Source organism: Rhinoraja longicauda, chromosome 38 (genome assembly GCF_053455715.1).
Source record: "Rhinoraja longicauda isolate Sanriku21f chromosome 38, sRhiLon1.1, whole genome shotgun sequence".
In the NCBI taxonomy this organism is placed as follows: domain Eukaryota; kingdom Metazoa; phylum Chordata; class Chondrichthyes; order Rajiformes; family Arhynchobatidae; genus Rhinoraja; species Rhinoraja longicauda.
This window is the reverse complement of record NC_135990.1, coordinates 8,389,173-8,461,261: the sequence shown is the minus strand read 5'-3', so window position 1 is coordinate 8,461,261 and position 72,089 is coordinate 8,389,173. Positions and strand designations below refer to the sequence as shown.

Genomic DNA, 72,089 nt, shown 5'->3' with positions numbered 1-72,089 from the left:
AAGTCATATCATAAATATACAGCCGGAAACAGGCCTTTTTCGGCCCACCAAGTCCGTGCCGCCCAGCGATCCCCGTACATTAACACTATCCTACACCCACTAGGGACAATTTTTTACATTTACCCAGCCAATTAACCTACATACCTGTACGTCTTTGGAGTGTGGGAGGAAACCGAAGATCTCGGAGAAAACCCACGCAGGTCACGGGGAGAACGTACAAACTCTTTACAGTGCAGCACCCGTAGTCAGGATCGAACCTGAGTCTCCGGCGCTGCATTCGCTGTAAAGCAGCAACTCTACCGCTGTGCTACCGTGCCGCCCATTTTAAGTCAAGTCAATTTTATTTGTATAGCACATTTAAAAACAACCCACGTTGACCAAAGTGCTGTACATCTGATTAGGTTCTAATGGGGAAAAAAAATGAAACATACAGTAGCACGCAAACAGTTCACAGCGCCTCCTCAATGAGCCTCAAACGCTAGGGAGTAGAAATAGGTTTTGAGCCTGGACTTAAAGGAGTCGATGGAGGGGGCAGTTCTGATGGGGAGAGGGATGCTGTTCCACAGTCTCGGAGCTGCAACCGCAAAAGCGCGGTCACCCCTGAGCTTAAGCCTAGACCGCGGGATAGTGAGTAGCCCCAAGTCGGCCGACCTGAGATACCTGGAGATAGACACACACACACACACACACCACATGGCACATGGCACTTTGATTAAAAAAAACAATTAGACAGTTGAGAAAGTGGAATAATGAACTCAAACTCTGACTTGAAGGTCTAATTAATTGGTTGTTCTTATACTGCTTTTGGAATTTGCTGTTTGCAAATTGGCTGCTATTTTTGCCAATGAAAGTCAGAATAATCAGTACATTGTTTTTGCTGGTTCTGCTTGTGGCCACAATGGTTGTGGGTTATTTATTGTCGTGTGTACCGAGTTACATTGTCTGCCTGCTATCCAGTCATTTTAGTGCAATCAAACCGTACACAAGACAACAGGGGCGCAGGGCGGCACGGTGGCGCGGCAGTAGAGTTGCTGCCTCACAGCACCAGAGACCTGGGTTTATAGACAATAGACAATAGGTGCAGGAGGAGGCCATTCAGCCCTTCGAGCCAGCACCGCCATTCAATGCGATCATGGCTGATCACTCTCAATCAGTACCCCGTTCCTGCCTTCTCCCCATACCCCCTCACTCCGCTATCCTTAAGAGCTCTATCCAGCTCTCTCTTGAAAGCATCCAACGAATTGGCCTCCACTGCCTTCTGACGCAGAGAATTCCACAGATTCACAACTCTCTGACCGAAAAAGTTCTTCCTCATCTCCGTTCTAAATGGCCTACCCCTTATTCTTAAACTGTGGCCCCTGGTTCTGGACTCCCCCAACATTGGGAACATGTTTCCTGTCTCTAATGTGTCCAATCCCCTAATTATCTTATATGTTTCAATAAGATCCCCCCTCATCCTTCTAAATTCCAGTGTATACAAGCCCAATCGCCTTTCAACATACGACAGTCCCGCCATTCCGGGAATTAACCTAGTGAACCTACGCTGCACGCCCTCCATAGCATTGATCCCGACCACTGGTGCTGTTGGCACAGAGTTTGTACGTTCTGCCTGTGACCGCTTGAGGTTTTCTCCAGGTGCTCCGGTTTCCTCCCACATTCCAAAGACCCGCAGGTTTGCAAGTTAATTGGCTTCTGTACATTACAAATTGTCCCTAGTGTGTCGGGATGGTGTTAATGTACGGGTGATTGCTGGCTGGTGCGGACTCGGTGGGCCGAAAGGCCTGCATCTCTAAAGTCTAAAGGTAGTGCAAAAAGATAGCAGAGCGCAGAGCATCGTGGTACACCATTGTTTCTTGAACCGTTTCTTGAAAAAGTGCAAAGTCCGCAATGAGGTAGGCTGGAAGATCGGCATTACACCCCAGCTGATGGGAGGACCATTCAGTAGTCTGATAACAGCGGGGAAGAAGCTGTTCTTGAGTTTGGTGGTACGTGCTATAAAGCTTTTGTATCTTCTGCCTGACTGAAGTGGGGAGAAGAGGAAATGATTGCGGGCAACACATGGGTTTCCTCTGGGTGTTCCAGCTACCCCCAATGTCCCAAAAAGTGGTTTAATTGTCTACCATAATCACCCCTGGTATATGGGTGAGTGGTAGAGTCTGATGAGAATGCAAGGATAATATGTTGTTGAGTTATGCGGTTGTTTAGTTTAACAGGCCCTTCGGCCCACCGAGTCCACACCGACCAGCGATCCCCGCACACTAACACTATCCTACACGCACTGGGGACAATTTACACCAAGCCAATTAACCTACAAACCTATACATCTTTGGTGTGTGGGAGGAAACGGAAGATCTCGGAGAAAACCCACGCAGGTCTGGGGGAGATCGTATAAGCACCCGTGGTCGGGATGGAACCCGGGTGTCTGGCGCTGCAAGCGCTGTAAGGCAGCAACTCTACCGCTGCGCCACCGTGCGCTTAAGATTGCTTTGTTTTGTTTAGTTTAGAGAAAAGTCTTGACCCGAATCGTCGCCTATTCACTTTCTTCAGAGATGCTGTCTGGCCCACTGAGTTATTACAATAGACAATAGACAATAGGTGCAGGAGTAGGCCATTCAGCCCTTCGAGCCAGCACCGCCATTCAATGTGATCATGGCTGATCATTCTCAATCAGTACCCCGTTCCTGCCTTCTCCCCATACCCCCTGACTCCGCTATCCTTAAGAGCTCTATCTAGCTCTCTCTTGAATGTATTCAGAGAATTGGCCTTCACTGCCCTCTGAGGCAGAGAATTCCACAGATTCACAACTCTGACTAAAAAAGTTTTTCCTCATCTCTGTTCTAAATGGCCTACCCCTTATTCTTAAACTGTGGCCCCTGGTTCTGGACTCCCCCAACATTGGGAACGTGTTTCCTGCCTCTAACATGTCCAACCCCTTAATAATCTTATACGTTTCAATAAGATCCCCTCTCATCCTTCTAAATTCCAGTGTATACAAACCTAGTCGCTCTAGTCTTTCAACATATGACAGTCCCGCCATTCCGGGAATTAACCTAGTAAACCTACGCTGCACGCCCTCAATAGCAAGAATATCCTTCCTCAAATTTGGAGACCAAAACTGCACACAGTAATCCAGGTGCGGTCTCACCAGGGCCCTGTACAACTGCAGAAGGACCTCTTTGCTCCAGCTTTTTGGTGCCTCTCTCTGATTATGTTGGCAGCACTGCCTGGATTACTGGGCTCAAGTCTTTGGAGTGGAACCCACATCCACAACCTGGTACATCCGAGAGGATGTGTAGAAAGGAATTGCAGATGTTGGTTTAAACTGAAGATAGCCACAAAATGCTGGAGTAACTCAACGGGACAGGCAGTGTCTCCGGAGAGAAGGAATGGATGACGTTTTGGGTCGAGACCCTTCTTCAGACTAATTGTCGTCTGTTCTAGTAGACAATCTAATTCTAACGTCTCCCAACAGAGGACATTATTGCCTCCTCCACCCTTCCTCAGAAAGCAGCTAATAAACTAAACCTGTGATTCACGATTTATTCCAGAGTTGTGAACGGAGAGCCACATATTCTGTCGAGACCCTTCTTCTCGTTTGGCCATGAAGAAGTGGCTGGGTCTTCAGTAATGTTAGAAGCATACTTACACAAGATGTTACACGAAGCCTGGATAACTAATGCACTCAATAAGTCAATTAAAGATTGACAACTTCCGAAATGCATTTAACAGAGTCGGGCTGTCTGTTTAATTTTGCTTTTGTTCAAACTGAATTGCTAATAATTACAGGATGACAAATGATGGCCAAGCAAACACGCTCCAGATTAGCTCCAAATTGCAGATTAGCCACTATCCTAATAATATTTACTGCACAGCAGAAGCCAGCTCTCCTCGAGTTCTCTCCACAGCCTCAGAATTTCTAAGCCCCAGGCATCTTCCAAACTGCATGCGTCAATGACTCAAGATTTAATATCGAACTTGGCTTGTAGAAACAGTAATGGCCGTCAGCTGAAAGCTTGCTGGCATAAACTGGATCACAGTCAAACAGTGCCAGAGCTTTTAAGCGATCAAAGCTATCTTCCCTCGCTGTTTTTATAATCTCTTTGTCCTCAACCCATGTTGTGCTCTATCTACATACCTGCATCTCATCCGCACGTTTTTCTTTTCGTTTTAGAGATAGTGGGGAAACAGGCTCTTCGGCCCGACCGAGCCCATGCTGCCCATCGATCACCCGTACGCTAGTTCTACGTGGCATTCCCTCCCTAGCTCACAGAAGCCAATTAACCGAACAGACACGCACGTCTTTGGAATGTGGGAGGGAGCCGGAGCACCATGCGGTCACAGGAAGAACGTGCAAACTCCACACAGACAGCACCGTGCGCAGGATCAGCACACCTGAAGACAGCAACTGTGCTGTGCGCCACCGTGCCACTCTAAATTAGACAATAGACAATAGGTGCAGGAGGAGGCCATTCGGCCCTTCGAGCCAGCACCGCCATTCAATGTGATCATGGCTGATCATTCTCAATCAGTACCCCATTCCTGCCTTCTCCCCATACCCCCTGACTCCTCTATCCTTAAGAGCTCTATCTGGCTCTCTCTTGAATGCATTCAGAGAATTGGCCTCCACTGCCTTCTGAGGCAGAGAATTCCACAGATTCACAACTCCCTGACTGAAAAAGTTTTTCCTCATCTCCGTTCTAAATGGCCTACCCCTTATTCTTAAACTGTGGCCCCTGGTTCTGGACTCCCCCAACATTGGGAACATGTTTCCTGCCTCTAACGTGTCCAACCCCTTAATAATCTTATATGTTTCGATATGCTTCTAAATTCCAGTGTATACAAGCCTAGTCGCTCCAGTCATTCAACATATGACAGTCCCGCCATTCCGGGAATTAACCTAGTAAACCTACGCTGCACGCCCTCAATAGCAAGAATATCCTTCCTCAAATTTGGAGACCAAAACTGCACACAGTACTCCAGGTGCGGTCTCACTGGGGCCCTGTACAACTGCAGAAGGACCTCTTTGCTCCTATACTCAACTCCTCTTGTTATGAAGGCCAACATTCCATTGGCTTTCTTCACTGCCTGCTGCACCTGCAAGCTTCCTTTCAGTGACTGATGCACTAGGACACCCAGATCTCGTTGTACGTCCCCCGTTCCTAACTTGACACCATTCAAATGAATTGGCCATGCATTGGTGGCTGCGGATTCAATTGTTCCTCAACTCTGGAAACCCTTATTGCCTCCCTTTCTCCTCACAGACACAGTTTCAGATCCCTGCTCCAACACTCCATGTTCCTTCTCCCATCATTTTTGCCAGTGAGAGGCATGGCCAGAGTTTATTGTCCATCCCTGGTTGCCCCTCAGATGATGGGAATGAGATACCTGCTTGAATTCTGATATCCTTCAAAAAACGTCACCCATTCCTTTTTCTCCGGAGATGCTGCCTGTCCCTCTGAGTTACTCCAGCATTTTGTGTCTATCTTTAATAATAATAATAATAATAATAATAATACATTACATTTGTATAGCGCTTTTCTGGACACTCAAAGACGCTTTACATGGTAAATAAGACATAAAAATAAATAAATAAACGAACAGAAAAGGATGAATAAGGTGGGGCGGCGGTCAGTGGTTGAAGGCAGTGTTGAACAGGTGAGACTTCAGTGATGTTTTGAATGAGGTGAGTGAGGAGGAGTCTCTGATGGTTTGAGGTAGTGAGTTCCAGAGGGTGGGAGCAGCGATGGAGAAAGCCCTGTCCCCCCAGGATCTGAGTTTGGTCCGGATGGGGGGGGGGGGGGGACAGGAGGTTAGCAGCAGCAGAGCGGAGGGTACGGGTTGGAGTGTGTCTGTGGAGGAGGTCAGTCAGGTAGGATGGGGCCAGGTTATGGAGGGCTTTGTAGGTCATGAGGAGGATTTTGTACTGGATTCTCTGGGGGATGGGGAGCCAGTGGAGCTTGTAGAGGACGGGGGTGATATGGTCACGGATCGGGGAGTGGGTGAGTAGACGGGCAGCGGAGTTCTGGATGTATTGGAGTTTATTGATGATTTTTGAGGGTGAACCATAGAGGAGGCTGTTGCAGTAGTCCAGACGGGAGGTGATGAAGGCGTGGATGAGGGTTTCTGCAGCTGTGGAGGAGAGGGATGGACGGAGACGGGCGATGTTTTTGAGGTGGAAGAAGGCTGTCTTGGTGATGTGTTTAGTGTGTTTGTCAAAGGCGAGGGTTTGATCAAAGATGACATGTAACCCGGGTTAATGATTTAACCCTCGTATGGGAGGCGCATTCCCAATCTCGTTGTACCCCTGTACAATGACAATAAAGATATATTGTATTGTATTGTATTATTATTGTATTGTAATTAGAGTCCAGGAATGACTATTTCTATCTTCCACCTATGTGGTGGGCTAAATCTGTCAAATAAACCCAGGAATGCCTTTGTCTGTGTTAGTGTGTGCTGTTATTCCAGTCCACAGTCCTTCGTGAATCAATGCATTAAATCCGTCCACATTTTGCTACACAATATGTGGGATTAAATTTGACATTTAAAGGCTCCAGACTGCAGCGCGAGTACGGCTCCATTTCATGTTTCATTTCTTGAAAAGGTCAACTCTTAGCCTAGTTGCAGAATTGTATTACATGTCTGGCATTAAAAGGAGGGAAATGAATCCTTCGAGACGGCACGGCTATGTGTCACCTTAGCTCAGTTGGTGAAACGCTGTAATTCTCCCAGACTAATCCGCTGCGACGAAGCGCACCATCAACACAAGGGCGGCCACGGTGGAGTTGTTGGCGTACAACGCTTGCTGCGCCAGAGACCCGGGTCCGCACAGACTGCACGAGGTTAATATTTCAATGGGGATAAGCCCACACTAATCAGGAGATGCATCTTTAGACTTTAGAGATACAGCACCGAATCCGTGCTGACCAGTGATCACCCTGTGCACTAACATACAACACTAGAGACAAGTTTACAATTTTACAACCTACAAACCTGTACGTGTTTGGAGTGAGTGTGGGAGGAAACCAGAACACCTGGAGAAAACGTATAAGATTATTGAAAGACTGGAGCGACTAGGCTTGTATACACTAGAATTTAGAAGGATGAGAGGAGATCTTATCGAAACGTATAAAATTATTAAGGGGTTGGACACGTTAGAGGCAGGAAACATGTTCCCAATGTTGGGGGAGTCCAGAACCAGGGGCCACACAGTTTAAGAATAAGGGGTAGGCCATTTAGAACTGAGATGAGGAAAAACTTTTTCAGTCAGAGAGTTGTGAATCTGTGGAATTCTCTGCCTCAGAAGGCAGTGGAGGCCAATTCTCTGAATACATTCAAGAGAGAGCTGGATAGAGCTCTTAAGGATAGCGGAGTCAGGGGGTATGGGGAGAAGGCAGGAACGGGGTACTGATTGAGAATGATCAGCCATGATCACATTGAATGGCGGTGCTGGCTCGAAGGCCCAAATGGCCTCCTCCTGCACCTATTGTCTAAAACCCACATGGCTACAGGGGGAACGTACAAACTCCGTACAGGAGCACCCCTAGTCAGGTTTGAACCTGGGTCTCGGGCGCTGTAAGGCAGCAAATCTACCGCTGTGTCATTGGCAGTTCGTTCCATATACCCACCACCCTCTGTGTGAAAAAGTTGCCCCTGTTCCTATTAAATCTTGCCCCTCTCAACTTTAGTGTTGTGTAAGCTGCCTCAGCTGAACCAACCTCTGCTGGTCCAGACCACGCAGAGCACACCCACCCGCAGTCACTGGTCTGTTTTGAAGGGATGGGATTAACAGGTGACCCTTCCCTGTTCGGGTGGTCACGGTGGCGCGGCGGTAGAGTTGCTACCTTACAGCGAACGCAGCGCCGGAGACCCGGGTTCCATCCCGACCACGGGAGCCGTCTGTACGGAGTTTGTACGTTCTCCCCGTGACCTGCGTGGGTTTTCTCCGAGATCTTCGGTTTCCTCCCACACTCCAAAGACGTACAGGTTTGTAGGTTACTTGGCTTAGTGTAAATGTAAATTGCCTCTAGTGTGTGTAGGATAGTGTTAGTGTGCGGGGATCGCTGGTCGGTGCGGACTCGGTGGGCCGAAGGGCCTGTTTCTGCGCTGTATCTCTAAACTTTCCCCTTCTCTACCAACCACCCCCCTCCCTCTCCTCATGTTAATGAAAGTCCATCTCAGATTCAGTCGTTGCAGATCCACCCAGGCTCAACATCAGGTTAATGATGAGAGAGTGACACTGAGACGCAGGCAGTGTCTGCAGAGCCTGAGAGCACACCTGCCCTTTTGTTAGCCTTGGCCTTTTGCTGAAAGCTTACCAGATGCCACGACGTACAAACTCCGTACAGGCAGCACCCGTGGTCAGGATCGAACCCGGGTCTCTGGCGCTGTAAGGCAGCAACTCTACCGCTGCGCCACCGTGCCACCCAGTGCAGATGTAACCTGTGCTTTGTTGACTGCGAGGATCTTTGATGACAGTGATCGCTGGTCGGTGCGGACTCGGTGGGCCTGTTTCCACGCTGTATCTCTAAAGTCTAAAGGTTAAAATCCCCGGGATAGAGACAGCACTGGTTACACAGAGTGAAGCTCCCTCAGCACTGTCCCATCATCAAACATCCCTCGGGTAAAGAGACCACAGGTTACGTACAGAGAGCTTTATTCTGACTGTCGTCAGACACAAAATGCTGGAGTAACTCAGCGGGTCGGGCAGCATCTCTGGAGAGAAGGAATGGGTGACGTTTCGGGTCGAGACCCTTCTTCAGACTGGGTATTATTCCCTTATCATGTATCTATACACTGTAAATGGCTCGACTGTAATCATTTAGACTGAAGAAGGGTCTCGACCGGAAACGTCACCCATTCCTTCTCTCCAGAGATGCTGCCTGTCCCGCTGAGTTACTCCAGCATTTTGTGACTATCTTCGGTTTAAACCAGCATCTGCAGTTCATTCCCACACACTTCATTCTGACTGCGTTGTTCTTGCCCTTGGGATGTTTCTGTTAATGTTGTCACTGCACAAAAATACAAAATAGTTTCTGTATTCAGCACAAACACTACTTTCTGCATCATCAAATTCAAAATAATCTCGAACTAAGGACACTTTGCAGATAATCGCCATGGTGTTTCTGTTCCATCACATATGTTCAGAAGAGACAATTAGAAAATTGCAATTTAAAAATGAATTACATCCCAATTTAGAAAATGTACTTTGGAAATTTTTCATTAACTTGACGACCTCTTTGAAAAATGAAAGCACCAATAAAATGTGGTTGAATTTTCACACGAATAATTGCAAACGGGGTATAAATTGCAATCAAGTACAAAGATGAAGTATTAACTATGCAATTAACACAACACTTACGAATTCAGCCACGCACTTTCAGAATTAAATATTTCCAAGGGTAGACCTTCATGGGTTAGATACAGTGCTAAGGTCCCTCTGTATTGTCCCATCCAACATTCAAAGAGTAGGAAGAGTCCGGGTTAATCAAAGATCAAAGGGTCCCTCTACACAATAGACAATAGGTGCAGGAGGAGGCCATTCGGCCCTTCGAGCCAGCACCGCCATTCAATGTGATCATGGCTGATCATTCTCAATCAGTACCCCGTTCCTGCCTTCTCCCCATACCCCCTGACTCCGCTATCCTTAAGATTCAAGATTCAAGATTCAAGATTCAAGATTCAAGATTCAAGATTCAAGATTCAAGATTCAAGATTCAAGATTCAAGATTCAAGATTCAAGATTCAAGATAGCTTTATTTGTCATCCAAATTGGACGAAATTCAGTCACCCACAGTCCAACAATAAAAGCATTATAAGAGCTCTATCCAGCTCTCTCTTGAATGCATTCAGAGAATTGGCCTCCACTGCCTTCTGAGGCAGAGAATTCCACAGATTCACAACTGTGACTGAAAAAGTTTTTCCTCGTCTCAGTTCTAAATGGCCTACCCCTTATTCTTAAACTGTGGCCCCTTGTTCTGGACTTCCCCCAACATTGGGAACATGTTTCCTGCCTCTAACGTGTCCAACCTCTTAATAATCTTATACGTTTCGATAAGATCCCCTCTCATCCTTCTAAATTCCAGTGTATACAAGCCTAGTCGCTCCAGTCTTTCAACATATGATAGTCCCGCCATTCCGGGAATTAACCTAGTAAACCTACGCTGCACGCTGCCCTAAAACAAGCCCAACCCAGGCGACTAATTGCGTGCTAGCCACATAAAACAGATCTACAGTCACACATTACAATCGCTCCACACTCTTAAATCTCTACTCCTTCAGCAACATTTCCTACTTTAACTCTGACCTTCTTAAACTCCTCTCAAATATCAGAAAGCACACCAACGCCTCGACGTCCTCTACAACTCTCACCAACTCCTACAGATGCACCGCAGGAAGTATTTTATCAGGATGCGTCACAGCTTGGTTTGGGAACAGCTCCATCCATGACCGCAAGAAATTACAGCGAATTGTGGACCATCACACAAACCAACCTCCCTTCTATTGACTCCATTTATACCTCACGCTGCCTCGGCAAGGCCAGCAGCGTAATCAAGGACCAGTCGCACCCCGGCCACTCCCTCTTCTCCCCTCTCCCATCGCGCAAATGGTATAGAAGTGTGAAAACGCACACCCCCAGATTCAGGGACAGTTTCTTCCCAGCTGTTATCGGGCAACTGAATCATCCCACCACAACTAGAGAGCAGTGCTGAACTACTATCTGACCACACTTGATCAGACTTTACTGGCTTTACCTTGCACTAAACGTTATTCCCTTATCGTGCATCTATGCGCTGTAAATGGCTCGATTGTAATCATCAGTTGCGGCCTTACAGCGAATACAGCGCTGGAGACCCGGGTTCCATCCCGACTATGGGCGCTGTCTGTATGTATTGTTTTCTCTGAAATCTTCAGTTTCCTCCCACACTCCAAAGACGTGCAGGTTTGTAGGTTAATTGGCTTGGTAAATGTGAAAATTGTCCCTAGTGGGTGTAGGATGGTGTTAGCGTGCGGGGATCGCTGGTCGGCGCGGACCCGGCGGGCCGAAGGGCCTGTTTCCACGCTGTATCTCTAAACTAAGCTAAACGGAGCATCCGTGCGGATACAGGGGTAGGAGCAAACTCCACACAGAGAGCACTGAAGGTCAGGTTCGAACCCGAGTAAAGGGAGCTTGTAGCAGCAGAACTACCAGCCGCACCAGCTCGAAAACACTTTCATTTTTTTGTGATGGTACAGCGTGCCGATATCCCTGAAAGGTTTTGGACTGGATTGACACACAGCAGTTTCTGGCGTAAATTGTTACGTTGCTGCCAACAAAAAAAGCACCGCCTTACGGGTTAATAATAATAATAATAATAATCCATTTATTTTATATAGCGCCTTATCGCATGCTCAAAGCGCTTTACAGAAACAATTAACATAGAAACAAACAGACAAACTATCCTGACGGAAAAGCGGCGAATACACAACGCCAGCGTCCTCTCACGTCAGGGTCCGGCAGTAGACATTAAAAAGCACAGGACACACAGATATAATTTTTTACACAAAACAGCCATCACAGTGATTGCTCTAGGCATACCCTCACTGTGATGGAAGGCAAAGTCTTATCTCCTCCTCATTCTTCTCCCGTGGTGCCACGAGGTGATCGAGGCTCCCAACTTTTTAAGAATCTATCTCCACGCTTCCACGGCATCAGTGGATGTGCTTTACCGACCTGCTTGGAAAATTAAAACACCAAGAAAGTGTGGTTTAATTTTCACACCAATAATTGCAAAAGAGGGATAAATTGTAATCAAGCACAAAAATGAAGTATTAACCAAATTAGTATTAATGAACCAAATGTGTATTGCATGGCGGAGAAACTCACCGTGTCTTTCATATCTCCAAGCATAAACATATCAGAAACTTTGTGATATGGGAGATAATGCGGACTTTAGTTTTTAGTTTTAGTTTTAGAGATACACCAGGTCCACCAGGTCCGCGCCGACCAGAGATCACATTAACGCTACCCCATGCACACTAGGCACAATTTTTACATTTATACCGAGCCGATTAACCTACAAACCTGTACGTCGTTGGAGTGTGGGAGGAAACCGAAGGTCTCAGAGAAAACCCACACAGGTCACGGGGAGAACGTACAAACTCCGTACAGACAGCGCCCGTAGTCGGGATCGAACCCGGATCTCCGGCGCTGCATTCGCTGTAAGGCAGCAACTCTACCGCTGCGCCACCGTGCTGCCAAATGTTCTCCATGAGTAGATTCAATTGCCTCCTGCATATAAGTGAAAACAATTACTATGCTGGTGGCCCTGCCAGTTCTTAGAAGAAAATGCTCCAAGAAATACTCAGTAATTTAAGCAACAAGCAAGATGCTTCATTCAGTCAGTCCACATTACTATCTTGCCTGAAACCCACTAAGTATCTCCAATCATTTTAGCTATCCCACTCCAATACCATTTTTAATTCCCGTTTTGGAACCAGTTTGAAACTGAATCCCATGCAGTGGGTTTTCTGTCGTGGGTTTTTGATAGATGAATGAAGAGCATTTTAATTCTCTTGTTCTTGATTTATTGCTGAGCCAGGGATGAATGGGTCAGTTAAGGGTGTCCCACTTTAGGCGATATTAAGGCGACTGCCGGCGACTGTCAAAGTCGTAGCAGATCACCGAACTTTTCTTTTACCCGACGACAATGACCACGACAATGACCACGACAATGACCACGACAATGACCACGACAATGACCACGACAATGACCACGACAATGACCACGACAATGACCACGACAATGACCACGACAATGACCACGACAATGACCACGACAATGACCAGGACAATGACCAGGACAATGACCACGACAATGACCACGACAATGACCACGACAATGACCACGACAATGCCGAGTCAGGTCGAGATTACAGCGTCTTTGGAAACATCGCAAAATTCCCACGCTGTCAATGCTTCTCCGGCGTCCTAATTTTCGCTGAAATCACTGACAAGTTGGTAAGTACTTGAGAGTTTTGAACTATAACATCTTGCATGGGTTACTTAAAAACCAAGCTTCACTGTAACAAGGCATAAACCGGATTTACTTCCAGTTTACTAATAGCTGTATTAAAAACATTCATTTTAAAAGTGGTTAAGTGGATTTTTGTGAAAAATGTGTGGGCATTCTTTGAAAATGTACGGGAGATGCATATCTGGTTTCTGGGTTGCATATCTGGGTTGGGAGCCCACTTTAAATGTAATGGCTGATGGGCATAAACATCACGAAAATTCCCATGCTTACCTGACTGTCAAACTGTCGTCTCCAATCTACCTGTCAAATGTCCTGACGGTAAATAAATTGGTTAAACACAAGCATTTTATGGTATTTTGAAATGACTTTACTTATTTTAATATTATGTGCTTCTAAATGCATCTAAGAGAACCTAGCAAACCTGGGGACAGCAGGGGACAGCGACCGCAATAAGCAACGATACCTGGCGACAAGCCAGCTGTCGCCGAGAAATTTCACTCCGGATGATTTCTCAGCGATGCGCTGAGATCCACTACGATTCTTGGAAGACTCCTCACGATCATGCCCACGACACCCGACGAACTGTCGGCGACAGCCTAGTCACCGGCAGTCGCCTTAAAATCGCCTAAAGTGGGAAAGGCCCTTTAAGGTTGAAGGGGTGGGTCATAGATGTTTAGAGTTTAGTTTCGAGATACAGCGTGGAAACAGGCCCTTCAGCCCACTGGGTCTACACTGATCAGCGATCCCCGCACATTATCAAGATCCTACACCCACCAGGGACAATTTATACATTTACCAAGCCAGTTAACCTACAAACCTGTACGTCTTTGGAGTGTGGGAGGAAACCGAAGATCTTGGAGAAAATCCACGCAGGTCACGGGGAGAACGTACAAACTCCGTACAGACGGCGCCCGTAGTCGGGATCGAACCCGGGACTCCGGCGCTGCATTCGCTGTAAGGCAGCAACTCTACCGCTGCGCCACCGTGGCCGCCCTTGATCAATAAACTCTCCAGGGGAGAGGAAGAATTTACTTTGGCTCGGAGGGAAGATTATACAAGACAGTCCAAGAAGCCACTGCCTGATTAATGTGAGCAGTGAAAGGCTTCATGCACTGTTGTTATTTTGGTTTTAGTTTTAGCGAAACAGCACGGAAACAGGCCCTGCGGCCAACCGAGTCCACGCCGACCAGCAATCCCTGTTATGCGAGCACACACGACACACGAGGGACAATTCCCCTTTGGAGGGGGGATCTTATTGATACATATAAAATTCTTAAGGGGTTGGAGAGGCTAGATGCGGGAAGATTGTTCCCGATGTTGGGGAAGTCCAGAACCAGGGGTCACAGCTTAAGGATAAGGGGGAAGTCTTTTAGGACCGTGATGAGAAAACATTTCTTCACACAGAGAGTGGTGAGTCTGTGGAATTCTCTGCCACAGAAGGTAGTTGAGGCCAGTTCATTGGCTATATTTAAGAGGAAGTTAGATGTGGCCTTGTGGCTAAAGGGATCAGGGGGTATGGAGAGAAGGCAGGTACAGGATACTGAGCTGGATGATCAGCCATGATCATATTGAATGGCGGTGCAGGCTCGAAGGGCCGAATGGCCTACTCCTGCACTTATTTTCTATGTTTCTATGTTTCTATTTACAATTTTCTTACCGAAGGAATTGACCTACAAACCTGTACGCCTTTAGAGTGTGGGAGGAAACCAGAGGACCCGAGGAAAACCCACGCAGGTCACGGGGAGAAAGTACTACATCCTGTCCTACCTCAATTTGATGAGACGAGATTTCAGATTCAGATTGTAGATTGAGATTTCATACACCGTATCTCATCTTTTCTACCTGGATGTGTTTAATGGGATGATGCAGAGGGAACGTTACTCTGTATCTAGCCTGTGCTAACTCTACACGACGGATATTTAATGCGACAGTGTAGAGTGAGATTCACTACATATCTGACCCATGCCGTTTGGGTGAAGTGAAAGCCATCACATGCAGTGCTGCAGGTGTTGATCGGGAGGGCGGGTGGGATCTCCCTGTCGGTCTGCTCCTGGGCCTGGCCAAGATGGCCATTCGCGGGTCCAGGCAGTGGGTAGTCTGCCTGGACCAGCGACTACCCCTCGTCCGGGCCTACGTCCGTGCCTGCCCCTCTTCAGGACCTATGTCCGGGCTCGCGAGTGTCCCTGTGTATTGTGTATTGTCTATTGACTCTGGAGGCCTTCTGTAAACGCTGGTTGCCGCAGGGAGCGGGGGGAGGGAGGGGGGGTCGAGATCAAGACGGCCACTATTGTATAATAATGATTGCCTGATGTAACGTGACCATTGAAAGTCTTGGTACCTTGTGGTACACTGTAAAATCCAAATACTGAATAAAGTCCTTGTTAAGAAGGGTGGATGGGGGGGGGGGGGGGGTGGAAGTGCTACAGGAGTGGTCTTCAAGGCAGGGAGCTGAGGCCCAATGACGCAGCTCCACTCTGCATCTAACCACTGCTGTCCCGGTCCTATAGACAATAGACAATAGACAATAGGTGCAGGAGGAGGCTATTCGGCCCTTCGAGCCAGCACCGCCATTCATTGTGATCATGGCTGATCATTCTCAATCAGTACCCCGTTCCTGCCTTCTCCCCATACCCCCTGACTCCGCCATCCTTAAGAGCTCTATCCAGCTCTCTCTTGAATGCATTCAGAGAATTGGCCTCCACTGCCTTCTGAGGCAGAGAATTCCACAGCTTCACAACTCTCTGACTGGAAAAGTTTTTCCTCATCTCAGTTCTAAATGGCCTACCCCTTATTCTTAAACTGTGGTCCTGACACTGGGCAGTGTGTGAGAGATGGTTTAAATGGAGCTTTACTCGATATATCTAACCCGTGCTGCCCCGGTCCTGACACTGGGGGCAGTGTGTGAAAGGACAGAATGCCGAGGTTTAATATATTCAGTACATAATAACATAACAGGTATAACAGAGCTTTATTTGTCGTTCGGTACCGAAGTACCGAACGAAACTACATAGCAGTCATAGAAAAAAAAAAGAACACAAGACACATGACCCCAACATAAACGTCCATCACAGTGACTCCAAACACCCCCTCACTGTGATGGAGGCAACAAAACTTCCACTCTCTTCCCCCCCGCCCACGGACAGACAGCTCGTCCCCGACCGACCCGCACAGTCCCCGCACCGGGCGCTGAAACGTCTCGCGGCCGAACCGGGCGATGAAAGGCCCGCGACCAAGCCTTGCGCAGCTAAGTCCCGTGGTCGAGCCGCACCGGGCGATGTCAAGTCCAGCGGCCAAGCCGCACCGGGATGTAAAGTCCAGCGGCCGAGCCGCAGCGGGCGATGTTAGGCCCCGCCGGGCGATGTTAAGCCCCGCAGCCGAGCTGCACCGGGTGATGTTAAGCCCCGCAGCCGAGCTGCACCGGGCACTGTTAAGTCCAGCGGCCAAGCCGCACCGGGATGTAAAGTCCAGCGGCCGAGCCGCACCGGGATGTAAAGTCCAGCGGCCGAGCCGCAGCGGGCGATGTTAGGCCCCGCAGCCGAGCCGCACCCCGCGCCGTGAGGAAGAGAAAAGTTCCCCCCCCCACACCCACCCACCCACACCACCACCCCCTCCCACACATACACAACCAAAAAATATATATAAAAACCATCCCAACACCGACACACAACAAAAAAAGGGGAAAAAAAGACGGACAGACTGCTAGTCAGCCGCTGCCGTTCAGACTTCAGATTTTACTTTAGACTCTAGAGATACAGCAGGGAAACAGGCCCTTCGGCCCACCGATGCCGTGCTGACCAGCGATCCCTGAGCAATAACACTACCATACACACCAGGGACAATTTACAATTTGATCGAAGCCAATCAACCTTCAAACCTGTTTGTCTTTGGAGTGCGCAAAGAAACCGGAGCACCCGGAGAAAACCCACGCGGTCACAGGGAGAATGTACAAACCCCATACGGACAGTACCCGTATTCAGGATCGAACCCACGCCTCTGGTGCTGTAAGGCAACAGCTCTACCATTGTGCCACCATGCCGACCTTCACCAATGTGTTTGATGGGACAGTATGGAGGGCATTTAACTCTGTACTTAATCTATGTTGACCTTACAATGAGAGCGAGATTTACTGCGTATCCAACCCATCCTGTCCTACCATGATGTGTTTGATGGGACCGTGTGGAGTGTGCTTTAAATCACATCTCTCCCATCCTTGATGCTTGACGGGACAATCAAGAGTAAGCTTTAAATCATATGTAACCCCTTCTGTCTCACCATGATGTGTTGGATGGGACAGCACTGAGGCAGTTTTATTCTGATGAACCGACATTCTCCTCGAACCCACGGTGAGAAACAACAGTGAGTTTAACCGAAGATGGACACAAAATGCTGGAGTAACTCGGCAGGTCAGGCAGCATCTCTGGAGATGAGGAATGGGTGACGTTTTGGGTCGAGACCCTTCTTCAGACTTAAGTCGCCCATGCCTCTAGCTGCTGAACTTCACAATCTATCTTCCCACTGATCCCATCCACACATCTATATTTATTTCAACCAGATAATGTTGATGAATTTTCACTCTGGGTGACTATTCTATGCCAGACTGAGAACCACTGGTACTTAATGTGTCAAATAAAAATTGTTCCAATCTGCCAGGTACAAGGCGTCTGATTTTAACAACCACAATACTCTCTTAAATAAAAAGGACTTACTTTGATAGATAGCAATATCCTTGGAGACAAAACATCCTTTTTCGTTCTCGGGTGAAAATCCAAGAATATCTGGAAGCATACTTTAAGAAGATAAATACGGAGAGTTAGAGAGGTAATCACAATGGTTAAGAAAGCCGCAGAGAAACTGCAATCTTTCCAGATTCATTAGAAATCCCATTTTCAATCCAATATCCCTGAGATAAGTAAGTGAATCCACGCACCATAACAAATGGTGCTGTTAAGGTTTTAATTAACACCATTGATTGGAGAATCTACAAGAGGAATAAGCCGCCACTGGGCACGACCAATTCGCTGGGCATGAAGCATTTTTATTAACCAGTAAAACCCATCAAAGCTTGAAGCAGCTCTGAGAATTGCAGCATATATTCCGATGTCAATAGCCTTAAAAAGGCCTGAGCGATATTAGTGAAGAACAGGCAGAATTGGGGATTGGAAGGTCATTGAAACCAAAATCAAAGCCATTATCATCCATCAGGAAAGGGCCCAACTGCCTCGAACTGATAGTTAAGGCCAACAGTTTATCAGTTCAGAGCCTGCAGTTGCTCCATTGACAAGTGATGATCCTAGATAGAGAGGTACAATCTTTGAGATTTAGTTTAGTTTAGTTTAGTATAAGAAAATAACTGCAGATCCTGGTACAAATCGAAGGTATTTATTTCACAAAATGCTGGAGTAACTCAGCAGGTCAGGCAGCATCTCAGGAGAGAAGGAATGGGTGACGTTTCAGGTCGAGACCCTTCTTCAGACTGAAGAAGGAATGGGTGACGTTTCGGGTCGAGACCCTTCTTCAGACTGAAGAAGGGTCTTGACCCAAAACGTCACCCATTCCTTCTCTCCCGAGATGCTGCCTGACCTGCTGAGTTACTCCAGCATTTTGTGAAATAAATACCTTAGTTTAGTTTAGTTTCTGGTCACGTAAACCGACGTACAGTGAAAAACTTTTGTTGTATGCCAATCAGTCAGCGGAAAAACAATACATGATTACAATCGAGCCAATTACATTGTATAGATACTGTACATGATACTGGAATAATGTTTAGTGCAAGGGAAAGCCAGTAAAGTCTGATCAGATAGTCCGAGGGTCTCCAAATGAGGTGGATATTCGTTCAGGACTGCTCTCTAGTTGGTATAAGAAAATAACTGCAGATGCTGGTACAAATCGAAGGTATTTATTCACAAAATGCTGGAGTAACTCAGCAGGTCAGGCAGCATCTCAGGAGAGAAGGAATGGGTGACGTTTCGGGTCGAGTCCCTTCTTCAGACTGATGTCAGGGGGGCGGGACAAAGGAAGGATATAGGTGGAGACAGGAAGATAGAGGGAGATCTGTGAAGGGGGAGGGGAAGAGAGGGACAGAGGAACTATCTAAAGTTGGAGAAGTCGATGCTCATACCGCTGGGCTGCAAGCTGCCCAGGCGAAATATGAGGTACTGTTCCTCCAATTTCCGGTGGGCCTCACTATGGCACTGGAGGAGGCCCATGACAGAAAGGTCAGACTGGGAGTGGGAGGGGGAGTTGAAGTGATATGATGTTCAATTGCCTGATAACAGCTGGGAAGAAACTGTCCCTGAATCTGGAGGTGTGCGTTTTCACACTTCTGTACCTTTTGCCCGATGGGAGAGGGGAGAAGAGGTAGTGGCCGGGGTGCGACACGACCCTGATTATGCTGCTGGCCTTGCCGAGGCAGTGTGAGGTGGATGCAAAATTAGCATTCATTGATTGCTTCTCCTGAACATGAATTGGCTGGGTGGAGATTAAACAGGCCAGGGCAATAACTCTCCACAAACGAGAAAGCCAAGAGGTGAACGGTGAAAGGTCGCTTAAATTATGAAGGGGGTTTGAAAGGAAGAAGTATTTATATCATGCCTTTGCCCGCGTAGGCACACAATGCTGGAGTAACTCAGCGGGCCATGCAGCATCTCGGGAGAGAAGGAATGGGTGGACGTTTCTATCAATGAGCTGAATGTTGAAGTTTGGCATTTAGAGATACATTGGGGAAATAGGCCCTTCAGCCCACGCTAAAAGAATTTCACTGCGCGGTTGCACATGCAACAAATAAAGCACCATTGCATGTCGACCATCGATCACCCCTACCGTAGTTCAATGTTATCCCGTTTTCGCATCAATTTACAGAAGCCAATTAATCTACGAACCCGCACGTCTTTGGAATGTAGGAGAAAATCGGAACCCTCGGAGAAAACCCACGTGGTCACAGGGGGGTCGTGCAAACTCCACACAGTAAGGTTGCTGCTGCTGTGATGTTGGGTACCTGTTCCAGGTCACGGTGCCCAGGACATGGGGCTGGAGAATCTGTGCAGACCACAGGGAGATGGGTGAGGGGTGGGTTGGTAGGTGGGGTATCCAGCAGTTGAATGGGGGATAGTGGGCGGGGTGTAGGGTTAGCAAGAGGCATGGCCATGAGGCTGCTAGCTGTGAAGGGCAAGAGGCCCTTCGGCCCACCGAGTCCGCGCCTACCATCATTCACCCGTACACTGAGGTGAACCAACCGCAGAAATGTCATTCAGGATGAAGGGGGAGAGATGGTCCGACATGAAGGATTAGTCTGCGAGGGGATTAATGGGAGGATCAGGATGGAGTTATAGACAATAGACAATAGGTGCAGGAGGAGGCCATTTGGCCCTTCGAGCCAGCACCGCTATTCAATGTGATCATGGCTGATCATTCTCAATCAGTACCCCGTTCCTGCCTTCTCCCCATACCCCCTGACTCCGCTATCCTTAAGAGCTCTATCCAGCTCTCTCTTGAATGCATTCAGAGAATTGGCCTCCACTGCCTTCTGAGGCAGAGAATTCCACAGATTCACAACTCTCTGACTGAAAAAGTCATCTCAGTTCTAAATGGCCTACCCCTTATTCTTAAACTGTGGCCCCTTGTTCTGGACTCCCCCAACATTGGGAACATGTTTCCTGCCTCTAACGTGTCCAACCCCTTAATAATCCTATACGTTTCGATAAGATCTCCTCTCATCCTTCTAAATTCCAGTGTAGACAAGCCTGGTCGCTCCAGTCTTTATCGGGCAGTGGGATAGGGGTTAGTGCGCTGGGTGTGGGGTTAGTAGGAGGCATGGCCATGAGGCGGATAGCTGTGAAGGGCAAGAGGCCCTTCGGCCCACCGAGTCCGTGCCGACCGTCAATCACCCGTGCACTGAGGGGAACCAACAGCAGAAATGTCATTCAGGATGAAGGGGGGGAGATGGTCTGACATGAAGGATTAGTCTGCGGAGGGATTAATGGGAGGATCAGGATGGAGTTCTGGTGAGTTTGAGTTTGGCTTATTGTTACGTACAGTGAAAAGCTTTTGTTGCGTGCTAACCAGTCAGTGGAAGGACGCTACATGATTACAATCGAGCCGTCCACAGTGTACAGGTGCATGATAAGGGGAATAACACGAATAACGTGTAGTGCAAGATAAAGCCAGGAAAGTCCGATCGAAGATAGTCCAAGGATCTCCAGTGAGGTAGATCGTGGGTTCAGAAGGTAGACACAAAAAGCTGGAGTAACTCAGCGGGTCAGGCAGCATTTCGGGAGAAAAGGAATGGGTGACTTTTCGGGTCGAGACCCTTCTTCAGCCTGATGTCAGGGGAGGAGGCGGGACAAAGATAGAATGAAGTCGGAGACAGGAAGACTGGTGGGAGAACTGGGAAGGGGAGGGTCTGACTATATTCTATCTTTGTCCCGCCCCTTCCCCGGACATCAGTCTGAAGAAGGGTCTCGACCCGAAGCGTCACCCATTCCTTCTCTCCTGAGATGCCGCCTGACCCGCTGAGTTACTCCAGCGTTTTGTGTCTACCTTCGATTTAGACCAGCATCTGCAGTTTTTTTCCTACACAGATAAGTAGTTGAGGACTGTTTTCTAGTTGTTGGCAGGATGGTTCAGTTGCCTGATGGCAGCTGGGAAGAGACTGTCCCTGAATCTGGAGGTGTGCGTTCTCACACTTCCGTACCTTTTGCCCGATGGGAGAGGGGAGAGGGGAGAGGGGAGAGGGGAGAGGGGAGAGGGGAGAGGGGAGAGGGGAGAGGGGAGAGGGGAGAGGGGAGAGGGGAGTGGGGAGATGACCTTTCGGGTCGGGACTCTTCCCTGCACCTCCTTGCCGCTCACAATGCTGTTTTGAGTGTAACACTATTTCCTACCAGCCTTTTAAGAAATGCGTTCCTGACCACATTAAGACACTTCCTCTGTATCTAAAGAGGAAGATGCAGGTACTATAACAGAATTTAAACGACACTTGGACAGGTACAATGTTGAAAGGGATATGGGACAAACGTGGGTAAATGGGACTAGCTTAGATAGGGCATCTTAGTTGGTCTGGGCATGTTGGGCAGAAGGGCCCGTTTCTGTGCTGTATGACTCAAAAACTCTATGAAGGCTTCACCCTGAATCTCTAATCTTTCATAAGGTCATAAGGGATAGGAGTAGAATTAGGCCATTCGGCCCATCAACTCTATCCGCCATTCGATCATGGCTGATCTATCTCTCTGTCCTAACCCCATTCACCTGCCTTCTCCCCATAACCTCTGACACCCGCACTAATCATGAATCTATCTATCTCTGTCTTAAAAATATCCACTGACTTGGCCTCCACAGCCTTTTGTGGCAAGAAATTCCACAGATTCACTACCCTCTGACTAAAGAAATTCCTCCTCATCTCCTTCCTAAAAGAACGTCCTTTAATTCTGAGGTTTTTGTTGTATCTTTTGTCGTATCGTGGACCTGCACACCCCACCATTGCTATCAACCCTCGTGTGAGTGGGACAGTACCAAGCTATCTACATCCCATAACTCTCATAACAGTGAATACCTTCACGATACTTGTAATATATCACTGGGAATGAATGGGGGAGTGAATCAATACTTCAGGATACCTCTGGGAATGGATCAATTATTGTAAGACATTCCTGAGTGTATTTAATCCATGGTCCTTGTTCATTTGGGTAATTGGCCAACGTTTTCTACCTGCCTGTGTACATACTCTCCAGTATTAACTGTAATTGAGTGCTAAAATAATAGCTTGTCTGTTTTAATGCTGAACGCTGATTTATATCTGTTGCAGGAGCTGTAATTCGCTTTCAAAAATTTCATTGTGTCACCAATAGCTGAATTTCAGTGGCCATCTAGAACACACGACAACTGTCCAGGTGCCTTCACACACAGCTCAGTCTAGTCAGTGGCTACAGAGGCAGAAGGTGGTGGGTTCAAATCCCACTGCATGAGTTAAAGTACGGACTGGAATTAGCGTGCTGTGCTGAGGGAGCACAACGCCAAGAGGTTCGAAGGTTCAAAGGTCAGTTTGTTGTCACCAGTACCAATTAAGGTACAGTGAGACTCGAATACCATACTAAAAACAGCACCAAGACACACAACTACATAAAAGTTAACATCAACATCCACCACAGCGGATTCCCCACATTCCTCACAGTGATGGAAGGCAATAAAGTCTAATCTTCCCCCCTCTTTATTCTCCCGTGGCTGTCGAACCATCCGCAGTCGGGGCGATCAAAGTTCCCGCAACCGCCGATCGAAACTCCCACGTCGGGGGTGATCGAAACTCCCACGTCGGGGGTGATCGAAACTCCCACGTCGGGGGTGATCGAAACTCCCGCGTCGGGGGTGATCGAAACTCCCGCGTCGGGGGTGATCGAAACTCCCGCGTCGGGGGTGATCGAAACTCCCGCGTCGGGGGTGATCGAAACTCCCGCGTCGGGGGTGATCGAAACTCCCGCGTCGGGGCGATCGAAACTCCCACGTCGGGGGTGATCGAAACTCCCGCGTCGGGCAGTTGAAGCTCCTGCAGCTTAGAGCTCCCGAAGTCGGTCTCTAGCCAGGGACCGCGGTTTGCGTTTAGGTTCATTATTGTCACGTGTACCGAGCGACAATGCCCATCTTTGCTTCCAAGATGGTGCCCAACCCATCACGATCGTAATGTATGATTGCAGATCTGCTTCTGTGACGAGCACACAAGTAGTCGCCTGGGTTGGGCGCCATCTTGGATGCAAAGATGGGCGTTGTTCAAATCTCTATTCCTACAGACTTGGTCTACCTTGCACTAAACGTTATTCCCTTATCATGGGTCTGTACACTGTGAAGGACTCGATTGTAATCATGTATCGTGTTTCCGCTGACTGGTTAGCACGCAACAAAAGCTTTTCACTGTGCCTCGGTACACGTGACTATACACTAAACTGAACTGAATGTACAAGATAAAGAGGTTTAATGACTCAACAGATCCTTTATTATTACGTGTACCAAGGTACAGCAAGATTCTTTTCTATTGCATACTGATCAGTAAGATTATTGCCATAAATAAATACAATCCCTAATTATGTTCAGAATGTATAGAAACAGCCCATTGGGTCCAGATGGAAGAGTCACCAGGTTTTGGCACCTGTCTACTATCATTTGGATGATAATAAATCTCCCCTGGTACCAACACACAAATAAAAGATAGACTCACAAAGCCGGAGTAACTCAGCGGGTCAGGCAGCATCTCTGGAGAAAAGGAATAGGTGAAGTTTCGGGTCGAGACCCTTCTTCTGACTGAGAGTCAGGGGAGAGGGAACCGGGAGATGTGAAAAGGTACATAGAACAAATTCATGAAAGATATTCCTAAAGACAGATCAAAGCCATATCTTCCATTAATAGACAATAGACAATAGACAATAGGTGCAGGAGGAGGCCATTCGGCCCTTCGAGCCAGCACCGCCATTCAATGTGATCATGGCTGATCATTCTCAATCAGTGCCCCGTTCCTGCCTTCTCCCCATACCCCCTGACTCCGCTATCCTTAAGAGCTCTATCTAGCTCTCTCTTGAATGCATTCAGAGAATTGGCCTCCACTGCCTTCTGAGGCAGAGAATTCCACAGATTCACAACTCTGACTGAAAAGGTTTTTCCTCATCTCAGTTCTAAATGGCCTACCCCTTATTCTTAAACTGTGGCCCCTTGTTCTGGATTCTTAATTTGTTCTATGATTCGTTCCAGAAATCTTTCGGTATCTTTTGGTTCTCTTTGCCCTGACTCTCAGTCAAAACGTCACCCATTCCTTCTCCCCAGAGATGCTGCCTGTCCCGCTGAGTTACTCCAGCTTTTTGTGTCTATCTTCGGTGTAAACCAGCATCTGCAGTTCCTTCCTAAACGGGCTTGTAGGTTAAGTGGCCTCTGTAAATTCTCTCTTGTGTGTAGGATAGAACTAGTGTATGGTTGATCGTTGGTCGGTGTGGACTTGGTGGGCTGAAGGGCCTGTTTCCTCGCTAAACTAAACTAAAACTGTTGGCACCAGAATAGTTTCTATAAAGGGCTTGTCCCACTTTAGGCGATTTTAAGGCGACTGCCGGTGACTAGGCTGTCGCCGACAGTTCGCCGGGTGTCGCGGGCGTGATCGCGAGGAGTCTTCCAAGAATCGTAGTGGATCTCAGCGCGTCACTGAGAAATGAAATCTCTCGGCGACAGCTGGCTTGTCGCCAGGTATCGTTGCTTACTGCGGGCGCTGTCGCATCCTGTCCCCAGGTTTGCCAGGTTCTCTTAGATTCATTTAGAAGCACATAATATTAAAATAAGTAAAGTCATTTCAAAATACCATAAAATGCTTGAGTTAAACAAATTTATTTACCGTCAGGACATTTACCAGGTAGATTGGAGGCGACAGTTTGACGGTCAGGTAAGCGTGGGGATTTTCGCGATGTTTATGGCCATCAGCCATTACATTTAAAGTAGGCTCCCAACCCAGATATGCAACCCAGAAACCAGATGTGCATTCCCGTACATTTTCAAAGAATGCCCACACACTTTTCACAAAAATCCACGTAACCACTTTTAAAATTAATGTTTTTAATACAGCTATTAGTAAACTGGAAGTAAATCCAGTTTATGCCTTGTTACAGTGATGCTTGGTTTTTAAGTAACCCATACAAGATGTTATAGTTCAAAACTCTCAAGAACTTACCGACTTGTCAGTGATTTCAGCGAAAATTAGTACGCCGGAGAAGCATTGACAGCGTGGGAATTTCGCGATGTTTCCGAAGACGCTGTAATCTCGACCTGACTCGGCATTGTCGTGGTCATTGTCGTGGTCATTGTCGTGGTCATTGTCGTGGTCATTGTCGTGGTCATTGTCGTCGGGTAAAAGAAAAGTTCGGCGATCTGCTACGACTTTGACAGTCGCCGGCAGTCGCCTTAAAATCGCCTAATGTGGGACAGGCCTTTAACATTTCCAGATTCAGAAAACGAGAAGCTGGTATGACTTGGGTGGGGGAGGAATAGAGAGAGAGGGAATGCCAGGGTGACTTGAAGTTAGAAAAATCAATATTCATACCACTGGGCTACAAGCTGCCCAAGCAAAATATGAGATGCTGTTCACTGGGCTGCAATAAATTCAGTTTGGTATTGGCATCTGTTTACTATTGTGTTGTGTAAACTTAGTTTGCTGCTATCCAGGTAAATCATACTGTACATGATTCCAAACAAATAGACACAAGTACTGGTAGTACAAAGAGAAAAATATCAGAATGCAGAATATAGTGTTCCACCTTCAGAGAAACTGCAGACATGGAAAAAAAGTGCAAGGGCTGCAAACGAGGTAGGTTGGAAGATCAGAAATATATCCTTAGCTTACAAGAGATTCATTCGGTGGCTGCCATTGGTGGGGTGGGAGCACGTGACCGCTGGCTGGGTGAGGTCACGTGGGGCACGGGGCGGTGACGTCACCCTTTGTCCCTTATTTGGGAGTGAGGAAGTTGGCAACCCCACTAATACGGGACAAGGGCGGTCCTGTAAGGGGCAAATTAATTTAGTCCAAAGTAAGGGATGTCATGGGACAGTTGGCAACCCCAGTACTGGGTGACTATTGGGTGGCACGAACCCGGTGGGCTGCAGGGCCTGTTCTAGTGCTGTGTCTCTGAAGTCTAAAGTAAAGTCTAAAGACACACCAAAACCTTCAAATCCCCCACTAGACAACATTCTGGCAAACCTCTGCTGCACCCTCTCCAAAACCTTCCTGTAAATAAGGCGACCAGAACTGCATGTAATGCTCCAAATGCGGTCACGGTGGCGCAGCGGTAGAGTTGCTGCCCTACAGCGAATGCAGCACCGGAGACCCGGGTTCCATCCCGACCACGGGCGCTGTTGTACGTTCTCCCCCGTGACCTGCGTGGGTTTTCTCCGAGATCTTCGGTTTCCTCCCACACTCCTAAGACGTACGGGTTTGTAGGGTAATTGGGTTGGTAAATGTAAAAATTGTCCCCCAGTGGGAAAGCGTTAGTGTACGGGGATCGCTGGTCGGTGCGGACCCGGTGGGCCGAAGGGCCTGTTTCCGCGCTGTATCTCCAAACTAGACGCGACCTAACCAATGCCCGATAAAAATCCAACATGACTTCCTGGCTGAAGTTGGCTGGTGCGCTGAGTACCGGCCATTTAGCCCCCTTGATTACCCCTCAGGCTTGCTTCCTTGCTTTAAATGTCGAGAGTAAATGAAAGGAAATGTTTTTCTCTGATTGAATAGGGAGGTAAATACCTCCTCGTTAAGCCAAGGTCAATGATGCTAGTGGAGTGATTCTTATAAAAAATCACATCAGCGTGTAATTACATTAAGGTGCATTTTTTATGAAGGGGCACCCTTCAACATCCATTACACTGACTCATGGCTTTCAAGTCATTACCTTTACATTAATTCTAACATAGATGATATCTGGACCATTTGATGGGTCGGTTCGATCCTGACTACGGGTGCTGCACTGTAAGGAGTTTGTACGTTCTCCCCGTGACCTGCGTGGGTTTTCTCCGAGATCTTCGGTTTCCTCCCACACTCCAAAGACGTACAGGTATGTAAGTTAATTGGCTGGGTAAATGTAAAAATTGTCCCTAGTGGGTGTAGGATAGTGTTAATGTACGGGGATCGCTGGGCGGCACGGACTTGGAGGGCCGAAAAGGCCTGTTTCCGGCTGTATATATATGATATGATATGATATGATAGGGTCGGTCAGCATACATCATCAACAGAGCAACGGACAGAGATAAGAATCGGTCCTCTTACGATCCGTACTTAGAACTTACAATTAAAAGGGAACTGCAATGTCAGTGTAGGAAGGAACTGCAGATGCTGGTTTAAACCGAAGATGGGCACAAAATGCTGGAGTAACTCAGCGGGACAGGCAGCATCTCTGGAGAGAAGGAATGGGTGACGTTTCTGGACGACCCGAAACATCACCCCCTCGTAAGGTCAGAAGGAATAGGAGCAGAATTAGGCCATTTGGCCCATCGAGTCTACTCTGCTGATCTATCTCTCCCTCCTAACCCCATTCTCCTGCCTTCTCCCCATAACCTCTGACACCTGTACTAATCAAGAATCTATCTATGACTTAAAAATATCCATTGACTTGGCCTCTACAGCCGTCTGTGGCAAAGAATTCCACAGATTCACCACCCTCTGACTAAAGATATTTCTCCTCATCTCCGTCCTAAAAGAAGGTCCTTTAATCCTTCCAGTCTTTCTCTCCAGAGATGCTGCCTGTCCCGCTGAGTTATTCCGGCATTTTGTATCTATCTTTGCCGCAGTGCACGTTGTTGGAGGTTCTGTCGAGAGTTTTAAAGGCAATCAATCCGTCCAACTGCAGGTAGCCAGGGAGGGAATGGGTGAAGAAAGGACGATGGAGAGTATAGAAACATAGAAACATAGAAACATAGAAACATAGAAACATAGAAACATAGAAAATATGTGCAGGAGTAGGCCATTCGGCCCTTCGAGCCTGCACCGCCATTCAATATGATCATGGCTGATCATCCAATTCAGTATCCCGTACCTGCCTTCTCTCCATACCCCCTGATCCCTTTAGCCACAAGGGCCACATCTAACTCCCTCTTAAATATAGCCAATGAACTGGCCTCAACTACCTTCTGTGGCAGAGAATTCCACAGACTCGCCACTCTCTGTGTGAAGAAATGTTTTCTCATCTTGGTCCTAAAAGACTTCCCCCTTATCCTTAAGCTGTGACCCCTGGTTCTGGACTTCCCCAACATCAGGAACAATCTTCCCGCATCTAGCCTCTCCAACCGCTTAAGAATTTTATATGTTTCAATAAGATCCCCCCTCAGTCTTCTAAATTCCAGCGAGTACAAGCCTAGTCTATCCAGTCTTTCTTCATATGAAAGTCCTGCCATCCCAGGGATCAATCTGGGAGTGATGGGAGAAGGTACACTGCGTTAGAAAACTGCCTCCTGCTACAACTAGGGTGGTTCAGCACATTGGCACACAACCTGTCGGCCATGGTGGGCCAGATTTAGTTATAGAGAAACAGCACAGACATAGGGCCCTTCGGCCCACCCACTCCTCTCTGACCATTGATCGTCCGTTCACATCAGTTCGCAGGTTATAGGAATAGATTTAGGCCATTCGGCCCATCGAGTCTACTCCGCCATTCAATCGTGGCTGATCTCTGCCACCTAATCCCATTCTCCTGCCTTCTCCCCATAACCCTTGACACCCGTATTAATCAATAATTTGTCTATCTCTGCCTTAAAAATATCCACTGACTTGGCCTCCACAGCCCTCTGTACCAATGAGTTCCACAGATTAACTGCCCACCGACTAAAGAAGTACCTCCTCACCTCGTTCTAAAAGAACGCCTGTTAATTCTGTGGGTATGACGTCTGGAATTTCCCATCCACTCCCTACACATTCGGGGCAACCTTATATCGGTCATTTAACCTGCCAACCCACACGTCTTTGGGACGAGGGCAGAAACTGGAGCACTTGGAGGAAACCCACGCGGTCACTGGGAAAACGAGAACACTGCACCGGTAGTTAGGGTTGCCAACTGTCCCGTATTACCCGGGACATCCCGTATCTTGGTCTAAATTGGCTTGTCCCGTACGGGACCACCGTTGTCCCAGGGGTATTAGGCCCAGGGGGCGCTGTAGGTCTGGACAGTGTAGGCCCGGACAGTGTAGTAGGATAAAAAACTGCAGATGCTGGTTAAAATCTGTGCCTACCTTCCGGACAGTGTAGGTTCGGACAGTGTTTGCCCAGGCGATGCCTAACGGAGGTTGCATAGCAACCCGCCTCCCGGCCCGGGCAGTAGCCATTGGTGGAGCGGGAGCACGTGGCCGCTGGATGGGAGAGGTCACGTGGGGCGCGGGGCAGTGACGTCACCTTGTCCTGTTTTTGGGAGTGCTATAGTTGGCAACCCCTAGCGGTAGTCAAGATGGAACCTGGGTCTCTGGTGACGTGGGGCAGCAGCTCTACCACCATGCCACCCTACTGTGCTTGTATTGGCACCCCTCATTGTGTTAGCTGCAACTTACTTTCCTTCTATTCATTTAACAACATTTTGAACCTGTTACTTCACAATCATGTAACACAACTTAATCATTTGGAATACCACTTGCTCCTACACTGTCAGATGCCATCCAGGCACATTTAAAATGAGCAAAGTATACCATCGGTCCCTGCAGCAGTCTTACTGAGTCATTGCAAACCATGGATGCAAGCATTCAGGTGCAGCAAGCAGTTAGGAAGGCAAATGGTACATTGCTTTCATTGCAAGATGATGTGAGCTGAGCATGGGTGGCTTGCTGCAGCAACACAGGGTCTTTGTGACAATGGTGAGGATATCATGTTTCTCCTGGGATGGATTTGATCTTCATTGAGGTAAAATGTGTACAGAGAAACATGGAACTACAGATGCTGGAATCTTGTGTCGAACACAAGTCAAGTCAAGTTTATTTGTCACATACATATACAAGATGTGCAGTGAAATGAAAGTGGCCACGTCTGCGGATTGTGCTAAACTACAAAACACAATAGAAAAAAAAATTTTAACACAAAAAATAAATTAATACAGTAAATTAAATTAGTCCCTGGTGATATGAGAGTTAACAGTCCTGATGGCCTGTGGGAAGAAACTCCGTCTCATCCTCTCCATTTTCACAGCGTGACAGCGGAGGCGTTTGCCTGACCGTAGCAGCTGGAACAGTCCGTTGCTGGGGTGACTGGGTTGACAAAGTACTGGAGCAACTCTAGCGGGTCAGGCAGCATCTCTGCAGAACATGGACAGGCAACGTTTCACATCGGGATGCTTCGGCACGGTGGCGCAGCGGTAGAGTTGCTGCCTTACAGCGAATGCAGCGCCGGAGACTCAGGTTCGATCCTGACTACGGGCGCCGTCTGTACGGAGTTTGTACATTCTCCCCGTGACCTGCGTGGGTTTTCTCTGAGATCTTCGGTTTCCTCCCACACTCAAAAGACATGCAGGTTTGTAGGTTAATTGACTGGGTAATATGTAAAAATTGTCCCTAGTGTGTGCGTAGGATAGTGTTAATGTGCGTGGATCGCTGGGCGGCGCGGACTCGGTGGGCCGAAGGGCTTGTTTCCGCGCTGTATCTCTAAATCTAAATCTAAAAATCAAACATGAAACGTTGCCTGTCCATGTCTTTGGACTTTAGAGATACAGTGTGGAAACAGGCCCTTTGGCCCACTGAGTCCATGCCGACCAGCTATCACCCTGTCCACTAACACTATCCTACACACTAGGGATAATGTTTACGTTAAACTACAAACCTGCACACCTTAGTGACCTGGGGGGGGGGGACTGGAGCACCCGGAGAAAACCCACGCAGTCACAGGGTGAAGGTGCAAACTCTGTACAGACAGCACCTGTGGTCAGAATCAAATTCGAGTCTCTGGTGCTGTAAGGCAGCAACTCTACCGCTGCGCCACCGTGCCACTCTCTAAGAGTCAAGAGTGTTTTATTGATCTATGTCTCGAAACGGAATAATGAAATTCTTACTTGCAGCAACAGCATAACAGGTCTGTAAACACCAGTGTTCAATAAATGGTGCAATAAATAAATAAGTAAAGTGCAATAAAATAAAAACATCTCCAGAGGTTCTGCCTGACCCGCTGAGTTACTCCAGCACGTTGTATTCAAAGTAAAGCATGTCATCAGCAGGATATGAGTTAGAAACATTGAAACGTCGAAAATAGGTGCAGGGGGAGGCCATTCGGCCCTTCGAGTCAGCACCGCCATTCATTGTGATCATGGCTGATCATCCACAATCAGTAACCCGTGCCTGCCTTCTCCCCATATCCTTTGATTCCACTAGCCCCTAGAGCTCTATCTTTGATTCCACTAGCCCCTAGAGCTCTATCTTTGATTCCACTAGCCCCTAGAGCTCTATCTTTGAATACACTAGCCCCTAGAGCTCTATCTTTGATTCCACTAGCCCCTAGAGCTCTATCTTTGATTCCACTAGCCCCTAGAGCTCTATCTTTGATTCTACTAGCCCCTAGAGCTCTATCTTTGATTCCACTAGCCCCTCGAGCTCTATCTTTGATTCCACTAGCCCCTCGAGCTCTATCTTTGATTCCACTAGCCCCTCGAGCTCTATCTTTGATTCCACTAGCCCCTAGAGCTCGACCTAGGGTTCAAGTAATATGGACAAGTGAAAAACTTTCTACAGTTCCCCAAATCTGAAGAGTTAAAAAGATAATTCTCTTTGGGAAAGTCATCCGACTGCATTTGCCCGAGTGCGAAGCTTCAGCAAACCATTCCCCGAGCACCAGACAGATGGCATCTCCCAGTCAAACAGATGGCAATGCCTTCAAGACATCGATCACTGGTGTGCAAAGCCTCCTCCGCAGTGAAACGCTTGGCGGTGTCTTAAAGGGAAGGTGTCCCCCAATTCCCAGTAGAGCCGAGGTCCTAACTACTGCGGCAGGTACTGATGTTCCTCACATCTCCAGGTTCCACCCTGACCTTGGGTGGAGTTTGCACGTCCTCCCGGTAGGGTGGACCACGTAGGGTGTTCAGGTCTGTGTCCACAACACAAGGCGTGCTCTGGTTTCCTCCCGCACCCTGAAAGTGCGATGGCAGATTACTTTGGTTGGTGTGTATTACTCACAGTGTGGGGAAAGCACCAGATAAATCAGAGGGGAGATGGTGAGAAGATGGGGAATGAGACTGATGGGATTGCACTGCCAGGACCCAGTAATGGGCTGACACGTCTCCTTCACATCATCGTTCAGTCCGAAGAAACAGGAAACATGTTCCCAATCGATTTATTCACAAAATGCTGGAGTAACTCAGCAGGTCAGGCAGCATCTCGGGAGAGAAGGAATGGGTGACGTTTCGGGTCGAGACCCTTCTTCAGACTGATGTCAGGAGGGGCGGGACAAAGGAAGGATATAGGTGGAGACAGGAAGATAGAGGGAGATCTGGGAAGGAGGAGGGGAAGAGAGGGACAGAGGAGCTATCTAAAGTTGGAGAAGTCGATGTTCATACCACCGGGCTGCAAACTGCCCAAGCGAAATATGAGGTGCTGTTCCTCCAATTTCCGGTGGGCCTCACTATGGCACTGGAGGAGGCCCATGACAGAAAGGTCAGACTGGGAATGGGACAGGGAAAGGTCAAACATGTTCCCAATGTTGGGGGAGTCCAGAACCAGGGGCCACAGTTTAAGAATAAGGGGTAGGCCATTTAGAACTGAGATGAGGAAAAACTTTTTCAGTCAGAGAGTTGTGGAATTCTCTGCCTCAGAAGGCAGTGGAGGCCAATTCTCTGAAAGCATTCAAGAGAGAGCTAGATAGAGCTCTTAAGGATAGCGGAGTCAGGGGGTATGGGGAGAAGGCAGGAACGGGGTACTGATTGAGAATGATCAGCCATGATCACATTGAATGGCGGTGCTGGCTCGAAGGGCCGAATGGCCTCCTCCTGCATCTATTGTCTATTGTCTAAGAAGGGTCTCGACCCAAAACATCACCCATCACCACCCATTCCTTCTCTCCAGAGATGCTGCCTGCCCCACTGAGTTACACCAGCATTTTGTGTCCATCTTCACACCATAACATTTGTTTAACCATTTTTTAAAAAAATTACATGCTCTAAGCCATTTTTGTTTTCCTGGTGGGTGCCTGGAACGCACTGCCAAGGGTGGTGTGCCACCATGCTCCCAAAGTTATAGGAGTAGGAGAAGGGGGGGTGGCTGAGACTGAGGGAAGTGCTCCCTAGAAGCTGGAGTTATGGGGAGAAAGCAGGAGAATGGGGTTAGGAGGGAGAGATAGATCAGCCATGATTGAATGGCGGTAGACTTGATGGGCCGAATGGCCTAATTCTGCTCCTATCACTTATGACCTTGTGAACATTGCCCCTGCTAATGACTCCATTACAACTGGTGCAAGTGCAGAGCAATTTGCTTGAGAGTGATTTAAGATTGGCCCGTTAAGTGGAATTCTCTGCCACAGAAGGCACTGGAGGCCAATTCACTGGATGTGTTCAAGAGAGAGTTAGATTTAGCTCTTAGGGCTAACGGAATCAAGTGATATGGGGAAAAGGCAGGAACAGGGTACTGATTTTGGATGATCAGCCATGATCATATTGAATGGCAGTGCTGACTTGAAGGGCCAAATGGCCTACTCCTGCACCTATTTTCGATGTTTCTATGTTTCTGTTTCTAAGTCCAGGCTTGGAAGCTTTAGTCTCCTCTGATTTGCATCTATCTCTCCAACTCAGTTCACCCAGAGGACTATTCTGATCATAAATTCCTGAAGACCACAACACAGCCCAGGATTTAAAGGGTTAAACGCGGTCCCTGTGAAAACATGAGATCATTATCCTGGAAGCAAATTATCAAATCATTTGCAGCCGCTGGCCTGGGGATGACTGCTGATTAGTTCTTTCAACTAGATTCTGCTCATCGATTCATGTCCTTGAAAACTGCTGTGCTTTGCCAGAATCCTCTGCATTTAAGGTGAAACTCTTTATTCTGTAAGACAGAATAGCCTAATTGTTTTAAAAGTCACTGCCTCAAAACCAATCTATTATTTGATAGAAACATAGAAACATAGAAAATAGGTGCAGGAGTAGGCCATTCGGCCCTTCGAGCCTGCACCGCCATTCAATATGATCCTGGCTGATCATCCAACTCAGTAACCTGTACCTGCCTTCTCTCCATACCCCCTGATCCCTTTAGCCACAAGGGCCACATCTAACTCCCTCTTAAATATAGCCAATGAACTAGCCTCAACTACCTTCTGTGGCAGAGAATTCCACAGATTCACCACTCTCTGTGTGAAAAAAAACTTTATCATCTCGGTCCTAAAAGACTTCTCTTCCCCCTTATCCTTAAACTGTGACCCCTTGTTCTGGACTTCCCCAACATCGGGAACAATCTTCCTGCATCTAGCCTGTCCAACCCCTTAAGAATTTTGTAAGTTTCTATAAGATCTCCCCTCAATCTTCTAAATGCCAGCGAGTACAAGCCGAGTCTATCCAGTCTTTCTTCATATGAAAGTCCTGCCATCCCAGGAATCAATCAATGCCACAGCTTATTTCCTTTTGGATATTGCTGTTAAAATTTCTTTGCCTGGACTTATAATGGAAACTCGCTATGTAAACATGTCACGCTGCAATTGCACACTTCTACCTGCAAGGGCACTGCAGTAGCCCCGTGGACTATCAATGGAGGCAGTTAGTTTAGATGGATCAGATTACTGGAGCAGTTTCTAATGTGGATGTGGATGCCAGAACACAAAATCGAAATACTCTTAGAGTAGACTCTTTGGGCCAACTTGCCCTTGCCAAACCCACGCTAATCCCATTTACCCACACCTAGTCCATATTCCTCTAACCCTTTCCTAGCCATGTACCTGTCCAAGTGTCTTTTCAATATTGTTTTTGTACCTGCCTCAACTGCCTCCTCTGGCAGCTCGTTTCACACACCCGCCACCCTCTGAGTGAAAGAGTAGCCCCTCAGGTTACATTCAATCTTGCCCCTTTCATCTTAAACCTATGCCCTCCAATTCTTGATTCCATAACCATGTGGAAAAGCCCATGCATTCACCTGATCTGTTAATTTAATACATGTCAATAATTTAATACCCCTCAGCCTCCTGCACTCCAAGAAATACTAAACTAAACTAAACTAGATAACGTTCTAGCCTGTGCAACCTTTTCCTACAACCCAGACTCTGTTTGTATTATATATTTCTACACCCACATCTGTAGTCTTTAAGGATGGCGAGGTGGCAGTGGGGGGCAGGGGCGTGGTGGGGGGGGAGGAGGGAGTGAAGAATCAGGATTGAACTGAATTGAATTGAAGTGAATTGAATTATATTGAGTTTATTGGCCAAGTATGTACACATTCAATAGACAATAGGTGCAGGAGGATGCCATTCGGCCCTTCGAGCCAGCACCGCCATTCAATGTGATCATGGCTGATCATTCTCAATCAGTACCCCGTTCCTGCCTTCTCCCCATACCCCCTGACTCCGCTATCCTTAAGAGCTCTATCCAGCTCTCTCTTGAATGCATTCAGAGAATTGGCTTCCACTGCCTTCTGAGGCAGAGAATTCCACAGATTCACAACTCTCTGACTGAAAAAGTTTTTCCTCATCTCAGTTCTAAATGGCCTACCCCTTATTCTTAAACTGTGGAATAAGGGGTAGGCCATTTAGAACTGAGATCAAGGAATGTACCTTGGTGTTCCGCTCGCAGGTAACAACACGAACGTACAGTAATCAATTAAGAATAAAGTATAAAACATTAAAACATTAAGAATAAAACATTACAGTTTAAACATGTGAGTGAAATAAACCAGAGCAAAAAGAGGCTCGGACTTTTGATTATTGAGTAGAGCTACTACTCGAGGAAAAAAAGCTGTTTTTATGTCTGGCTGTGGCAGCTTTGACAGCCTGGAGACGCCTTCCAGAGGGAAGGGCTATTCAGAGTCTAGGGCTATTTAGAACAAAATGAGGAGAGATTTCTTCACCCAGAGTAATGAACCTGTGGGATTCTCTGCTGCAGAGGCCACAGGTCAAGTCAGTGAATACATTTATGATGGGTAGATGCAGGGAGTACGTAGGGAGAGCAGGAGCCATGGTTTGAGATGGAGAATCAGACACTATTTGCAATGTATAAGATGAGAGTCACAGCGTTATACAGAATGGAAACAGGCCCTTCGGCCAACTTGCCCACGGCGACCAAGATTCTCCATCTACACAAATCCCACCTGCCCGTGTTTGGTCAATATCCCTCTCAAACTTTCCTATCCATGTACCTGTGGCACAGCGGTAGAGTTGCTGCCTTACAGCACCAGAGACCCGTGTTCGATCCTGACTACGGGTGCTGCCTGTACAGAGTTTTTACGTTCTCCCCATGACCTGTGTGGGTTTTCCCCGAGATCTTTGGCTTTGATCTCACACTCCAAAGATGCACAGGTTTGTAGGTTATGTCGGCTTGGTAAATGTAAAAATTGTCCCTAGTGTGTGTAGGATAGTGTTAATGTGTGGGGATCGCTGGTCGGTGCGGACCCAGTGAGCCGAAGGGCGTGTTTCTCCAAACTAAAAACTAAACTAAACCTGTCCAAATTATACTTAAATGTTGTTACAGTGCCTGCCTCAATAACCTCCTCTCGCAGTTCGTTATGGGGGGATATGGAACAAACGTAGGCAGGGGGGACGAGTGTAGATGGAACATCATGGACGAGTTGGGCCGAAAGGCCTGTTTCTGTGCTGTATGACTCCACGACCCTAAGGCTGATACTTCAATGGGCTTGTACCCAGCACCGCAATAGGAGTGTCAGTTTAGATTTCACGCTCAGATGTCTAAAGTGGGACTTCATCCCAGAAGGGTTGACTCAACTGAGGCACCGGTGAGACACAGCTGACTGTGCACTTGGGTCTTGATTCTTGGTCCTCCAAAATATTCCAAATTGAATTTAGACTGGAGGTGGCCGAGTCAACAGAACATAAAGTTCAAAATCATGGTCTGGACAGTTTCGGAATAATAATGTCATCCCTTGCAGAAACGATGGGTTTTTAATCAAGATTTGTAGATGTGTTTTGGAGTGGAGATGCATGTTTTGCATTTCCCTGCCCAGGATAATCTCTTTAATGCACAGAAAGTATTGCCAGAATGCTGAGGCAATCTGAACGATGGCAATCAGAAGCCAGTGTCCAAACTTGTACAGAAACCAGCTGCCCGGACAATCCAATCAGCAGAAATACAAATGAGGATTACAATCTCCTTTGAGTGCCAGGAGGCGGGTAACTCAATAAAGTCACCAGCATGATGATGCTGATTCCTGTCTCTCTGTAAACATTCTCGGTACCAGAGAGAGAGAGAGAGAGAGAGAGGGAGAGGCAGTGAAAAGACACACCTCCAGATTCAGGGACATAGAAACATAGAAACATAGACAATAGGTGCAGGAGTAGGCCATTCGGCCCTTCGAGCCTGTACGCACCGCCATTCAATATGATCATGGCTGATCATCCAACTCAGTATCCCGTACCTGCCTTCTCTCCATACCCCCTGATCCCTTTAGCCACAAGGGCCACATCTAACTCCCTCTTAAATATAGCCAATGAACTGGCCTCAACTACCTTCTGTGGCAGAGAATTCCACAGATTCACCACTCTCTGTGTGAAAAAAAACGTTCTCATCTCGGTCCTAAAAGACTTCCCCCTTATCCTTAAACTGTGACCCCTTGTTCTGGACTTCCCCAACATCGGGAACAATCTTCCTGCATCTAGCCTGTCCAACCCCTTAAGAATTTTGTAAGTTTCTACAAGATCCCCCCTCAATCTTCTAAATTCCAGCGAGTACAAGCCGAGTCTATCCAGTCTTTCTTCATATGAAAGTCCTGCCATCCCAGGAATCAATCTGGTGAACCTTCTCTGTAACTCCCTCTGTGGCTCTATGGCTATGGACAGTTTCTGGTGGAGGCAGATATGATCATGCTGTTTAATAAGCTTGTAGATAGACACGTGGAAATGCCAGGCAACTGAACCATCCTACTGACAACTAGACTGTAATCCTGAACTACTCTCCACCTCATTGGAGACCGTCAGATTATCTGTGATCGGACTTTACAGGACCTTATCTTGCACTCAACGTTATTCACGTTATTCCTTTTACCATGTGGCTGTACAGGGATACAGTGTTGCCAGAGCTCACTGGAGCGCCGCTCCGACACCTCTGTAAAAAAAAGGCGAAATAAACAGCGGGGGATTTTAACTAGCAGCCAATTTAACAGCGGCCGCTCTGGCACCAGAGACAGCTCCGGCACCTAAACAATTAGCACTGCAACACTCTAACTGTACACTGTGGACGGCTTGTATAGACTGGAATTTAAAAGGATGAGAGGAGATCTTATCGAAACGTATAAGATTACTAAGGGTTTGGACACGTTAGAGGCAGGAAACATGTTCCCAATGTTGGGGGAGTCCAGAACAAGGGGCCACAGTTTAAGAATAAGGGGTAGGCCATTTAGAACTGAGATGAGGAAAAACTTTTTCAGTCAGATAGTTGTGAATCTGTGGAATTCTCTGCCTCAGAAGGCAGTGGAGGCCAATTCTCTGAATGCATTCAAGAGAGAGCTGGATAGAGCTCTTAAGGATAGCGGAGTCAGGGGGTATGGGGAGAAGGCAGGAACGGGGTACTGATTGAGAATGATCAGCCATGATCACATTGAATGGTGGTTCTGGCTCAAAGGGCCGAATGGCCTCCTCCTGCACCTATTGTCTATTGAGATGAGCGGGGCAACTCTTTAACACAGAGAATGGAGGCCTGGATCGCAGTGCCAGGGGAGGTGGTGGTGGCAGATATGTTTAATAAGCTTGTAGATAGACACGTGGAAATGCCGGGAATGATGGAAAGCAAATAACGTGCAGCCAGCAGAGATTAGTTTAATCTGGCATCATGTTCGGTACAGACTTTGTGGGCTGAAGGGCCTGTTCCCGTGCTGTACGGTTCTATGTGTAGGAAAGAACTGCTGCTGCTGCTGGTTTAATCAAAGATAGACACAAAATGCTGGAGTAACTCAACGGGACAGGCATCATCTCTGGAGAGAGGGAATGGGTGACTGAAGAAGGGTCTCGACCCAAAACATCACCCATTCCTTCTCTCCAGAGATGCTGCCTGTCCCACTGAGTTACTCCAGCTTTCTGTGCCTATCTTTGGTTTAAACCAGCACCTGCAGTTCCTTCCTACACATATGGCATGATTTATTTTAGTTTATTGTCACGTACACCGAGGTAGAGTGAAGAGCCTTTGTCACATCCGAATAAGGGTGAGTGAATTTTTTTGCTGTAGTTGTCCACATTGGTGCAGCATTTAGACCGGACCCCTGGCTTTAAACCTCAGGCACGTTGAGTGTTTCTTTCATCAACTGCACCAGGATTAGTACAATCATCGAATTTCATAAGACAGGCGGATTGTAGCGGTCTCACCGTTTCACATCTGAGGCCATTACAAATGTGGTCTAATCCGGGAAGAAACTAGCAAACCCTTTGTTCCTCTTCAAAGAAAGAGAAAGGGTTTGCTGTTACTTCGAATGGATCTGAGCACTAAAGCGTTTTACCACTAATTACGCGCTGGAGCTAATGTTGTTCAGGGATAAGCAGTGGTCAAGACACCAGGGAGAACATTGGTCCTCTTCTTTCTACATTGAGCTGAGAAGGCAAATGGTTTAAAGTGCCCTCTCACCTTTGAAAGTGGTGAGCAGCAGTCTTCCAGTACCTGATATTGTAAACAAGGTTATAGAATGGGCCATGAACACATAATCTTACGATGCGATACAATACGATACGATAGAACTTTTGTAACGGACCGCAGGTAGACCCAAATGCAGCACGCGGAACCAAGGAAGTAGTTTTAGAATGAGCTTTCTTTCTACCTGCTCGTGGTCGGGGACAGAAGACTGAGGCGTTCACCAGGGCTACGACGAGGCATGAGGGTCGGGAGCAGGCAGGGTTGGCAATGGGAAATCAGTCCAAGAGAGAGAATGCTGGAGAGTCTTGCATGAGGGCTGAGGGCTAAGGAGTGTGTGTGTGTGTGTGTGTGTGTGTGTGTGTGTGTGTGTGTGTGTGTGTGTGTGTGTGTGTGTGTGTGTGTGTGTGTGTGTGTGTGTGTGTGTGTGTGTGTGTGTGTGTGTGTGTGTGTGTGCGTGCGCGCGCGCTGCGCGCACACACACACACACACACACACAGGTGAGGGGAGTTGGCTTAACGTGGTGGGCGTGGCTTGCAGGTGAGTGAACAGGACAAACTGTAACAACTTTATTTATCCCAAGAGGGAAATTGATCTGCCAACAGTCATAAAACACAAGATATGTGAAATGTGAAATTAAAGCGACGATTGGAAAGGATTAGGGATGTGCAAAGATTGGGGGAGTGGATGGGGGGAGGGGATGGGGGGAGGGGATGGGGGGATGGGGGGATGGGGGGATGGGGGGAGGGGATGGGGGGATGGGGGGGATGGGGGGGATGGGGGGAGGGGATGGGGGGATGGGGGGAGGGGATGGGGGGATGAGGGGATGAGGGGATGGGGGGATGGGGGGATGGGTGAGGGGGGAGGGGATGGGGGGAGGGGATGGGGGGATGAGGGGATGGGGGGATGAGGGGATGGGGGGATGGGTGAGGGGGGAGGGGATGGGGGGAGGGGATGGGGGGAGGGGATGGGGGGAGGGGATGGGGGGAGGGGATGGGGGGAGGGGATGGGGGGAGGGGATGGGGGGAGGGGATGGGGGGGATGGGGGGGGGATGGGGGGAGGGGATGGGGGGAGGGGATGGGGGGGATGGGGGGAGGGGGGGGTGTTAGGTGAGTCAGTCTGTCCCACGATAGATCTTTGGGCAGCTTCAGTCCTTCTGACACCCCTTTGTGGCCATTTCCCAATGACTGCTTCATAAATCCAAGACTGCTAGGGAGCAAAGGTGGTGAGACTTGGCCTCGAGTACCCACCTACCAACAGCCAACATCTCAAGTCAAATAATTCCCTGCCTTTTATCAACTTCTCTGTGACTCCGTAGAGGACTAGCTTGGTTGGGACATGTTGGTCGGCATGGACGTGTCGAGCCAAAGGGCCTGTTTCTGTGCTGTGGGACTCTATGACTATGACAACCAGGGTTGCCAACTGTCCCGTATTAGCCGGGACATCCCGTATTTTGGGCTAAATTGGTTTGTCCCATGCCGGACTGCCCTTGTCCCGTGTTAGTAGGGTTGCCAACTTCCTCACTCCCAAAGAAGGGACAAAGGGTGATGTCACCGCCCCGCGCCCCACGTGACCTCACCCAGCCAGCGGCCACGTGCTCCCGCTCCACCAATGGCAGCAGCCATTGGTGGAGGGGGAGCACGTGGCCGCTGATTGTACAATGGTACAATGTCTGAGATGCTTATCATTTTTTTTAGGTTAGTTTAGAGATGCAGCGCGGAAACAGCCCACCGCCCAGCGATCCTCGCATATTAACACGATCCTACACACACCAGGGACAATTTACATTTATACAAAGCCAATCAACCTCCAAACCTGTACGTCTTTAGAGTGTGGGAGGAAATTGAAGATCTTGGAGGAAACCCAGGGGATCGAAACCGGGCCTCTGGCGATGAAAGTGCTGTGAGGCAGCAACTCTAGATATGGCACCGTGCAGCACATTATCTAAGTGCTTATGGACAATAGACAATAGACAATAGGTGCAGGAGGAGGCCATTCGGCCCTTCGAGCCAGCACCGCCATTCAATGTGATCATGGCTGATCATTCTCAATCAGTACCCCGTTCCTGCCTTCTCCCCATACCCCCTGACTCTGCTATCCTTAAGAGCTCTATCCAGCTCTCTCTTGAATGCATGTATTGTGATACTTGTGCTGAACTGTACACAAAAATGAATTTCACTGTACCTCGGTACATGTGATAAAAAAGCACCATGAAAGTACTATTAAAGTTAAAGTAGCATTCCCTCGTATTTACTATGTAGATTATATTCCTCAAGGGTGACAGTCCAATTCACTATTTAAATCTCTGCTTGAATCTATCTTCACCAGCACAACGGGTAATGAATTTCAGATTATCACCACCGAGGTTATAGATGCACATAAAACCATCAGCCTCAGCTAATTAGTATGAAACTGTTATCCAAAACTACGTGTAAAATGTCAGCTGCCTAACTTACCCAAACTGAGCAGATCAGTCTGAAGAAGGGTCTCGACTCGAAACGTCACCCATTCCTTCTCTCCTGAGATGCTGCCTGACCTGTTGAGTTACTCCAGCATTTTGTGAAATAAATACCTTCGATTTGTACCAGCATCTGCTGTTATTTTCTTACAGATCCACCAGTTGGATCAGCTTCCTTCCAAGGCCAAGCACTTCACTGAGAAGGGTGGTGGGAACACACACCGACAACAACAACATATCTGCATACTAAAACTCTCGTTTGTTTGGTCGATTGTTCCTGAACTACAGCCAAAATGGTACACGATAGCGCGACAATTCCAGGCCCACCTAACTCACTGTCGTCCCTTTGGTGCTAATGGAAGAAGTTTCATTGCAATCGGTGTTATATTTTTAAAGTTATTCACATTTTTAAGTTTAAATCTGGTGAGTGAGTGAGTGAGTGAGTGAGTGAGTGAGTGAGTGAGTGAGTGAGTGAGTGAGTGAGTGAGTGAGTGAGTGAGTTAGTTAGTTAGTTAGTTAGTTAGTTAGTCAGTCAGTCAGTCAGTCAGTCAGTCAGTCAGTCAGTCAGTCAGTCAGTCAGTCAGTTAGTTAGTTAGTTAGTTAGTTAGTTAGTTAGTTAGTTAGTTAGTTAGTTAGTTAGTTAGTTAGTTAGTTAGTTAGTTAGTTAGTTAGTTAGTTAGTTAGTTAGTTAGTTAGTTAGTTAGTTAGTTAGTTAGTTAGTTAGTTAGTTAGTTAGTTAGTTAGTTAGTTAGTTAGTTAGTTAGTTAGTTAGTTAGTTAGTTAGTTGGTTGGGATGGGAGGGAGGGGGGATTGAGGGAGATGGAGTGGGGGGAGGGGAAGGAGGGAGGGGAAGGGGAGGGGGAGGGGGAGGGGGGTGGAGGGAGGGGGGGGTGAGGGAGGGAGGGAGGGAGAGGGAGGGGGAGAGGGAAGGGGGAGGGGGGAGGGGGAAGGGGGGAGGGGAGAGGGTGCTGCACCAATGCAGGAGAGGATTGGGCACAAAGGGTCCACCTAGTCTAGTACTGATCTAAACACAAAGTGTTGGAAGAACCCTGTGGGTCAGGCAGCATCTGTGGAGGGAATGGGTAAACAATGTTTCGGGCGGGGATCCTTTTCCAGACTGACTGGTCTTCCAGCGTCTGCATTTTGTTGAGTCAACACATATTGATATTAAGATTTGGAATCCATTTTACACACAACCCATAAGTGAAAGGCTGTTGATGGAATAGTCGAGTTTAATGCTAAATTTGAGATTCAGAGATTATTCTTGGCTATTTATGAAAATGGGAGCATTTTCCGTTGGGTACCAATCTAATCCGACAGAGAGTTTGAGTTTTGCTGTCTGTATAACTCGTTATCACCTACCTCACTGCCAACAATGGACCATTGTGGGCTACCCCATTCCTTGCTCGTTGTTGGCAGGCACAAAATGCTGGAGTAACTCAGCGGGGCAGGCAGCATCTCTGGAGAGAAGGAATGGGTGACGTTTCGGGTCGAGACCCTTCTTCAGACTGATGTCAGGGGAGGGGGCGGGACAAATATAGGATGTAGTCAGAGACTGGAAGACTGGTGGGAGAACTGGGAGGGGGGGGAAGGAATAGAGAGGGAAAACAGGGACGCATTTCTTTCATTCATTTGTCCTATCTACCCTCTATATATCTTGTTTCCCTTTCCTCTGACTCTCAGCCTGAAGAAGGGTCTCTCTCAACCCGAAATGTCACCTATTCCTTCTCTCCAGAGATATCCCTTCTCACCAAGCCCCGCCGAGTTACTCCAGCCTTTTTGTGCCTGCCCCCAGCATCAAGACAACTGTATTAAACCCATAAGTGAATCGTCCAAGTTAACACCGTTTGGACAGCTTTGGAGGTACAGCGTGGGCTTGTATACACTGGAATTTAGAAGGATGAGGGGGGATCTTATTGAAACATATAAGATAATTAGGGGATTGGACACATTAGAGGCAGGAAACATGTTCCCAATGTTGGGGGAGTCCAGAACAAGGGGCCACAGTTTAAGAATAAGGGGTAGGCCATTTAGAACGGAGATGAGGAAGAACTTTTTCAGTCAGAGAGTGGTGAAGGTGTGGAATTCTCTGCCTCAAAAGGCAGTGGAGGCCAGTTCGTTGGATGCTTTCAAGAGAGAGCTGGATAGAGCTCTTAAGGATAGCGGAGTGAGGGGGTATGGGGAGAAGGCAGGAACGGGGTACTGATTGAGAGTGATCAGCCATGATCACATTGAATGGCGGTACTGGCTCGAAGGGCTGAATGGCCTAATCCTGCACCTATTGTCTATTGTCTATTGTCTATTGAAACGGGACCTTTGGCCCACCCACCGAGTCTGTGCTGATTAATGATCGCCCCAAACACTGGCACTATCCTCCAAGCCAAGTCACCTACAAACCCGCACGAACTCCATACGTTTCTCCTTATGCACCCGAGGTGAGGATGGAACCCGGGTCTCTGGTGCTGTGAGGCAGCAGCTTCTTCCGCTGTGCCCTGTTGAGTCCCACAGTGGTGCAACCAGCAGAGAGAGTCACTGCCTCGCAGCACCATCAACACGGGCTCCATCCTCTGTGTGGAGTTTGCACGCTCATCCTGTTGCTGTGTACAGTTTTCCCAGGGAATTTCGGGTTTCCCCCCGCATCATAGAAACATAGAAAATAGGTGCAGGAGTAGGCCATTCGGCCCTTCGAGCCTGTACGCACCGCCATTCAATATGATCATGGCTGAACATCCAACTCAGTATCCTGTACCTGCCTTCTCTCCATACCCCCTGATCCCTTTAGCCACAAGGGCCACATCTAACTCCCTCTTAAATATAGCCAATGAACTGGCCTCAACTACCTTCTGTGGCAGAGAATTCCACAGATTCACCACTCTCTGTGTGAAAAAAAACTTTCTCATCTCGGTCCTAAAAGACTTCCCCCTTATCCTTAAACTGTGACCCCTTGTTCTGGACTTCCCCAACATCGGGAACAATCTTCCTGCATCTAGCCCCTCCAACCCCTTAAGAATTTTGTAAGTTTCTATTAGACCCCCCCCTCGATCATCTAAATTCCAGCGAGTACAAGCCGAGTCTATCCAGTCTTTCTTCATGTGAAAGTCCTGCCATCCCAGGAATCAATCTGGTGAACCTTCTCTGTACTCCCTCTATGGCAAGAATGTCTATCCTCAGATTAGGAGACCAAAACTGTACGCAATACTCCAGGTGTGGTCTCACCAATCCAAAGACATGCAGGTGAGTCGCTAGCTTGGTGCTGTGTGGTGTGTGTGGGCGAGTGGTTTAACATTGGGGGAGCAATTGATGAGAATGTGGGGAGAATTTTAAAAAGCGACATCGGTAGGATCCGTTTTTAAATGGGTGGTCGTCTTCTTCTTCTGTCGTGTGTCTTTTAGACCTGCAGCTCCGTTGAGGCGAGCCAGGCCAACGTTTCATCGTCCAGGTCAATCAGATCTGGTTCACCATTCGGTAGGTCGAGACCCTTCTTCCGACTGGTCAATGGTGAAGTAGATTCAATGGGCCGAATGGCCTAATTCTGCTCTTGTGACTTATGAACGTATGAGCTAATATAGCCAGGAGTCAATTCTTGGTGCATCTCTCAAATATTTTTTAAAAAACATTAAAGCCTCTAGACTCTATGACAAGCAGAAGAAAATCCTAGCAACACGTCTGTAGACAATAGGTGCAGGAGGAGGCCATTCAGCCCTTCGAGCCAGCACCGCCATTCACCGTGATCATGGCTGATCATTCTCAATCAGTACCCCGTTCCTGCCTTCTCCCCATACCACCTGATCCCCATCTCCCTTAAGAGCTCTATCTAACTCTCTCTTGAAAGCATCCAGTGAATTGGCCTCCACTGCCTTCTGAGGCAGAGAATTCCACAGATTCACAACTCTCTGGGTGAAAAAGTTTTCATACTGAGGAGGTTTGTAGGGGAGATGGATAGGAGAAGTCTTTCAACTGGCTCCAGGCGCTGGATGAATCGAGTTCTACTTGTGTGAAAGAAGGGATTGTAGATGCCGGTTTAAAGTGAAGATAGACACAAAATGCTGGAGTAACTCAGCGGGACAGGCAGCATCTCTGGGGAGAAGGAATGGGTGACGTTTCGGGTCAAGACCCCTTTCCCCCACCCCTGACTCTCAGACTGAAGAAGGGTCTCGACCCGAAACGCCACCCATTCCTTCTCTCATAGAAACATAGAAAATAGGTGCAGGAGTAGGCCATTCGGCCCTTCGAGCATGCACCGCCATTCAATATGATCATGGCTGATCATCCAACTCAGTATCCCGTACCTGCCTTCTCTCCATACCCCCTGATCCCTTTAGCCACAAGGGCCACATCTAACTCCCTCTTAAATATATCCAATGAACTGACCTCAACTACCTTCTGTGGCAGAGAATTCCACAGATTCACCACTCTCTGTGTGGAAAAAAACGTTCTCATCTCGGTCCTAAAAGACTTCTCCCCCTTATCCTTAAACTGTGACCCCTTGTTCTGGACTTCCCCAACATCAGGAACAATCTTCCTGCATCTAGCCTCTCCAACCCCTTAAGAATTTTGTAAGTTTCTATAAGATCCCCCCTCAATCTTCTAAATTCCAGCGAGTACAAGCCAAGTCTATCCAGTCTTTCTTCATATTAAAGTCCTGCCATCCCAGGGATCAATCTGGTGAACCTTCTCTGTACTCCCTCTATGGCAAGAATGTCTTTCCTCAGATTAGGAGACCAAAACTGTACACAATACTCCAGGTGTGGTCTCACCAATCCAAAGACATGTAGGTGGGTCGCTAGCTTGGTGCTGTGAACGGCTCCTGTTGTGTGCGGGCGAGTGGCTTAACATTTTGGGGGAGCAATTGATGAGAATGTGGGGAGAATTTAAAAAAATCAATCTGGTGAACCTTCTCTGTAACTCCCTCTATGGCAAGAATGATATGGCAAGAGGAATCCAGAGATGTTGAGTGACTCCAGCTTTCTGCGTCTATCTAGGTGTGTGAATGTGATACACACACAACACACACACACACACATACACACACACAGACACACACACACACACACAGACAGACACAACACAACACAACACAACACACACACACACACACCTTGGTGCTGGCGGCTGCTAGAGGCATTGCCATTTCTGGACAGGACACGGGACAGATCTGGAGAGGCAGCCTGTCGCTAAATACCTTGCAGACACGCTGGGACAACGAGGCTTTGCCTTGTACCGCAGGTTGTGGTTGAGTGACGCTCTCTTTCTCTCTCTCTCTCGCCCGCCTGCCTTTAACTACCAACGCCTCTGACATTTCCCTGCTTGGAGCTCCTGAACTCGTCGGACCCGGGGCCACGGCTGTCGTGGGACAGCACTGAGCGAAGATGGACTCAACCCTCTGCCTCTGCCTGCTGCTAACTATTGCAACAAGTAAGCGTGCCGTTTGTATCTCCCATTACCAGTGAGATGTTGCCCCGAGGTAACGTCTGCTTCACTCCCAGCGCTGCAGATTAAAGAGTTTGGGCGACCTGATGTGATTTCTATCAATGTGAGAGTTGCATTTTTAAATCCTATTGCAATGGGAATTTTGCGCCTTTTTGTTTTTGCGTGGGATAGTCGTGCAATTAGACAATAGACAATAGACAATAGGTGCAGGGGGAGGCCATTCAGCCCTTCCAGCCAGCACCACCATTCAATGTGATCATGGCTGATCATTCTCAATCAGTACCCCGTTCCTGCCTTCTCCCCATACCCCCATTAGGGTCAACGGTGAGAGACCAATTCTCTGACTGCATTCAAGAGAGAGCTGGATAGAGCTCTTAAGGATAGTGGAGTCAGGGGGTATGGGGAGAAAGCAGGAACGGGGTACTGATTGAGAATGATCAGCCATGATCACGTTGAATGGTGGTGCTGGCTCGAAGGGCCGAATGGCCTCCTCCTGCACCTATTGTCTATTGTCTATTGTGATCGGGCATGATCATAATGAATGGCAGTGCTGGCTCGAAGGGCTGAATGGCCTCCTCCTGCACCTATTGTCTATTTTCCTTGCAACATGTTGGCATAAGGCGCATTGGGAGGAGTAGCGTTGTTCGCAGTCAATACTGGGGATTTGGGAATACTGTACAACTTAAAACGAGAGAACTAGCGGATACATCTCCTCGCCCAACGTGTTGACTCTCCCAGTGAGCACTCGAAGTGTTTTAGACGCTGGGGTAACTCAGTGGGTCAGGCAGCATCTGAATAGTTAACGTCACCCATTCCTTCCCTCCAGAGATGCTGCCTGTCCCGCTGAGTTACTCCAGATTTTTGTGTCTATCTTCGGTTTAAACCAGCATCTACAGTTCCTTCCATCCTACACCTGAGCTGTTTTGGACGGTTAGATGGATTGGCACTGACTTGAATGTCGCTGGCTGTTGTCAGTCGTGGACAGAGGACCTCTCTCTGCCTTGTACACCAGGTGTCTCTTCAACACTGTTAGGGCTTCTGTATCACTGCGTGTGTGAAAGAGACACTACCTAAAAGCTTGAAAAAGACCTTTTACCTAAAAGCTAAAAAAGGTCTTGTATCTCCCTCTCCCCTGACATCAGTCTGAAGAAGGGTCTTGACCCAAAATGTCACCCATTCCTTCACTCCAGAGATGCTGCCTGACCTGCTGAGTGACTCCAGGATTTTGTTTCTACCTAAAAGCTTGACATCACTGGCCGTTGACACTGGGCTCTGGCCAGAGTTGGTTGAAGCTGTAAATCTGTGCGAGACAGCGTGTGTGTTGAAAGGGACCGTTCCATCTTCCCATCCTTGGGATATAAGCCAGTTTGATATTGCACACTGCAAACTGCGCTCACATAACTCATACCCTTGGAACTGCCTGCACTGACGTCTGCAGCTAATCAACATCAAGAAAGCACCAGCATTCTCATTCATTTCCATCGCTGGCTGCCTGTCCCTTGGTTCTGCCTCAACTATCTCCAAGATGATGCCAGAATTTTCACTGCGTTGCTGTGAGAAATAATATAACAAGGCAGGTGTTCCGCTTTTCGTTTTCAAAGGCCACTGAATATTTAAAATATTCACCATTAGGCTTTAATGTTTTTTTAAAAAAAATAATTGAGAGATACACCAAGAATTGACTCCTGGCTTTATTAGTTCGTACGTTCATTAGTCACAGGAGCAGAATTAGGCCATTCGGCCCATTGAATCTACTTCACCATTGACCAGTCTGAAGAAGGGTCTCGACCCGAAACGTCACCCATTCATTCCTTCTCTCCGGAGATGCCGCCTGTCCCGCTGAGTTACTCCAGCATTTTGTGTCTATCTTCGGTTTAAACCAGCATCTGCAGTTCCTTCCTACACATTCAGTAATGTCTGATCCATCTCTCCCTCTCAACCCCATTCTCCTGCCACTTCCCCACAACCCCAAACACCCGTACTAATCAAGAATCTGTCCCTTAAAAATACCCATTGACTTGGCCTCCACAGCCGCCTGTGGCAACTGATTCACCACCCTCTGACTAAGGTGTGTCATTTTATTGAGGCTGTGCCCTCTGGTCCTAGACTCTCCCACTAGTGGAAACATCCTCTCCGCGTCCACTCTATCCAGGCCGCTCACTATTCGAGTCTCATTAGTCTGCTGTTAGTTTCAGGGGGTTGTTATGTTGCTTCACTCAAAATGAACAGATGGCAACAAAAGGTGTTGGGACCCATTGAGTTCCTCCTGCACAAATCTGCCAGTCCCCCCCTCCCCTCCCCCCATCAGCTGTGTCCACCTATCACTTGCCAAGTTTGGTCCGCTCCCATCTGTTTTTTTCCCCCGCTTTCTCCACCCTACTCTAATCAGCCTGAAGAAGGGTCCCAACCCGAAACATCAGTTCAGTTTATTGTCACATGTACATCTTCTGTCCAATCCCTCCAAACAGTTAGACAGGTACATGGAGAGGACAGGTTTGGAGGGATATGGACCAAACGCGGGCAGGTGGGACTAGTGTAGCTGGGACATGTTGGCCGGTGTGGGCAAGATGGGCCGAAAGGCCTGTTTCCACACTGTATCACTCTGTGACTCTATGAGATGCTGCCTGAGTTCCTCCAGCACTTTGTGTTTTGTGAATAACTAGTGTTCCTTCACAAGCAACAACAAGGAGCATCTTTCCAAACAATAATTCCTCCTTATGTCCCTAACAGCAGCAAAGGTGCTACTGTACAGGGTTGTGGCTCTCTGGAAGCTCGGAGAGTTGCTGACTCTGTCATTATATAAGAAAATAACTGCAGATGCTGGTACAAATCGATTTATTCACAAAATGCTGGAGTAACTCAGCAGGGCAGGCAGCATCTCGGGAGAGAAGGAATGGGTGACGTTTCGGGTCGAGACCCTTCTTCAGACTGATGTCGGGGGTGGGACAAAGGAAGGATATAGGTGGAGACAGGAAGATAGAGGGAGATCTGGGAAGGAGGAGGGGAAGGGAGGGACAGAGGAGCTATCTGAAGTTGGAGGAGTCGACGTTCATACCACCGGGCTGCAAACTGCCCAGGCGAAATATGAGGTGCTGCTCCTCCAATTTCCGGCGGGCCTCACTATGGCACTGGAGGAGGCCCATGACAGAAAGGTCAGACTGGGAATGGGAGGGGGAGTTAAAGTGCTGGGCCACCGGGAGATCAGTTGCGTTAATGCGGACCGAGCGCAGGTGTTCAGCGAAGCGATCGCCGAGCCTGCGCTTGGTTTCGCCGATATAAATAAGTTGACATCTAGAGCAGCGGATGCAATAGATGTCATTATAGTTTAGTTGAGTTGAGTTCAGTTTAGTTGAGTTGAGTTGAGTTCAGTTGAGTTGAGATGAGTTGAGTTGAGTTGAGTTGAGTTGAGTGGCACACAAAATGCTGGATTAACTCAGTGCATCTCAGGCAGCATCTCTGGAGAGAAAGAACAGGTGACGTTTCAGGTTGAGACATTTCATCAGACTCATTCCTTCTCTCCAGAGATGCTGCCTGTCCCGTAGATTTACCCCACCATTTTGTTGTCCATCTTCAGTGTAAACCAGCATCTACAGTTCCTTTCGACACATTGCAGTTTCATCAGTTCGTTAAACAATGCCCGATGTGGTCAATGGGGAAAGAATCAGAACTATTGATTTAAAACCAATCTTCAGCGAGACTGAAAGCATTGTTTCTTGTTCCACAGGAGCCTACGGAGCAGAGGTTGAAGAGAAGCTAATGAATCACCTGCTGAAACCTGAGAAATACAATAAGCTGATCCGACCGGCTAAGAACAACTCTGAGTTGGTCTCCATTGTCTTTCAGGTCTCACTGGCACAGCTCATCAACGTGGTAAGTCAACCTCATCACAACCAATGTACATGTCCATGGCACCTGAAGGACCATTATAACTGCAAAGGGAGATGTTACAACAGGCCACCAGAACCCAGTCAAAGGGAAAAGCTTCAAGGACGAGAGTGAGTGGGGAGTTCTGAAGAGCAAAGGAAGGATTCTGAGTGTGGGAGACAATGACCAACAAAGAACCCCGCTGAACGTTAAACACTGTAGAGGTTTAGTAAATCTAGTCTGAACCTTCTGCACCTTGGGTTGGGAAAGCAATCTATCCCCCAGAGAATCCAGTACAAAATCCTCCTCATGACCTACAAAGCCCTCCATAACCTGGCCCCATCCTACCTGACTGACCTCCTCCACAGGCACACTCCCACCCGCACCCTCCGCTCTGCTGCTGCCAACCTCCTGTCCCCCCCCATCCGGACCAAACTCAGATCCTGGGGGGACAGGGCTTTCTCCATCGCTGCTCCCACACTCTGGAACTCACTACCTCAGACCATCAGAGACTCCTCCTCACTCACCACATTCAAAACATCACTGAAGTCTCACCTGTTCAGCACTGCCTTCAACCACTGACCGTCACCTCACCTTATTTTTCCTATGTTTTAGTAAACCCTGTAAAGCATCTTTGAGTTTTTAGAAAAGCGCTATACAAATGTAATGCATTATTATTATTATTATTAAATTTACAGGAGAAAACCAGCACTGTTATTTGCCAGGAGAAATTTCGTTAGTTTAGCATGGAAACGGCCCATCGGCCCACTGTGTCCATGCTGGTCATCATTCATCCGTTCACATCCACTCTATGTTACCCCACCTTCTCCTCCACTCCCTGCACACTGGGGGGCAATTTACAGAGGCCAATTAACCTACAAACCCGTGCGTCTTTGGGACGTGTGAGGAAGCCAGAGAACCCAGAGGAAACCCTTGTGGTCACGGGGAGAACGTGCAAACTCCACGCACCCGGTAGCCGAGGTCAGGATTGAACATGGGACTCTGGTATTTACACACCCTTGATGTTAACTCTCTGGTCTCCCGCTTTTGTCTTTAGAATGAACGCGAACAGATAATGACAACAAACGTGTGGTTGAAGCAGGTGAGTGTCTGTTCAAGGTTTCCCAGAAGGTGGGTATGTCCACTCTGGACTAGGGGACATGCTCACCTCCACCTGTGTGTGCTTCATTGCAGGAGTGGGTGGATTATCGGCTCAGGTGGGACCCCGAGGAATTTGAAGGGATCAACAGGCTGCGGATAAACTCCAAGTGCATCTGGCTGCCCGACATCGTGCTGTACAACAAGTAAGTTCAATGTCCACGTGGAGGAAGGAACCTCAGACGCTGCTTTACGGACGGAGAAGAGGAAGAACTTTTTCAGTCAGAGAGTGGTGAAGGTGTGGGATTCTCTGCCTCAGAAGGCAGTGGAGGCCAGTTCGTTGGATGCTTTCAAGAGAGAGCTGGATAGAGCTCTTAAGGATAGCGGAGTGAGGGGGTATGGGGAGAAGGCAGGAACGAGGTACTGATTGAGAGTGATCAGCCATGATCGCATTGAATGGCGGTGCTGGCTCGAAGGGCTGAATGGCCTACTCCTGCACCTATTGTCTATTGTCTATTGTCTATTTACACCGCAGATAGACACAGAATGCTGGAGTAACTCAGCGGGTCAGGCAGCATCACGGGAGAAAAGGAATTGGCGACACTTCAGATCGAGACCCTCCATCAAACTGATCAAACAGATTAGTTTTGGTCTCCTAATCTGAGGAAAGACATTCTAGCCTTAGAGGGAGTACAGAGAAGGTTCACCAGATTGATCCCTGGGATGGCAGGACTTTCATATGAAGAAAGACTGGATAGACTAGGCTTATACTCGCTGGAATTTAGAAGACTGAGGGGGGATCTTATAGAAACATATAAAATTCTTAAGGGGTTGGAGAGGCTAGATGCGGGAAGATTGTTCCCGATGTTGGGGAAGTCCAGAACCAGGAGTCACAGCTTAAGGATAAGGGGGATGTCTTTTAGGACCGAGATGAGAAAACATTTCTTCACACAGAGAGTGGTGAGACTGTGGAATTCTCTGCCACAGAAGGTAGTTGAGGCCAGTTCATTGGCTATATTTAAGAGGGAGTTAGATGTGGCCCTTGTGGCTAAAGGGATCAGGGGGTATGGAGAGAAGGCAGGTACAGGTTACTGAGCTGGATGATCAGCCATGATCATATTGAATGGCGGTGCAGGCTCGAAGGGCCGAATGGCCTACTCCTGCACCTAATTTCTATGTTTCTATGTTTCTATGTCACCTATTCCTTTCTCCAGAGATGCTGCCTGACCCGCTGAGTTACTCCAGCATTTTGTGTCAATGTCTACCTGCTGCATTTACGTAGCCCCTTCCACACCCTCACAGCACTGAAGTGGAGATACTGGTGACAACTCTGGTTGCCCCAATGCAGGATGGATGTGGAGGCTTTGGAGAGGGTCCAGAAAAGGTGTACCAGAATGCTGCTTGGATTAGCGGTATTAGCTACAGGAAGAGGTTGTGAGGAATTATGTGAGGAATCGATAGGGTAACAGTCAGAACCTTTTTTTCCGTGATGGAAATATCAAACTCTAGAGGACACAGCGTTAAAGTGAGAGAGGCAAAATGTAACGGAGATGTGCAGGGAGATCTTACACAGAGGGTGGTGAGTGTGTGTGGTACATGTTGCCAAGGTGGTGATTGAGGCAGATATGATAGTGGCATTTAAGAGACTTTTGGATAGGCGCAGGGATATGCAAGGAATGGAAGGATGTGGGTCATGTGCAGCTAGATAAGTGTTGGTCTGTGCATCGAGTCAGAACAGACATTGTGGGCAGGAGGGCTGTGCTTTTTTCAGTTTAGAGATAGAGCACAGAGACATAGAAATATAGAAACAAGGTGCAGGAGTAGGCCATTCGGCCCTTCGAGCCTGCACCGCCATTCAATATGATCATGGCTGATCATCCAGCTCAGTATCCCGTACCTGCCTTCTCTCCATACCCCCTGATCCCTTTAGCCACAAGGGCCACATCTAACTCCCTCTTAAATTTAGCCAATGAACTGGCCTCAACTACCTTCTGTGGCAGAGAATTCCACAGATTCACCACTCTCTGTGTGAAAAAAAACGTTCTCATCTCGGTCCTAAAAGACTTCCCCCTTATCCTTAAACTGTGACCCCTTGTTCTGGACTTCCCCAACATCGGGAACAATCTTCCCGCATCTAGCCTGTCCAACCCCTTAAGAATGTTGTAAGTTTCTATAAGATCCCCTCTTAATCTTCTAAATCCCAGCGAGTACAAGCCGAGACAAACCCTGAAGATGACCGAATCAGCGCCGACCAGCGATCCCCTACTCTACCACACACTACACATTAGGGACAATTAACTTTTTTTTTTACCAAAGCCAATTAGTCTACAAACCTGTACATCTCTGCAGTGTGGGAGGGAACCAGAGAACCTGGGGAAAACCCACACTGTCACGGGAAGAACGTACAAACTCCTTACAGACAGCACCTGCAGTCAGGTCTCGGGGAACCATAGGGCCTGTTTCCGCGCTGTATCACTAAAGCAAAGTCTAAAAGACCCTTCAGCCCACAATGTCTGTGCCCAACATGATGCCAAGGCCAACACTTATCAGCCTGCACATAATCTATACCCCTCCATTCCCTGCATATCCCTATGGAATTCTCTGCCTCAGAAGTGGAATTCTCTGCCTCAGAAGGCAGTGGAGGCCAATTCTCTGAATGTATTCAAGAGAGAGCTAGTTAGAGCTCTTAAGGATAGCGGAGTCAGGGGGTATGGGGAGAAGGCAGGAACGGGGTACTGATTGAGAATGATCACCCATGATCACATTGAATGGCGGTGCTGGCTCGATGGGCCGAATGGCCTACTCCTGCACCTATTGTCTATTGTCTATATCCATATGCCTATCCATTTGGAGTATGGTAGGCAATTCTGTCCGCCATACTACAGGAAGGATATGGAGGATTTGGAATGGGCGCAGAGGAGGCTTAGCAGAATAATGCCTGGATTAAGGGGCATTAACTACAGAGAGAGATTGGACAAACTTGGATTATTTTCACTAGAAGGCCGGAGATCATGGGGAGACATGATCGATGTACATTAAACCATGAGAGGCATAGACAGTGTATAAAGTCAGAGCCTTTTTCACAGGATGGAAAAATCAAAGACTAGAGGCCACAGCTTTAAGGTGAGAGGAACAAAGTTTAAACTAGATATAGAGGGCACATTTTTAAACAGAGGGCGGTGAGTGCCTCGAACACGCTGCCGGGAGTGGTGATGAGGCAAACATGATAGTGGCATTTAAGAGGCACCTGGATATGCAGGGGACGGAGGGATATGGATTATGCCATAAGGCTTATACTCGCTGGAATTTAGAAGACTGAGGGGGGATCTTATAGAAACATATAAAATTCTTAAGGGGTTGGAGAGGCTAGATGCGGGAAGATTGTCCCCGATGTCGGGGAAGTCCAGAACCAGGGGTCACAGCTTAAGGATAAGGGGGAAGTCTTTTAGGACCGAGATGAGAAAACATTTCTTCACACAGAGAGTGGTGAGTCTGTAGAATTCTCTGCCACAGAAGGTAGTTGAGGCCAGTTCATTGGCTATATTTAAGAGGGAGTTAGATGTGGCCCTTGTGGCTAAAGGGATCAGGGGGTATGGAGAGAAGGCAGGTACAGGATACTGAGTTGGATGATCAGCCATGATCATATTGAATGGCGGTGCAGGCTCGAAGGGCCGAATGGCCTACTCCTGCACCTATTTTCTATGTTTCTATGTTTCTATGTGCATGCAGATAAAAGTTGGTCTTGGCATTATGTTTGGCACAGACGTTGTGGGCCGAAGGGCCTGTTATTATGCTGTACTGTTCTATGTTCTATGGGAATGGAATGAGTGCGTGAGATTTGAGTGACTGCATAAACCACAAATGGGGAATAAAGCACTTTCAATGGAACATTATATTCACTGTGTTCACTCTTTCACATCCCATGATAGTATGGTTCACATATTGTAATGAGCAAAACTGAACACCGACCTGGCCATTATAATAACTTCCTGGCAGTTATTGTCAATTTAATTACATTTTGGGAAAGATGGTGGACGCTGGAATTTTGCACAAACATATTTCAATCGATGATAGATACAAAGTGCTGGAGTAACTCAACGGGACAGGCAGCATCTCTGGAGAGAAGGAATGGGTGACGTTTCGGGTCGAGACCCGAAAGGTCTGAAGAAGGGTCTCGACCTGGAACGTCACCCATTTCTTCCCTCCAGAGATGCTGCCTGTCCCGCTGAGTTACTCCAGCATTTTGTGTCTATTTTCAGTGTAAACCAGCATCTGCAGTTTTCTTTCCTAAACATGGTTATATGGAACAAGTTGCCAGAGGAGGTACAATAACAGCATTTAAAAGACACTTGGATAGGAAAGGTTTGGAGGGATATGGGCCAAATGTGGGCAAATGGGACTAGCTTAGTCATCGAGTCACACAGTGCTGAAACAGGCCCTTCAGCCCAACTTGCCCATACCAACTAAGATGTCCCATCTACACTAGTCCCACCTGTTTGCGTTTGGTCAATATTCCTCCAAACCCATCCTATCCATGAACCTGTCTAAATGTTTCTTTAGATAGTACCTGCCCCAACTACCTCCTCCGGCAGCTCGTTCCATACACCCACCAGCCTCTGCGTACCAAAGCTATGCCTCAGGTTCTGACTAAATCCTTCCCCTTCACTTCAAACCTATGCCCTCTGGTTCTCAATTCCCCCATTCTGGGAAAGATACTTTTACACGATCCATTCCTCTCATGATTTTGTACAGTTCTTATAATAGACAATAGACAATAGGTGCAGGAGTAGGCCATTCGGCCCTTTGAACCAGCACTGCCATTCAATGTGATTGATCATGGCTGATCATTCTCAATCAGTACCCCGTTCCTGCCTTCTTCCCATACCCCCTGACTCTGCAATCCTTAAGAGCTCTATCTAGCTCTCTCTTGAATGCATTCAGAGAATTGGCCTCCACTGCCTTCTGAGGCAGAGAATTCCACAGATTCACAACTCTCTGAATGAAAAAGTTTTTCCTCATCTCCGTTCTAAATGGCCGACCCCTTATTCGTAAACTGTGGCCCCTTGTTCTGGACTCCCCCAACATTGGGAACATGTTTCCTGCCTCTAACGTGTCCAACCCTTTAATAATCTTATACGTTTCGATAAGATCCCCTCTCATCTTTCTAAATTCCAGTGTAGACAAGCCTAGTCGCTCCAGTCTTTCAACATACGACAGTCCCGCCATTCCGGGAATTAATCTAGTAAACCTACGCTGCACGCCCTCAATAGCAAGAATATCCTTCCTCAAATTTGGAGACCAAAACTGCACACAGTACTCCAGGTGCGGTCTCACTAGGGCCCTGTACAACTGCACACAGTGCTCCAGGTGTGGTCTCACTAGGGCCCTGTACAACTGCACACAGCACTCCAGGTGCGGTCTCACTAGGGCCCTGTACAACTGCACACAGTGCTCCAGGTGCGGTCTCACTAGGGCCCTGTACAACTGCACACAGTACTCCAGGTGCGGTCTCACTCGGGCCCTGTACAACTGCACACAGTGCTCCAGGTGCGGTCTCACTAGGGCCCTGTACAACTGCACACGGTGCTCCAGGTGTGGTCTCACTAGGGCCCTGTACAACTGCACACAGTGCTCCAGGTGCGGTCTCACTAGGGCCCTGTATAACTGCACACAGTGCTCCAGGTGCGGTCTCACTCGGGCCCTGTACAACTGCACACAGTGCTCCAGGTGCGGTCTCACTCGGGCCCTGTACAACTGCACACAGTGCTCCAGGTGCGGTCTCACTACGGCCCTGTACAACTGCACACAGTGCTCCAGGTGCGGTCTCACTAGGGCCCTAGGGAGGTCTCACTAAGATCAGCCTTCATCCTCCGGCGCTCCAGGGAACGAGACGTGCTTCTTGGTCAGCGTGAATGGGTCGGGCTGAAGGGCCTGTTACCCTACTCGATGAGTCTATTTCCCCCCACTCCGGTGCAACCACCTGCCTGCTCCATAGCTTCTCTGTTCATCTCTGTCAACCTTCTTCTCTCTCACTGCAGCGCTGATGGGACCTACGAAGTCTCCCTGTACACCAATGCCATCATCTGGTGCAATGGAAGCGTCTACTGGCTGCCCCCGGCCATCTACAAGAGTGCCTGCAGGATCGAGGTGAAGCACTTTCCCTTTGACCAGCAGAACTGCACCATGAAGTTCAGGTCGTGGACCTACGACCACACCGAGATCGACATGATCCCTAAAACGGAGAGTGCCAGCATGGATGACTTCACGCCCAGTGGAGAGTGGGACATCGTGTCACTTCGAGGGAGGAGGAACACAAACCCAATGGACCCGGCCTACGTTGACGTGACCTACGACTTTATCATCAAGAGGAAGCCCCTCTTTTACACCATCAACCTGATCATACCATGTATCCTCATCACCTCGCTGGCCATTCTGGTCTTCTACCTACCATCCGACTGTGGCGAGAAGATGACTCTTTGCATCTCTATTTTACTGGCCCTCACTGTGTTCCTGTTGCTGATCTCCAAGATCGTCCCTCCGACCTCTTTAGATGTCCCGCTGATTGGGAAGTACCTGATGTTCACCATGGTGCTGGTGACGTTCTCCATCGTGACCAGCGTCTGTGTCCTGAACATCCACCATCGTGCCCCAACCACCCACACCATGCCCCAGTGGGTGAAGCTCATGTTCCTGGAGAGGCTGCCGGCCCTGCTGTTCATCAAACGCCCTCAGGGCAACGGCAACGCACCGAAGCCGCCCCGGCACAAGAAGGGCAATCTGTGCAGCGCTCACCTGAGCGCGGAGGAGCGGAACAAGAACTCGGCCTTCTTCATAAACCCGACGTCCGCCAAGGTCTACGATCTGAACGTCATCGACTCGCCTGATGGGTTCGGCTGCCATCAGGATGTGAGGCTGAGAACCTCCACAAGACACTCCCTGGAGCTGCAGGAGGCCATCGACGGGGTCAAGTTCATCGCAGACCACGTGAAAAATGATGACGAGAACCAAAGTGTGAGTGTGGCTTCATTACAACAGATCCGGACTTGCATTGTGTTAGCACCGGGCAGCGATGAAGGCCAAGCCAGTGGATACTTTTTAAGGCGGAGATCGACAGATTCTTGGTTGGTAAAAGTGCCAGGGATTACGGGGAGAAGGCAGGAAAATGGGGTTGAGAGGGAAAGATAGACCAGCCATGATTGAATAGCGGAGTAGATTTGATGGGCTGAATGGCCTTATTCTGCTCCTCAGTTTAGTTTATTGTCGCGTGTACCGAGGTACTTTTGTTGCGTGCTAACCAGTCAGCGGAAAGACAATACATGACTCCAATCGAGCCGTTTACAGTGTGCAGATACATGATAAGGGAATAACGTTTAGTTCAAGGTAAAGCCAGCAAAGTCCGAGCAAGGATAGTCCCAGGGTCACCAATGAGGTAGATAGTTTGGGACTGTTCTCTGGTTGTGGTAGGGCGGTTCAGTTGTCTGAGGTATTTATTCACAGAATGCTGGAGTAACTCAGCGGGTCAGGCAGCATCTCAGGAGAGAAGGAATGGGTGACGTTTCGGGTCGAGACCCTTCATCAGCTGCCTGATATCAGCTGGGACAAACTGTCCCTGAATCTGGAGGTGTGCGTTTGCACACTTCTGTACCTTTTGCCAGATGGGAGAGGGGAGAAGAGGGAGTGGCTGGGGTGAGACTCGTCCTTGATTATGCCGCTGACATCAGCAGAACTGATGAACCTACGAACATCTCAATCAGCCCTGTCTCCCTCTTGAGTCATACAGTTGTGGTGTCCTGGTTTATGCTTCTGTTCTGCATCAATCTGAGGCCTTGGCTGCCTCGTTAACAGATTCCCTGGCGTTAATAGACAAGCGAGTCTCTGCGATCTACAGAATGGAGGTTGCAACAATGGAGAGTGTGCAGAAGAGATTCACCTGGATGTTGCCTGGAATGGAGGGCTATCATTATAAGGAGAGATTGGCTAAGCTGAGTTTATTCTCGGTGGAACGTAGGAGGGTGAGGGGTGACCCAATACACATATGTAAAATTATGAGATGACATGGATAGGATGGATGAATAGAATCCATTTTCCTCCAGGACATCGAGAACCAGAGAGCGTAGGCTTAAGGTAAGAAGGGAGAAATTTAAAGAGTGGTGAGTTTAATGGTTTAATGGTTAAATGGCAGGTACAATGACAATGTTTAAAAGTTATTTGCACAGGTACTTGGATGCAGGCTCAATGTAGATAGTTGGAAGCCATCATGGAGTGTGCTGAAGGGGGAGGGGGAGGGGGAGAAATGGCAGAGTTCAGGTCTCTCAGGGCTTTGAGGCTCTGGCATTGCCATTACCTCCGGCAGTCAGCAAGGGGTTAATGACTGCGGAGACTGGGCTCAAATGCCCTCCAGCCATATCAATGAATTCCCATGCAGCACAAAACAAACTTCAAATATATCTTTGCAGAAAAGGACAATGTGCTCTGAAATGATAAAGGGTATTGGTAAACACAGAGGGTGCCCTGACAATGGCTCAGTTCCAGTAAGCAGAGTGGATGGTTAGCAGGACACAGCAGCGCAGCTTGTAATGCTGTTGCCTCACAGCTCCAGAGACCCGGGTTCCATCCTGACCCCCGGTGCTGTCTGTGTGAAGTTTGCAAGTCCTTCCTGTGACAGGGTGAGTTTTTCAGGGGTCCTCCCACCTCCTGAAAATGTGCGGCAGGTTAATTGGGTGCTGGAAATTGATAGTGGAGTGGTGGAATCTGAGGAGAGTTGATGGGAGGACAAAAGATTAGTGTAGGATTAGTAGAACTAGGTGGTAGGGCAGCACGGTGGCGCAGCGGTAGAGTTGCCGCCTTACAGCGAATGCAGCGCCGGAGACTCAGGTTCGATCCTGACTACGGGCGCCGTCTGTACGGAGTTTGTACGTTCTCCCCGTGACCTGCGTGGGTTTTCTCCGAGATCTTCGGTTTCCTCCCACACTCCAAAGACGTACAGGTTTGTAGGTTAATTGGCTGGGAAAATGTTTTAAAAAATTGTCCCTAGTGGGTGTAGGATAGTGTTAAGGTGCGGGGATCGCTGTTTCTGCGCTGTATCTCTAAATCTAAATCTAAAAAAAAATCTAGATGACCTGCGCAGACTCGATGGGCCGAATGGCCTATTGTCTCTCGATGACACATCAGAAGGGTTTGGCTTCAGTACCACTCTGCCCAAGCTCAGCTGACTCAGAAGGTCAGAAAGCAACAATCATCTTTCAACTCTTTTACATCCAGCCAACGCTGATTTAAGATAATTGGTCGTGGATGGAGATTCCATTACCAATTCAGTGAGGAATTGGATAAATATTTGAAAATTGAATATTCAAGCCCACCCCGCCCATTCAATGCAATCACTGCTAATCTGCTGTCTGCTGGCCTCAATTCCTCTTCGGTGCCAGTTCCCCATAACTCAATTCAATAACTCTGAACAAATGGGCCTCTTCCGACTCCTGTTTCTATTTCCTATTTAAATTCAGTACACCCTTTATAATACGGGATCTTTAGTTCAGTTTGGTTTATTGTCACGTGTACCGAGGTAGTGAAAAGCTTTTTTGTTGCGTGCTATTCAGTTAACACAAAGACTGTACGTGAATTACAATCAAGCTGTCCACAGTGTACAAATGGAGGATAAAGAGTACAACGATTAGTGCAAGATAAAGTCCAGCAAAGTCCAATTAAAGATAGTTTTAAGGTTTCTGAACCTTCGAATTCTAAACTACCTGAGGTAGATGGGATGTCAGGACCGCTCTCTAGTTGGTGAGAGGGCAATTCAGTTGCTTGATAAAAGCTGGGAAGAAATTGTCCCTGAATCTGGAGGTGTGCGTTTTCACACTTCTGTACCTCTTTCCTGGTGGGAGAGGGAAAAATAGGAAGAGTCTAGGATGAGAGACTAGTCCTTGATTATTCTGGTGGAGTCAATGGAAGGGAGGTTGGTTTGTGTGATGGTCCACAATTCGCTGCAATTTCTTGCAGTCGTGGGTGGAGCTGTTCCCAAACCAAGCTGTGATGCATCCCAATGAAATGTAGGAAAATAACTGCAGATGCCGGTTCAAATCGAAGGTAGATACAAAATGCTGGATTTATTCACAAAATGCTGGAGTAACTCAGCGGGTCAGGCAGCATCTCGGGAGAGAAGGAATGGGTGACATTTCGGGTCGAGACCCTTCTTCAGACTGATGTCAGGGGGGCGGGACAAAGGAAGGATATAGGTGGAGACAGGAAGATAGAGGGAGATCTGGGAAGGAGGAGGGGAAGAGAGGGACAGAGGAGCTATCTAAAGTTGGAGAGGTCGATGTTCATACCACTGGGCTGCAAACTGTCCAGGCGAAATATGAGGTGCTGTTCCTCCAATTTCCGGTGGGCCTCACTATGGCACTGGAGGAGGCCCATGGCAGAAAGGTCAGACTGGGAATGGGAGGGGGAGTTGAAGTGCTCGGCCACCGGGAGATCAGTTTGGTTAATGCGGACCGAGCGCAGGTGTTGAGCGAAGCGATCGCCGATCCTACGCTTGGTTTCGCCGATGTAAATAAGTTGACATCTCGAGCAGCGGATGTAATCCCAGATCTCCCTCTATCTTCCTGTCTCTACCTATATCCTTCCTTTGTCCCGCTCCCCCTGACATCAGTCTGAAGAAGGGTCTCGACCCGAAACGTCACCCATTCCTTCTCTCCCGAGATGCTGCCTGACCCGCTGAGTTACTCCAGCATTTTGTGAATAAATCGATTTGTACCAGCATCTGCAGTTATTTTCTTATACAAAATGCTGGAGTTTTACTCAGCTGGTCAGGCAGCATCTCAGGAGAGAAGGTGAATGGGTGATGTTTCGGGTCGAGACCCTTCTTCAGTCTGAAGAAGGGTCTCGGCCCGAAATGTCACCCATTCCTTCTCTCCTGAGATGCTGCCTGACCTGCTGAGTTACTCCAGCATTTTGAGCCATCCCAATGAAATGCTTTCTACGGCGCATCTGTGGAAGTTGGTGTGGGTTGTTGGGGACGGGTCGAACCTCCTAGACCTTCCAGGGACACAGAGACCCATTCAATAGGATCACTGCTAATCTGCTGCATGCTGGCCTCAATTCCTCCTCGGTGCCAATTCCCCATAACTCAATTCAATAACTCTGAGCAAATGGGCCTCTTCCGACTCCTGTTTCTATTTCCTATTTAAATTCAGTACACCCTTTATAATATGGGATCTTTATTTCAGCTTGGTTTATTGTCACGTGTACCGAGGTAGTGAAAAGCTATTTTGTTGCGTGCTATTCAGTTAACACAAAGACTGTACGTGAATTACAATCAAGCCGTGAATGTGTTTTTCTGGCCTTGAGTGCGTTGTGGTGTGAAATCTTGACAGACTATTTGTAAGAGAAATTAGTTCTGTACCCCACATGTTAAGTGCATCAAATGCCCTCTCTTGCAGGTGAATGAAGACTGGAAATATGTGGCCATGGTGGTGGATCGACTGTTCCTATGGATCTTCACCGTGGTCTGCATCTTAGGGACAGTTGGACTGTTTGTGCAACCGTTCTGCCAAACGCACCATCACTGAGACCTGCCCCAGCTGCCCCTGCACATGGACCTCCACTGCTCTGGGAACTTTTAATCCACTGACTTTCTTTCACCAGGAAGGTAGATCATTCAACAATCGCCTGCCTCCTCCATTGTCCTCGCTACCTACCTATCCGTATAAAGCCGTGCTATATCGGGGCATGATTACCAATGAATTGTAGCATCATTTTGGCTTCAACAGCTAACTTCCATTAATCGATTAAGGCTTTGGTTTGATACAAAGTATTTTTGATTATTTAACTTTATAACTTCCCTTTGAAAGTTGCTCGGTTCTAACTGAATAAAAACACTGTGAAACGATTGGTGCTCGTGCTAATTCACGGACAGACAATATTGCAATGGAGGAGGTTACAGAAAGGAGCAACATAATCATGCGAATCATAAGTAGAGGCGTCGGGCACAAGAGCAGGGAAGTTAGACACAAAAAGCTGCAGCAACTCTGCAGGGGGAAGTCTTTTAGGACCGAGATGAGAAAACATTTCTTCACACAGAGAGTGGTGAGTCTGTGGAATTCTCTGCCACAGAAGGTAGTTGAGGCCAGTTCATTGGCTATATTTAAGAGGGAGTTAGATGTGGCCCTTTTTGCTAAAGGGATCAGGGGGTATGGAGAGAAGGCAGGTACAGGCTACTGAGCTGAATGATCAGCCATGATCATATTGAATGGCGGTGCAGGCTCGAAGGGCTGAATGGCCTACTCCTGCACCTATTTGTAAAAATAAAAAATAAAAAAACTCAGCGGGTCAGACAGCATCTCTGGATAAAAGGAATAGGTGACGTTTCGGGACAACCCAGATCTCGACCCAAAACGTCACCTATTTCTTCTCTCCAGAGATGCTGTCTGACCTGCTGAGTCACTCCAACCTTTTGTTTTAAACCATCTATGGTTTAAACCAGCATCTGCAGCTCCTTCCGACACAGCAGCGAAGTTATGTTGAACCTGGGACAAAACACTTTTTTTTTTTTTTTTTTTTTTTTTTTTTTAATCAAAAATATTTATTCAAATATTAAAATAATATATACAATACAATAAAACCAAAACAGAACCCACCACCAGAGTATTATACAAACAAATATACCTATTGAAACTATTATACAATTATATTACAATCCCCATCCAGGATACATCCAATCCCCCGCGGTGCCCAGCGGTCCCGGAAATCCTCCAGGGTGCCCGTGGACAGCGCGTAGTCCCTTTCCAACACCACCCTGGCACGGACGTAACCCCGGAAAAGGGGCTGGGACAAAACACTGGTGGGGCCACAACTGGTGCAAGCCTCCAACTGCAGTCAGCCAACGTCAGATAGAGCCGCAAGGATGAGAGTCACAAGGTGGAAACAGGCCCATCGGCCCAACTGGTCCATGCTGACCAAGGTGTCTCACCTTAGCTAGTCCCATTTGCCTATATTTGATCCATAGACCTCTCAACCTCTTCTATCCACGTACCCATCCAAATATCTTTTAAATGCTGTTATAGTATCTGCCTCAACACCTCCTCTGGCAGCTCGTACCATGTACTCACCACGATCTGAATGAAACATTTGCCCCTCAGGTTCGTATTCTATTTTGTTCCTCTCACCGTAAACCTATGTCCTCTTGTTTTTAATTCCCCAACCTTGGGTAAAAGACTGCATTTCCCTTCATGGTTTTATACGTCTCCTGTGCTCCAATGAATAAAGCCCTGGCCTGCCCAACCGCTCCCTACAGCTCACCCCCTTATGTCCTGGCATCATCCTCATAGATCTCCTCGAGCACTCTTTCCAGCTTAATGAAACCCTTCCTATAGCAGAGTGACCAGATCGGAACACAGTACTCCCAATGTGGCCTCACCAAACTAGGCTTGCCAACTGTCCCGTATTAGCTGGGACATCCCATATATTGGGCTAAATTGGTTTGTCCCATACGGGACCGTCCTTGTCCCATACTAGGCCTGGGGGGTGCTGTAGGCCCGGACACTGTAGGCCCGGACACTGTAGGCCCGGACATTGTAGGCCCGGACAGTGGAGGCCCAGAGGCCCGGGCGCCGCCTCATGGAAGTTGCATAGCAATCCGCTCCCTCAGCCCGGTTGGCCGCCATTGGTAGAGCGGGAACATGTGGCCGCTAGCTGGGTAGGGTCACTTGGGGTGCGGGGCAGTGACATCACGTTTTGTCCCTTATTTGGAAGTGAGGAAGTTGGCAACCCTATGTTCAACTGCAACATAAGGTCCCAACTTCAAGACTCCATATCTTGACTGACGAAGGCCAATGTACCAAAAGCCTCCTTGACCACCCTCAGGCTACAGCACGCCTAGTCTAAAAGTGTAATGGTATTCCCTGGCCTTGCCAAGATTGGGGTTCACTGGAACAATGTAGGACAGGGTCCTCATTGGAAGAACCCATCAGAACCTCTCAGCCTCCATCCTCTTCACATTATTACCACTGTAATTGGCCGAGAACAGATACAGCCTGAATTTCTGAATAGTATTCTCCCAATCCCATTTTCAAATACCCTGGACAATAGATAATAGATAATAATTGGATTTGATGCTAGTGCCATTTGGTGGATTTTTACGAGGAGAAAATGATTAAAAATGACCTTAATAAATTGGTTACTCCATTAATTCATTAGCATCAGGATGTGCATTGGACCGGATTTCGGAAAGAAAGCATTAGCTGTTAAAGATATTATTTAGATGGTAATGTTTGTATCTTGGGTACTTGGCTGAGATTAATGAACCTGCAAATTACAAAAATAATAATAATTTCCTGTTGGGTTTCTCTGAGTTGGGGAATTAGGACAATTTTTCAAAATTATTATGTGGTAACTCTCACTCCCTTGGGATGTCCAAAAGCACTTTGCAACCAATTAATTCCCACTTGAGATGATGCACATTACATTCTCACAAACAGCAACGTGATAGTGACCAGACAGTGCGCTTTAGAGGTGAATTGAACGATTAATTCTGGGTAATGTGGGAGGTAATGATGTCTAAGGGTCTCAAACTGAGATTCTTCCATGCAACTGTAGAGACAATATTATTGTACCGGTGTGAGGCATGGACTCTCACTCGAGCACTGTCCAAGTCTCTCGATGGTGTCCACACCCGAATGCTCAGAAAAGTTCAAAGTGTCAGTTGGAGGGACCGCACCACGAATCTATGGGGAGATTCCACCTCTGACCGAGAAGATCAGGTGGAGAAGGATGAGGCTCGCTGGTCATTGCCACCGCCGTCCAGAAACACCAGCAAACGAGGTTGTGCTGTGGGAACCCGCCCATGGAAGACGGAACCCAGGACGACCAAACAAGACCATGCTGAAGACGTTGATGGAAGACGCGTACGTAGAGACTAAAGAGGAGCTGGCTGGCTGTATGGAGGACAGGGAGGTGTGGGGCGTCCGTCACCGTGCCCGTCAGAAACCAGCACCACTGCATCGCTAATGTTTCCAACGATTTTAATTAAATGAATTAAATTAATATGGGAAGGAATCCTTCTCCTGTTGGTGCTTTCACATTGACTTGAGAGGACTCGCCCCTGGCTTCACTATCTCATTCAGTAAACAGCAACCCCTAACAGTCCCTCTGCGGTCAAGTCTCCAAACACAAGCTTGACGCCACAAGTTTATATGTGTAAGAAGGAACTGCAGATGCCGATTTACAAGGAAGATAGACACAAAATGCTGGAGTAACTCAGCGGGACAGGCGACATCTCTGGAGAGAAGGAATGGGTAACATTTCAGGTCGAGACCCTTCTTCAGTCTTCGGTGTAAACCAGTTTCCTCCTCCACACTCCCTTCCATCGACTCCATCCACACCTAACGCTGCCTCGGCAAGGCCAGCTGAAGAAGGGTCTCGATCCTAAACATCTCCAGAAATGCTGCCTGTCCCGTTGAATTACTCCAGCATTTTGTGCTTATCGTAAGTGATGGGCCAATCGGACTGTCAATGGAAAGTAATTCCAATCCACTACTGTTGTTGCAAAAGCAGGATATTTAGAAAATAATAAGACAATCAATCCTGGTCAACTTGGTTTTAAGAAGAAAAAATTATGTCTGGAAATTTTTCAAAATCTTGTTTGAGGACGTCAAGGGGATCGTTAGGATTTCCAGAATACACTCAATGAGTGGGAATCTGGGGAATTCTGTCCACTGGAGAGCTGTGGTAAATGAATATCACACTATATTCTAGGTAGGGACAGATACATAGTTTAGATTTTAGATTTTTAGATTTAGAGATACAGTGCAGAAACAGGCCCTTCGGCCCACCGGGTCCGCGCCGCCCAGCGATCCTCGCACACTAACACTATCCTACACCCACTAGGGACAATTTGCCCAGCCAATTAACCTACAAACCTGCACGTCTTTGGAGTGTGGGGGGAAACTGAAGATCTCGGAGAAAACCCACGCAGGTCACGGGGAGAACGTACAAACTCCGTACAATACAGCACCCGTAGTCAGGATCGAACCTGAGTCTCCGGCGCTGCATTCGCTGTAAGGCAGCAACTCTACCGCTGCGCCACCGTGCCGCCCTGAATTTACGCCGTTAAACGACGTGCAAGGGGAAGTGATGCTGAGAGCTAGATTGGATCAACCATGAATGTCCCAAGCTGTTGCTTTTACTTATGTAATGTCATAAGTGATAGGAGAAGAATTAGGCCATTCGGCCCATTAAGTCTACTTCACCATTCAATCATGGCTGATCTATCTCTCCCTCCTAACTCCATTCTCCTGCCTTTTCCCATATAACGCCTGATACCCGTAGTAATCAAGAATCTCTCTATCACTGCCTAAAAAATGGCCATTGACTTGGCCTCCACAGCCTTCTGTGGCAATGAATTCCACAAATTCACCACCCTCTGACTAAAGAGATTCCTTCTCATCTCCTTCCTCAAGGAATGTCCTTTAATTCTGAGGCTATGACCTCTGGTCCTGGACTCTCCCACTAGTGGAAACATCCTCTCTTGAGTTCTTCTTCGCCCACAGTGATGTTTCCAGCCACTGCAGTTGGCTTTGACTTGTCCTCAATATCTGCCTGAGGCATTTTTGCATAAGTTACCGCTCAATGTGTCAATCAATGCAGGAACCTCCTCCTGGTTACCACCTCCTCTCTTTCCTCAGCTGAGGGATCAGTGCTCCTCAGAGAAAGCACTAAGGTTAGGAGCAGGGAGGTTCTGCTGCAGTTGTACAGGGTCTTGGTGAGACCGCACCTGGGGTATTGTGTACAGTTTTGGTCTCCTAATCTGAAGAAAGACATTCTAGCCTTAGAGGGAGTACAGAGAAGGTTCACCAGATTGATCCCTGGGATGGCGGGACTTTCATATGAAGAAAGACTGGATAGACTAGGCTTATACTCGCTGGAATTTAGAAGACTGAGGGGGGATCTTATTGAAACATATAAAATTCTTAAGGGGTTGGAGAGGCTAGATGCGGGAAGATTGTTCCCGATGTTGGGGAAGTCCAGAACCAGGGGTCACAGCTTAAGGATAAGGGGGAAGTCTTTTAGGACCGAGATGAGAAAACATTTCTTCACACAGAGAGTGGTGAGTCTGTGGAATTCTCTGCCACAGAAGGTAGTTGAGGCCAGTTCATTGGCTATATTTAAGAGGGAGTTAGATGTGGCCCTTGTGGCTAAAGGGATTAGGGGGTATGGAGAGAAGGCAGGTACAGGTTACTGAGCTGGATGATCAGCCATGATCATATTGAATGGCGGTACAGGCTCGAAGGGCTGAATGGCCTACTCCTGCACCTATGTTTCTATGTTTCTATGTTTCTATGATAGTGAGAAGGGATGCACTTTGGGTGGGGAACATCACTGTCCATTACCATATGACGTAACAACATCACTGGAGATGGTCTGAAGCATCCAGCTGTTCGATTGGCCTGCGGCAGGTCGTGAGGGATGACCTTTTAGTTTTAGAGAGATAGCGTGGATATAGGCCCTTTGGCTCACCGGGTACGCACTGACCAGCGATCCCCGCACACTAACACCTTCCAACACACTAGGGACAATTTACATTTATACCCAGCCAAGTAACCTATAAACCTGTACGTCTTTGGAGTTTGGGAGGAAACCGAAGATCTCGGAGAAAACCCACTGTGATATCATGAGAGGTAGAGTCATAGAAGGGAGATACATTTCCTCCCGGTGGATGCAACAAGGACTACAAACCATCATGGCTGCCAGCAAAAGACTACAGAACCCATGGTCAGCAGGGCTGCCTGATTGCTGCTGACACTGATTGCTGCTGACACTGATTGCTGCTGACATTGATTGCTGCTGACACTGATTGCTGCTGAAACTGATTGCTGCTGACACTGATTGCTGCTGACACTGATTGCTGCTGACACTGATTGCTGCTGACACTGATTGCTGTTGACACTGATTGCTGCCCAGCTGAACCAGATAAGCTGATTGCCTCAGTGAGAGAGCTAAAAGGGAAGGGAAGCGGTGTATTTAAAAAGAGAGACAACGAGGGGGAAGAGAGGGGGGGAAGAGGGGGGGGGGAAGAGGGGGGGGGGGGAAGAGGGGGGGGGGAAGAGGGGGGGGGAAGAGGGGGGGGGAAGAGGGGGAGGAGGAGAGAGGGGAGGAGAGAGGGGGGGAAGAGGGGGGGGAAGAGGGGGGGGAAGAGGGGGGGAAGAGGGGGGGAAGAGGGGGGGAAGAGGGGGGGAAGAGGGGGGGAAGAGGGGGGGAAGAGGGGGGGAAGAGTTTGAGCTGTATTTGAGCTGTATTTTGTAAGAAGGCAGCAAGCTACAGTTTTGATTTAACTACCTGTTTTGGTTTTGTGTACCTGTCTGCAAACAATTAAGTTTACCTGTTTTTGGAAAAGACTAAATATATGGAATTTAAGTTTGAAAACAAGAACTTTTCTGTCTTCATTTCCGGCACCCACACCTCCCAACCTTCAAGAGAAAAGCCCCCGACCTCTCAAGACATCACACCACGCAGGTCACAGGCAGAACGTACAAACTCCGTACAGACAAGCACCCATAGTCAGGATCGAACCCGGGTCTCTGGCACTGTAAGGCACTAACTCTACCGCTACGCCACCTTATCTTCAGCATCATATCTGTGGCTGATGCATTGATCCCTGGCAGCATTGGCAGAAGTGAGCAGGCAGCATTAGTAGAAGTGAACTCAGATCTGGTAGAGATAAAGTCCTCCCTTCTTTAGGTTGCCCTCTATTGAAGGTATCCTCCATTGCGGGGTAGACTTCGACAGATCTAGAAGTTCAACATTGGGCATCTATGAGGCTCAGTGCAGCATCAATAACAGTAGAATCAACCATCTCCACTGTCTGTAACCTCACGGTCCAACCGATCTCACAATAGACAATAGACAATAGACAATAGGTGCAGGAGGAGGCGATTCGGCCCTTCGAGCCAGCACCGCCATTCAATGTGATCATGGCTGATCATTCTCAATCAGTACCCCGCTCCTGC

General features: G+C 48.0%; 1 protein-coding gene across 2 annotated transcripts; it reads left to right on the top strand.

Annotated features, from left to right (window-relative positions):
- The first annotated feature begins 47,972 nt into the window (after positions 1-47,972).
- LOC144610970 (neuronal acetylcholine receptor subunit beta-4-like) lies at positions 47,973-64,806 on the top strand. 2 transcript variants are annotated; one of them, XM_078430015.1, is made up of 6 exons: positions 47,973-48,108; positions 51,848-51,993; positions 53,045-53,089; positions 53,182-53,291; positions 59,124-60,096; positions 64,527-64,806. In XM_078430015.1, the coding sequence occupies exons 1-6, from the start codon at positions 48,063-48,065 to the stop codon at positions 64,653-64,655; spliced, it is 1,449 nt and encodes a 482-aa protein (XP_078286141.1). In that variant the 5' UTR covers positions 47,973-48,062; the 3' UTR covers positions 64,656-64,806. The 2 variants fall into 2 exon arrangements, with proteins under 2 accessions (XP_078286141.1, XP_078286142.1); XM_078430016.1 differs by having other exon boundaries at positions 48,058-48,108; positions 51,967-51,993.
- Positions 64,807-72,089: the final 7,283 nt, after the last annotated feature.

Excerpts from the sequence above, each read along its gene's own strand:
- LOC144610970 (XM_078430015.1), top strand. The coding sequence starts at position 48,063 with ATGGACTCAACCCTCTGCCTCTGCCTGCTGCTAACTATTGCAACAA. Across the intron at positions 51,994-53,044 it reads TGGCACAGCTCATCAACGTG|AATGAACGCGAACAGATAAT; the intron begins GTAAGTCAACCT and ends TTTTGTCTTTAG. Across the intron at positions 60,097-64,526 it reads ATGATGACGAGAACCAAAGT|GTGAATGAAGACTGGAAATA; the intron begins GTGAGTGTGGCT and ends CCTCTCTTGCAG.